The sequence below is a fragment of the Rattus rattus genome, chromosome 11 (genome assembly GCF_011064425.1).
Source record: "Rattus rattus isolate New Zealand chromosome 11, Rrattus_CSIRO_v1, whole genome shotgun sequence".
NCBI classification, from domain to species: domain Eukaryota; kingdom Metazoa; phylum Chordata; class Mammalia; order Rodentia; family Muridae; genus Rattus; species Rattus rattus.
In genome coordinates, this window is record NC_046164.1 from 72,812,372 (window position 1) to 72,884,460 (window position 72,089).

Sequence of the window (72,089 nt, forward strand, 5' to 3'; positions counted from 1 at the left end):
AGGCCTTTCCCGCTAGGAGCTCTCCAGAATTACATCTGCCCCCAGCCCACCCTGTGCTCGATTTAATTACAGCCCAGAAACCTTCAGTTCTCCAACTACAGCACCGTCCCTTTCCTGGCACACACGACTCCCAGTACTCAGGAAACTGAGTTAGGATTGCAAATCTGAAGCCAGCCTGAGTTATCGCACACGGCAAGCCCCAGGTCAGCTGCCCAGCTGCACGGCCTGTCCCTGTCTCAAAAGAAACCCAACGGGCTGGAGATGTATCAGTCAAAGGCACTGGCTGCTCCTCCATCAGACCCCAGGTCCCAGCCAGCACCCACAGGGCAGCTTATAGGCACCTATAACACTATCCTCAGAGGACCTGGTGCCCTCTTCTGGCCTCTGCAGGCACTGCAGGCACACGGTTCACAGACATACATGTCAAAACACCGCACATATCAAATAAGAATGGGAATAAAGGACGGAGGGAGATATAATATTTCAGAAAGACACTCCCTCATGTACCAAGGGAGACATGTGGCGTCTGCTAGCCACTTAGGACGCAGACAGGAAGTTCCAGAGTGGTGTTTACAAAGCCACGCCGACCCCACGCTCCCCACGGATTATTTCCACCTCGGCACCGACACCAGCAGGAAGAAAGTTCTCCGAGCCTTACCTTTTAGAGGATGTTCATCCTGGAGTAGAAGGAGGGTAGGCTGGCAGATGTTCTTTAAGGTAGGCCCCCAGGGCCACCAGCCACCCCTGCCCCAGCCCTGCCCTGCTGCCTGCTTGCTCTCTCTAAGGACAGAATCTAGGCTGGTGAGAAGATTCTGCCACTAGACTATGACATCAGAATAGGTCCGTGACCTCAAAGCGGTGGCAAGGATGCTAACAGACAAGAGAAAGGAAACCCTAGAGCTTGATTAGCGCCCTGGAAGTAAAGTCCCAGATAAAAAGGTGGCTGGCCCTGTGCTCAAGTCTTAGAGCTTTCCAGACACCCCCTCACCCTTCGGCAGATCCGAAGATAATCTAAAAAATGGTCTGAATGCACTGAGCACTATTGACATAGTTAATCGTGTTAGCTATCCATTTAGAAGGAAGGCAAGTGCAGGAACCATCCTCTAGTGCCCCCCTGTGTTAACTCAAGGGATAGTCTTGTTTGCTCACCAGGTGGTTTGCCTGCAGACCAGGAGGTCCAGAGCAGAGGCCCCAAGAAGACGGGGTATCACACCGCCCAGGACAAGATTGAGTGCAGGCCGATAAAAAGTGACAACTGTGCTAATACTGTGCATGCCAAAAATGACATGGCCCTATCAACTCATCCGACAGAATTCAATACCATGTCTGGTGAAGGCTCATGTTTGAATTCTACATACACAACACACAATAAATAAAAGTTGCTAAATGAGACAGTGTGAGTGACTTGTCAACCCAGCCATCCTACTCAGGGAAGCTTATTAAACCAGAGTTTGCTCTTGGTCCCATGCTGGTCTGTAACCAAGTCTCCAATTCTCTATCTTCCTGCCTCCAAGGGCTGGGATTATAAGTATGTGTCCCCATGACCAACTTAACAATTAAAAATCAAACGAGCAAGGAAACATCCCAGGATGACACGTTGCTAACATTTAAGGATTTTCCCCCCTACAGCTCTATTGTGTAATTTGCAAACAGGGAGGGTCTATTTTCCCATTTTGATCGGGGGCCTGGGGGCCTTTGCTGCCCTTCCCCACCCTCCCCTTGCTAACTTGCTGGCTAGGATTGTCAGTGAGAGGTGAGCATCTGGGCAAGAGTGGACAGCTTTCTGTTTCTCTGTTCATCTCCAAGAAGCACCCAGCACCCACAGCGTGAAGTTGGCTTTTTGAGGTCGGCCTTAATTCATCAGGGGTGATTCCTAGTTTACAGAGCTTTCCCCGGACGTGGAATTGGATTCTGTCGAATGAGTTGACAGGGTTGTGTCATTTTTGACGTGTAGAGTGTTACCACAGTGGTCACTTAGACTGACCTTCAAATGCTGGCATCATGTGGCACTCCTGGCAAGAGTCTGTCTTGATCATGGTGAACTGTCCTATTTACACTTTTCCAATTGCTAATATTTGATGATTATTTAAAATCCCCAATTGCTAATATTTGATGATTATTTAAAATCTGTGTTCGGGACAGACATTGAGCTGCAGCTCACCTGTGCCACTGTCTGGTTTGCATCAAGACAGCATCGTCTTTACACAATGGCCCAGAAATCTCTCCTTCCCCGCTTTCTAGAAGACAATGTGTGCAGGTGGCATTGTTTATTTTACAATAAACAACACTAGAGTTTACTAGTGAAGTCGCCGAGGCATGAGATGGCTGGACATGAGCCCAGGAGGTCATAAGCAATTTAATATTTTTCTGAGACAGATCTCACTGTGTAGTCCATGCTTGCCCTGGCCTTCCATCCTCCTGCCTCAGCCTCATGAAGACTGGGGTTATAGGCATGCACCACCATGCTTGGCTCCATAAAGGCTTTATGGCGTCATTTTACCGAACATGAATCTGTGTGGGCTCTTCCCCCAACCCCCATCCCCTGCTACTTCCCTCCCTCCCTCTCATCTGGTATTTTCTACTCCATAAAAAAAAAAATCCCTTTTCAGTCTTTTGGGCCAACTCCAGAACTTTATACACTGCATATCACTTTATTGCCAAACAGAGAAGGGGGAAGGGAAGGAGGGATAGAAGAAGGGAGAGAGGGAAGGATAGAGGGAAGAAGAGAAGGACAGATGGAGGGAGAGAAAGAGAGAGAGAGAGAGAGAGAGACAGAGAGAGAGAGACAGAGACAGAGACAGAGACAGAGACAGAGACAGAGACAGACAATGGAAGTTTGCTCACCTTTGAGGAGCACAGTGCGATTTCTGCAGGGTTGAGCCCTCTGCTGCCTACACGGTCACATCCTATACACTTCCTGCTCCCTGGGCCTGACCTGGATAGTCTCCGCTGCAGGAGACTGTCACTTCTCCACACAGTCCACAAGATTCTGAAGGGAAAAACTCCCCCAATTACCACCTGTCTGATGCTACCTCAGATTCCGGCCTTGTGGGGCTGTTTAATTTTCAAAGAAAGCACAGGGTCACGGGTGCTCCGTGTGACACGGCTTCACTTATTCTTTTAGACAACCCTCAGCTTTAAGGGTGAGGGAACACTGGAACAGTGACCCAGTGAATACAAGCCATAGTTGGGATGCGAGCCTGGGCCTATGCTTACCCAAAGGTGCCCATGATTAGGAGACAGCCAAGCAGGCATGAGGGATGTGAGTCAACTGGGCAAGCAAACAGGAGCTTCCCCCAAGCAGGAGCCCAGGGAGCAACCTCAGTCCAAGCAAGGAAAGGAGAGAAAGCTACTTCAAGGCCACCAGCATGTGACACACTGCTTTAATGTCAGCACTCAGGAGGCAGGTGGGTCTCTGCATTCAAGGCCAGCCTGGCCTATACAGTGGGTTCTAGGACAGCCAGGGCTACACACATGAATGAATAGCCTGTCTCAAAAACAAAGCAAAACAAAACAAAGAAAGGAGTCCAATAGCATGGAGGGGTACAAGAAGGTGACCACCACGGGCCATTGCTGATATTGAAGATCCTAAATTGGAGCCACGGAGCCCACAGGTGGGATCATGCCAAGTGGTTCAGGCTAGGGAATAGCTGACCATGTCAAGGTGTTGACAAAGGGTTTTAGGACAGTCTAGTGTCCAAGGATCCTGATGAAGACTGATAAGCGGGGAATAAACCCAGAAGAGGCACAGACAGGCTACAATACAGAAGGATGAACTGCAAGGGTGCAGGAAACACAGGCAGTGTGCATAGCTGACCATTCGCTGGCCTTGTTAGTCCTTCTCAAAGGGCAGGGGCTACCTACAGGGGTTCCTTATTTGCCTGGCCTCTTCTGCATCCTGGTGGCCCTACGTGACTGACCGTAAAAAAGGCAGGCGAGGGAGCATGGCTGTGTCAGGTCCAGCACGCTCTCCCAAAGTCCAGCCAGCCACCAGATGGCAGCTGTGAACATGAGATAAAACTTTCCACATCAGAGAATGCTACTTAGTGAGCAAGTCCTTGGGACCAGGAATTGCTTCACTGTTTGACAGATGCTCTTTTCAAGACAGGCGTAAGGAAGAGCTTGAAGATATGAAACTGGGCTGGAGAGATGGCTCAGTGGTTAAGAGCACTGACTGCTCTTCCAGAGGTCCTGAGTACAATTTCCAGCAACCACATGGTGGCTCACAACCATCTGTGATGGGATCCGATGCCCTCTTCTGGTGTGTCTGAAGACAGCTACAGTGTACTTATATATAATAAATAAATTTAAAAAAAAAAAGAAAATATGAAACTAGGAAAAGACCACCTTGCCAAGACCTAGATGAGCTCTGGTCCCTTGTGGCCTGTGGCCTTGTCCATCTCCAGCCAGAGGGGAGGTCCTCTGAGACACCATCTGAGGCCTCCTCCACCATCCGCTAGCTGCCCATAGCCCTGCATGCTCTCTGCTCCCTGACCCTGTGGGTCTGGCATTGCCAAGTGGGGTGGGAGGATGAAGTGGGAATGCTTAAGCCGGGCAGGTGCAACCTGTGGCCTGAGGACCACACACATCTCACAACAGCTGTGAATTCAGCCTGACGCAATTGTAGATGGCAACGTCATGTCCAGCGTCAGAAGGCTGGGCTCTCCAGGTTATACCTGTTCAGGTAGAGATGCTAATCCAGCAGCAGGATAAACCTCCATAGGTCGTAAGTAGGCTGACCCCAGGCTTGGGGAGTCTGGCAATTGAAGACGCTGAGGGATCAAGGGACTAAGAAATGTGTGGATCCTGGCTAGACAGCCATATGCCATGGGCGGAGGTGGCCAAGCAGCAGTCATCACCCAACAAAGAAGGCAAAACTGTGCTAAGTGCAAGCCAGGCATTGTGGCAAACATCTGTGATTCCAGTACCTGGGAAGAAGGTACAGGGAGGGGTCAAAGGACACAAATCCTCATGAATCTGAAGGCAGATGAAGGGAACAGGTGTGTCAATGCAGTTGGGAAGACATAGTCAGCAAATGGCTAAGTCTCAAAGGCAGGTTTCAGAGAAGGGCAGGTGCCACTCCAAGAAGAGACGCCATGAGTGGCAGCCAGGAGCTACCCCCTCAGCCTGAGCATGACAGTAGGTTACAGATGGGTCCGTAACCCCACAGGGAAATGACACAGGGCTCCCTATGGCAGAGGGTCCTTGAGGAAGGTAGGAAAAAATGGAGCTGTGGGATTTCCACAGAGCAGGGTGGTCAGGTAGCCTCAGACAGAGTAGCAGGACACAAGGAGGGCTTGCATCGTAAACAGTGTATGAGGATAACAGTTGGATGCCTTTCTTCCTCAGAGGCAGTATTTATCGTCTGATTTTTTTAACAAAGGCAAAGAGAACTCAATTTCAAACCAAACCAAACAAACAAAACAACAAACAAACCTACAAGCCTGGCAGGGGGGCAGACACCTGTAATCCTAGCACTTAAGAGGTGGGCGCAAGGGAATCATGAGTTCAAAGCTAGTCTGTGACATATAGAGTAGGTTTCAGGCCCGCCTGGACTAAACAGTGAAACCCCACCTAAAAAATAAAAAAGCAAGCAAGAGAGCAAGAGAGCAAGACAGACAGACAGACAGACAGACAGACAGACAGAAAGGAAGGAAGGAAGGAAGGAAGGAAGGAAGGAAGGAAGGAAGAAAGAAAGAAAGAAGGCACAGTATCCATGAACCCTTGAGGGGGGACAGAGGGAGAGAAGTATGGTCATTTGACCTGGGGTCGGTGAGAGGCAGAACAAAGAAAATGCCACCAGGTGGACCAAGCTCATGCCAGGAAGCAGGGCAGTGGCAGGACCTGGGTTTCCCCCGAGTGAGCAAGCCCAGCAGGCCTCACCAGGAAGGTAGGCTGGCTTATTGAGGGTTATTAGATTGTATGTGCTCAGATACAGTATACCATGACCTCCAAATCTCTCAGGGACACTTGGGAGAGGACAAGAGCTTTGCAGAAGACACTGAGAGAAGAGACATTTGCCTTCTTTACCCTTGGTTGAAGAAGAATGAACATAGTCTAAAGACTAGTGGTGCCTGTCTCCCCAAAGATAGCTGGAGGCAGAGCCAGAGAAGGCAGGGCCAGCTGTGTTCATCAGGTCAAGGGAAGAAGAGTCTGTGGCCCAGTTCTCTGGGTCCCTTCTCCTAAAACCCAGAACTGAGGGGAAGGAGAAGGTTGCTCTCCGGGGAGGACTGGAACAAAGACAGGATGACTATTCCCTACGAGGTCCTGTGCCAGGTCTGTCATTGTTCCTGTTTGAACTGAAATGTTCCCCAGAGACCCATGTTTTGAATGCTCTGGTGTGGAGCTTTTAGGAGGCAGGGCCGGGCTAGCAGAAGCAGGTCACCAGGGAAGAGCCTTGGAAGGTTTCACCCTAGCTCTGTTTCCTGGATAAACACAAGTGAAGATCTGCTGCCGTGTGCCGCGTCACTGGACACCTTTGCTGCCATGCTCAACGGCATGAAACCATGGGCCAGAATATGTCTCCTCCTTCGAGCCATTCTGTCAGGCAGCAAGCCATAAAGATAAGCAACGAGTTGTGTCAGCAGCAACAGCACGCTTGCAAGACTCCAGTCCCCAGAGTCAACACATTGGGTGCTTTGGTAAACATGGACCCCAACAGAATATCCAAACTCTTATTCCTCCACCCCTTACTGAGTGATCGTAGTGTGAAAGTGTTGGATGTTTGTCAAATCTTTTCCTTGCATTACTTGAGATGATTGTGTGCCGTCCTTCAATCAAACTGCTATATTACATTGATTGTTTTTTCTCATTTTGAACCTCCTTGGACTTGTGAAATATATCCTATTTGATCATGGAACATAACCCTTTAGCCTACATGTTAGATATTGTTTGCATCTGTGTTCATAATGGATGATGGGCCAAGTTTTCTTGTCATGTGTTCATTGGCTTTGGTATCATGGTTGGTATTCCTTCCTATTGAGTTTTTTTTTCCTTGATAGGATTGGTATACATTCTTCTTTAAGACCAGTGATGCCATTTACTGTAAAATCTGATTCCCATGCAACACTCTTCTATAAATGCTAAGATCTCTGAAGTTAGCCATGGTGACGCACGCACATTCAGACATCGTCCCATTTCCTCTCACCTAGGTCTTCCAACTGTGCATATTTCACTTTACTTCTGCAAGGGCAGTAGTAATGATTGTTAGAAACAAGGCAAGGGCAAAAGTTGGTTTGGAAAAGGTGCTGACACAAAATTAGTCTTCAGGAAACAGAGCGGCAGAAGGTTTGGCCTGATTTCTTCCTGTGATGGGGTCTGGCTGTTGTATGGGGCAGGCTACAAGCTAACACAGCTCCATTTTCCAGTCTGGCTTTAGCGATGGCAGTCTTCTCTTCCTGTTTGTTGAGTCTCCTGTTTCACTGCAGGTTTGTCAATATGTGTTTTTATAGCCATAAATGTCTGAGAGTTATTCTTGCTATACACCACATTTTGTTACCTATACCTATACCTATACCTATACCTATATCTATATTGTGTTCTCATTTCCATCCACCTCAAAGTACTTTCTAGTTTCCCCTTGTGGTGGTTTGAATGAGAATTGCCCCTATAGGTTCATATATTTAAGTGCTTGGTCCTTAGTTGGTAGAACTATTTGGGAAGGACTAAGCACTCTTAGTAGCCTTGTTGGAGGAGGTGTGTTACTGTAGGGTTGGTTTTGACATTTCAAAAACCCATGTCATTGAGGTCATTGAGTTCTCTCTCTCTCTCTCTCTCTCTCTCTCTCTCTCTCTCTCTCTCTCTCTCTCTGTCTTATGCCTGTGGATCAGATGTAAGCTTTCAGCTACTGCTTCAGTGCCATGCCTGCCTGCAAGGATGGTCATGGACTCTAAACCCCTGAAACCATAAGATCCTGGTAAACAGTTTCTTCTATAGGTGGCTTTGGTCATGGTGTCTTATCACAGTGATATACCAGTAACTAAGGCAAAAGTTGGTACAAGGAGTGGGGTATCACTATGACAGGCCTGGCCATGCTATTTTTGGAGGAATATGAAAGACCTTGGTACTGTGGAAAAGGAAAACAGTTAAATACTGTAAGAAAGGCACAAGGGCCATCCTAGTTGGGACTTGGAAGGCAGTAGTGCTAAGAGCTATGTGGACTATGGAGGCCCAGCTCGAGAGGTTTCAGGGGGAAATAGTATTAGCAACAGGGCTGAAGATCATTCTTGTGATATTTGGCAAAGAGATACTTTGCCTTGTCTTAAGAATCTTCCTGAGGCTAGGTTGGAGAATTTGGGACTAATAATGTTGACAGTGGAAATTTCAAGACAGCCTAATACTGATTCTGTTGCATGACTATTAGTGATAAATCTTAAGCAGATCTAAAACAAAAACAGGCAAGCAGGGCAAAAACAAATACAAAATGTACAGTTTGAGGAGAAAAGGAGAAGCAGGAAGCTTATGTTGGAGCCAAGGCTTGTGCTAAAAGAGGGAAGGAGATTAAGAAGAGGACTGATCTGAAAAGGAATCAAGGGAGGGGAGCCTTGGGGCAAGATTCTGCCAGCCAACCTTCCACTTGTAAAAAAGAAAAGGCCTCAGAAATTATCTGGTTCTTAAAAGACACCATGACCAAATCAACAACAAATAAAAACTTCTTCTAGTCTAACTCAAGGGGAGAGACAGGCTCCACCCCAAGCATGCAGAAATCTTTGTAGCATTGGCCATGTGATTTTTTGCTCTAGATTCTAGAGTCAGGAAGGATACAGGAGTAAGGGGGTTGTGGTTAAGGAAAGTCACTGAGTCCAGGGACTAAGCCACTACCTAAAGACTATACATGGACTGACCCTGGACTCTGACCTCATAGGTAGCAATGAATATCCTAGTAAGAGCACCAGTGGAAGGGGAAGCCCTGGGTCCTGCTAAGACTGAACCCCCAGTGAACTAGATTGTTGGGGGAGGGCGGCAATGGGGGAGGGTGGGGGGGAACAACCATAAGGAAGGGGAGGGGGGAAGGGGATGTTTGCCGGGAAACCGGGAAAGGGAATAACACTCGAAATGTATATATGAAATATTCAAGTTAATAAAAAAAAAAAAAAAAAAAGGAAAGTCACTGAGGAAAGCTGTGTGTCAGGAGGGACCCTGCATGAAAGCATGGAGGGGCCATTGCAGGAAGCTGTGGAAATGACGCCCAGGTTGTACTGGAGACATTTGACAGGGATGCGGGGTATTGGCCAAGGAGAGCTGCACAGAGGAAGTGGAACCAGCCTGAGAGAGAGAAATGTGTTGCAGACAGCAAAGCTGGAAGGGCAGAGACACCTAAGCCCCTGACATCAGACATGGATCTACAGGAGTTTGCCATGTTGGGTTTTAGTCCTGTTTTGGTTCAGTATTTCCTCACTATGTCCCCTATTGGGATAAGAATGTACACCCTGTGGCACTGTATGTTGGAAGTACGTAATTTGCTTTTTGCTTTTTTGTTTTTGTTTTTATTTTATTTTACAGGGTGTCTCCGAAGAGACTTTGGACTTTGGACTTTTAAACAGTGTAGAGACTGCGATAGACTACAGAGACTTCTGAAGTCAGAGTGAATGCCTTTTGCACTAAGATAAGGCTACAAGCCCATGGCGGGCAGGGGATGGAACAGGGTAGTTTGAATAAGAATGGCTTCACAGGCCCAGCAGGTGGTAGCACTTTAGCTGAGTTCCTCCCATCCTGGGAACCCACAAGGTGACTCTTCAAGGTGTCCTCTGAACTCCACATGCACACAGTGGCACTCATGCACCTATGCATAAACCATACGGACGGACGGACATACACTCACACGTAAATATTGCCAACAACGAAGCTCTTGGAGTCACTCGTTCACAGAGCTGTGAGCCTCAGGTTCCCTGGCTCTGAGGGCATGGCTGAGACCAAACCCATCTTTCACCACAGTTGCTTCCCACAGGGTCCTCAGGGTCCTCAGGGTCCTCAGGGCCTGCTACTTTCCTGTTAAAAGACTACACTTCCCAGATTCCCTTGCAGACTATGGAAGTCATTTCCACCCCTAGGAGGGACTGGTTCCCTTTTCTCCTGGAGACATTTTGGCCTTCTGCACACCTAGAAGGCGTAACAAACATGCCCCCTAGCAGTGAATAAACATTGTTCTGCCCAGGCTCAGGGAAGGCCTCTCTTTCGGTTGTCTCTCTACAGCGGCTTTGATAATCTAGTGTGGCTCATGAAGGAGCTGCCCTCAAGAGCCTCCGCCACTGCTGTGCTGGATTTGCACATATGCACCTGCAGGGGGCTCCCTAGACCACTGTGCGTCACAGAAAAATAGCAGGGAGGGCTCAGAAGTTAAGAGCACTTGCTGTTTTCAGAAGACCTGAGTTTGGTTCCCCTCACCTACATAAAGGCTTACAATTGTCCGTAGCTCCTGTCTCAGAGCATCTGGTACCTTCTTCTGGATGCTGACACACACACACACACACACACACACACACACACACACACACCACAATGCACAATGGTCTGTTCAAAATACTCACACCAATGAAATAAATAAATCTTAAGACAACAGCCTAATGGCCCATTCTCAGACAATAGGCTAAATGAACTATGGTACCTCCATACAATGAAAAACCATATTGTAAAGACAAAGGTATACTGGCTGGTTTTGTGCGTCAACTTGACACAAGCTGGAGTTATCACAGAGAAAGGAGCCTCCCTTGAGGAAATGTCTTCATGAGATCCAGCTATAAGACATTTTCTCAATTAGTGATCAAGGGTGGGAGGGCCTATTGTGGGTAGAAGAAAGCAGGCTGAGCAAGCCAGGGGAAGCAAGCCAGTAAGTAACACCCCTCTCCATGGCCTCTGCATCAGCCCCTGCTTCCTGACCTACTTGAGTTCCAGTCCTGACTTCCTTTGGTGATGAACAGCAATGTGGAAATGTAAGCTGAATAAACCCTTTCCTCCCCAACTTGCTTCTTGGCCGTGATGTTTTGTGCAGTAATAGAAACCCTGACTAAGACAAAAGGCAGTGTTTTTATGTACTAACAGGGGACACAGTTAGGATAAATAGGTAAACAGAAATGGGCAGTGGGGTGTTGCATTTTAAATAAGTGCCCACTAGGGCATAAAGATGATCATCTCCAGTACCTCTGGTGACCTCCAGTGAGAGACCAAGATAGGTAGCTAGGATCAGGAGTCAAACATGGGTTTTATCCACAGGCTTTTGAACTATTGGCTTATAGATCATATGAGGACTTTGCTGGGCCATCGGAATTGGTGTCCTACCTGGCCAGGGCAGCATCTCTGGGCAACTCTCCTCACTACCCACAGTTTGATCAGTCGGGGAAACAACCAGTCTGAGGCACAGTGCACCATTGTGGACCCCACCCTATAGCCCTGTTTCTGGGTTTGGATCACCCAATATTTGAAGCATCTACCGAAATCCTCATAACCACTCTGCTTTAAAAAGAAAAAAGAAAAAAGGCACACACAGCCCCTGGCACAGCAAACACTCCCATCCCCAGGACTGCCAGCTACCCACAAATACCTTGGCCAAATAGCTTCCTCACTGAAGACGGTGCGTCCAACCGAGTGGAAAGGGAACACACAGACGTTAGGCCTTCTGAATTGGACCACACTACCTTGGATTTCCTGGTCATGGCTGTTCCCAAATGTTTTTGATTCCTAGTTCCTCTAGACTACCATGACACCACACACACACACACACACACACACACACACACACACACACATACACACACCCTGTGCTGAACCATCACTACCTGACTGAGTGTTCATCACACGGATAGCCTTGGCCTTGGCCAACTCCAGAACGGTGATCCATTGCTGCCGGTCCACCTCTGAGCTGGCCTTGAGGTGGTAGGTCCTTGCCCCGTTGCATAGCAAGATTCCACAAGAGTCCTCTGTTTCGAAGTGCGCGGAGGCCAGGTTGATGGTTCCACGGCAGGTGTGGGCCATTTCACCCTGGTTTCTGTGGGGATCAAGAGACGGTATGAGGTCAGGCTCCTGAATACAATAGTTCCAGACTAAAGAAACTCTCGAGGTCAATCCTCAGCTCATTCCTGGAGAGCTGGGAGACACCCTGGGATCACCAGTGGGAGAGAACGCTGTACTGCCATGGGCCACATCTGCCCACCATGGGGAGGGGTAGGAGGCTATACTGTGCCATGCCTGCTAAGGTCTGAGCGCTTGAGGACATTAGGAAGTGGAGAAGAGCCAACAGTCAAAGGGGGTCTGCAGCTTCATGCCAGGCTCTCCCCTACTAAATCTTGGAAGCAAAGAGAAAGACGTTGCTACTAGCGAAGAGATTGGAGCCCCAGAGCTCAAAGGGAGGACCTTGGTACCTCCCACTTTGAGGTAACCTGGGAATGGTGTCGTCCTTGAGACTCCTTCTGTCCCACCAAGACAGCCAGAGAGCAAAGGCACACCTGTCATTGTCACTCAAGGCAATGGCAGGGCTGACATGATGCTACTTTATGTCACTGGTGACAAGATCATGGATCTAACAGTACCAGGATAACTGAAGGGGTATTATTTCTAACTGGACCCCGCATCTAACTGAGATATGACTATCATAAGTGGACTTACCTCACTCACTCCCTTAAACACTTGAAGGAAATCCAGAACCCCATATAAGAGCCCCGGATCTTTCCACAGAGGGCGTTGCAAAGGGGAAAACAGTTGGTGAGCACCTAATACTGCCATGGGGAGATGAGCTCACCTGGCAATTTCCTGCCACGGTGTTCGTTCTTGGTTGTGTGTCAACTTGACTATATCTGGAATTAACCAAACCCCAGCCTATGCCAGCGGTTTTCCTTGCCAGCTGTCCCATGATCCTCAGGGTCTTTTGGCATGGACACCAACCCTGCCACACAGGGCCTGGCCTCTGCTGCTCTCCACGACCTCCTATCCCCCAATCTTGCATCTCTCATGCCTTCATTACCAGCAATGCCATAGATGCTCCTGAAACGCTCTCCCACCAACTCCCTGGACACTCTCCCTGGACCACAGTTGTATTGGCTGATGCTGGGAAAACACTTTCTTAGGCAGTTGCTTCTGAGGAGCAGGGAACCCGGTCAGCTTAGGCTGTCTTTATTTAAATGAATTTAGATGCAAGAGATGGAGTTTTGCCCCTAAGACTCCTTCCCTATCGTCCCAGTACACCACTGGAGGATTCTCGAGACTCCGGTCTTTAACAGGCACCAGCACGAATGCTCTCCTGTCCTGAAATTTCTTCTGACAAACAAATTAGCCCATTTGAATTCCTCCACTCAGGTTCTTAAGACATGGACAGAGTAAAAAAACCAGATTCTTGGCAAAAATACATGTATGGCTCTTATCCCAATCCAGATAGAATCTTTGTTCTTTGAAAGCTCCATTTCTCTCTGTGCTCTTCTAAGCTCTACCAGAATTTCCCATCAGCCTCTGCTCTTCTAAGCTCTACCAGAATTTCCCATCAGCCTCTGCTTGTGGCACTTGGTGGCTTTTCTAGACCAAAGATCCAAGGGCTCCCACATTCCTCCTACAGAACCGTCTCCAAGGCCTGAAAGCCACATGGTCAGGTTCACCACAGCGACAGCCCCTCCTCCAGCACCAGCTTCCGTGTTAGCTTCTTCTGTGTGGCTGTGATAAAACAACCCATGAAGACACTTTAAGGCTTGCTTTGGCCCCAAGTTAAAGGTATAGTCCAGCTGATCAGGTATAGCAGCAGCTGATCATTGTGATAGGACAGCCAAGACGAGAGAAGGGCTAGCCAAACGGAAGAGAGAGGACAGTCAGGGCTGGTTTGAAGCTTGGTTTAACTCGTCCCCTTGGCTAACCATCCTCATTCACCTTGTTAAGATCCCTAAGTGTTCTGCTATTGTTGACCTTTAGACCCTGCATATTGAACAAGTTTATAGCCTTCATAAAAGAGGGAATAAGTGCAGTACAGCTGTTGGTCCTGTGCCAACAATATGAGACCCTGGGGACAGGACCTAAAACATGAGTCAGTCACCAGAGACCCCCAAGCGGCCATGACAGGGCAGAAAGCAATAAACAAGTGTGTGCACGCGACTTAAACAGTCAGGGGGGTTGGGGATTTAGCTCAGTGGTAGAGCGCTTGCCTAGCAAGCGCAAGGCCCTGGGTTCGGTCCCCAGCTCCGAAAAAAAGAAAAAAAAAAAAAAACAGTCAGGGTCTACGAGCCCTGATGATGATGCCCACTGTAATTACGATAATTATTTCCTACAGCAATGAACCTAATTCAGATAATATTTCACATAAGTTTCCAGAGCCCTTCTGCAAGTAATCCTAGATTCTGTCAAGTAGACAGCGGCCATCACCACATCCAACAAACAATCCTCTCTTATTTGAAGGATGCTTTCCCTTTCTAGATTCCGGTCTGCTCTGGACATGCCCCTTTCAGAAAATGACATGGAGCAGAAGCAAGGCCTGGCTCGAGGATGCCGACACCAGAGGAAAGGTGTTCCACTTACCGGTGTGGCAGAGCCGGGGGTGTCTGCCACAAGCCTGGAGTCTTAGATTTAATTTTAGGCTCGAGGCTATTCAGGTGTCTAACCACCAACAGCACTCCTGCTAGGCGAGAAAAGCAAAGGGACACAGACTATGCTCTAGGCACAAGAGAAGCTTGTAAAACCAGGAGAATTCACACGGCTTTCAGACAACTGGAAAAGTTCCAGGATCATGGTACCAGAGCGCTGGAGAGGCGGAGAAGCAGGAAAAGGCCAAACATAGAACTGGAGGGAACATTAGGGACTTATACTCTTATACCCAAAGCCAAAATGGCTCCTAGCCTTAATATTAGAAAAGATAGGAAAAATCAGCTTTGCTAGTTACCTAGCACGCAAATAAACTGATCCTTAGTCATAATGAATTGTTATCTTTTTATATCAAGGTCTTTGGTTTTTCAGTTTATTTCTTATTTTATTATTTGGAAGAACTGTGTAGCAGGCCATATAAATCTGGGGCCAACGGCCTCTCAGATTCCCACAGCTTGCTGAGACTCTGGCCTTGGGACTTAGCTCTCCTCCTCCATCTAGGTGTTCCGTGTTTAATCCACTCTGTGGCAGTAGTGGAGTTTATTTTTATCCTGTTTATTTCATTCCAGTGGCTTCGAATGCAGTCCTGAAGAGAACCTAAACTGTGAGAACAGACCCAGGTCTCAGGGGCTGTAGCAGCAGCAGTTCTGCCCGCGGGGCTTATAAATCGCTTTGTTTCTCTCTTTAAAAATCCTGGCTCAAGTGACGTCATTAGGATGTCTCGTTGATAAGGGCTTTGCTGCTAAGCCCGATGACCTGAGTTCCATCCTGGGACCTCTATGATGGGAGGAGAGAACTGACTCCTGAAAATTGTCCTCTGACCTCCACAAGGAGACACACACACACACACACACACACACACACACACACACACACACACACACGGGGGGGGGAGGAGAGTAAGTAAATGTAACTTTTACAAACCTATAGGATCAGAGTTGAAAGCTGGGTGTGTTGAAACAGAGCTTTGTAATTTTAGCATTTGGGAGACCAAGGTAGGAGGTTCAGCCATTCAAGGCACAGTCTAGGTTACATAGCAAGTTTGGACCATCCTGAACTACATGAGACCCTGTCTCTGACTGACATGCAAACCAACAATAAGTACATTTAAAAAAGAAAAAGAAAAAGAAAATCCTGGTTGAGATGTCAAGGAATGTTCCAGAGCTTCTCAAAAGCCTAGCTGGTGGGATAATGTTCAGCTCAGCCTGCTGGAGCCGGTAAGCCTCTTGGGAACTCCCTGCGCTCTCAGTGGGGCTTCATGTAAGTGTCAAACAGTCCAGGGTTGTCTTTCTTACCAGTCCTGGGCAGCTACCGTGGGCTGAGTCCCACAAGCAGGCCATGGCATAGGTGCCCGGTCACAGCAACCAACACTCACCAAAACAGAGCTTCGCACCTCTTGTAGGGAGCTTGGGTCGAGAATTTTGTTGACTATCTGATACATTCAGAGCAGACAGGGACAAGAACAGGTGACAGAGCTGCATGACAAGTTACAGCGGCCATCACCTACTAGGTGCCCTTGGCTGACTTGAGGCCATCACCTACTATGTGCCCTTTGTTGACCCTCAGTAGTGACTTTTGACAGGATAGCAGCTGTCAGAGCCTGTAACCACCAATGTGACATTTCTTATGCCACAAGCACCACCTAGTGTAAATGTTCTACTTACTCCTCTTGTAGTTTGACAGGATGGCCAAGATAGATGTGACAGAAGAAAAATTTAAGTCAGTCACTATTTTGTAACTGTCAGTCCATCATGGCAGAGAGGACATCAGAGAGTAGGGCATGGTGGCCATCGTCAGAGAAAGGACAGGGATCTAGGAACCTAGGGATCCTTTGGGGTGTGCCCCAATGATCTACTTCCTCCAGGTAAGCATGACCCCAGAATAGTACCACGGACTGAGGACCAAGCATTCAAATACGAGTATGAGGGACATTTTGTATTTAAACCATAATATTCCACCCCAGCTCCTAAGGGCTCACGATCATGTCACAATGCAAAATACATCCAATCCCTCTCCAACTGTCCTATAGTCTAAGTCAAAAGTCTAAGGTCAAATCTCTAAGCTGTGATGCTCTGCAAAATGAAAAGGAAAGTCACATATGCCCAAGATAACCGGTGCAGGGAAAGCATTACCATTCCAAAGGGAGAGATCAGGGAGTCCAAAACAGGACTGAGACCAACACAAGACCAAAACTCGGCAGGGCAAACTCTACACGTCATAAATCCACATCCAGTCTAGGGTATCTGGTGGCCTGGTATAAGCACCGGCAAGCTTGGGAGGCCCCGCCTACTCCTATTCACTGGCTGCAGCTTTCCTAAAGATCCATTTTTGGCAACTCCGTGTCTTGGATTCTCCACTGCAGTTCAGGGGTTCACAGCTTCATGAGCGTCATGCTTCACAGCAGTCTCAGGGATGCTTACCCAGAACGCGATCCTGCCTCGTTCTGACTAGCCTCCCGTGCCTCCCCTTGAAATTCTGGTGGGATCCATGACCTTGTAAATCTTGCATTCTATATGCCTACATAGCCAGGATGGATGATAGTGACTCGAGCAGGTCCCTGTGGACCACAGCAGCCCCCGGGTGCCTAGGTTTCATTAACATAGGAAAATACCTATGTGACTATGTACACTGTGGTCTGCATCTCTCAAAGCCAATGAGCTAGAACCTTGGTTCTCTTGATCCTGCCATAGGTTGGATCTAACCAACCATTGAGGTTCTCTGAAGGCATCTCTCTCATTGTTCCCGTGCAGAATACTTGGCTTCTTTTTCATGACATTGAACAAGCAAACCCTCCTTGTCTACAGCGTTGAATGTGCCCCTCTTCTGGAACGAACTGAACGGATTCCCAACCTTTCCACTCTGCTTTCCGATCCTGATTCTCACTGTAAGCTTGGCTAAAAGCAGCCGATGACGTCCATGCCATCACCTGAAAGCTACCCTGACTAGGCATTTTCCTCATCAAATTAACTAGCCCATTTAGCCTTACTCAATGTTTCAGGCAAGAATGAAACACGAATTGCCTCAGGCCCTATTTCCAGGAGAATTCTTGTTGTCATCTAAAAGTTTACTTGCTTGGGCCCACATATTTATGGATGCTTTGGCGTTCCAAGTTCCCATAGCTGCTTATTAAGCTCTGCTTACCAAATTCTCAGCTTCCTTTAGCTTCCCTAAACTTTTCCAAATTCCTCCTCCAAATTCCTCCTCCAAACCAGCGCCGTCGCCAAAGAACCACACACTCAGGTTAGTCAGGAGAGCCCCACCCCCACTTCTCTAACCCCAGTTTCTGCTTTAATCATTTCTACATTGCCGTAACCAAACTCCTGGCACAAAACCTTGAAGAGGAAGGATCTATTTCGGCTACAGTTTCAGGGATGTTGGTCTGCCTTGTGAGGAGAGTGTGACTGTGCATAATGGCTTACTTCATGGAAGCCAGGAAGCAGGGAAAGGGTCTAAGTTCCTCCTCCAGTGAGCTATTTCCTCAAGTTAGGTCCCACCTCCAAAATTTTCCCTGATTTCCCAAAACATGATTTCCTGGAGTCATCATGTTCATGTCCAAACATAGGTCTGTGTGTTTTTTCGTATTCAAAATGCAACACTAGTGATGGACCTATGTGTAGGGACACAGACCTTCTGGGTCACCTCAGAGAGCTTTTGCCAACCCTGCAGGTCCCTCCTAAGTATCCCATCTAGGCTGCCATTCCTCGAGCCACATAGACACCCCTTCAGGGTGTGATGGTGATAGTGATTTTAACCTTGAGGGTTATCATCGAGTCCGTGCGGAGGAGGGGCAATCTGGACTAAGTTAAAGAGGATGGTCCATCCTGAAAGTGGGCAGCAGCAGTCAGTGGGCTGGGGTCCTAGACTGGGTAAAAGGAAAAGGCTGGCTACACACCAGCTTTCATCTGCCTCTGCTTCCTGGCTACAGATGCCATGTGACCAGCCTTGCCCTTGTTGCCATGCCTTGCCTGTCGTGAATATTTCTCCTGGCTCCTGAGCCAAAAGAAACCCTTCCGGGCTGGAGAGATGGCTCAGCGGTTAAGAGCACTGACTGCTCTTCCAGAGGTCCTGAGTTCAAATCCCAGCAACCACATGGTGGCTCACAACCATCTGTAATGGGATCTGATGCCCTCTTCTGGTGTGTCTGAAGACAGCTACAGTGTACTCATATATAATAAATAAATCTTTAAAAAAAGAAAAAAGAAACCCTTTCTCCCTTCAGTTGCTCAAGTCAGGATATTTTATCACAGCAACGAAACACATCACTCAGACACAGGTTTATGTTTCACATCTCCTGATTCTTGCCCTCGAGGGGGTTAGAGGCTTAAATTCCAAAGTGAGACATCAGAGGACACAATCAAGCTGCTGGGTCCGAGGCTACCGTAACCTGAACATCTCCCACAGCTTTGTGCCAGTGTCCAGCACGAAAGCGACGATCCTGCCAGACAATTGATCCTAATTCTTGTGAGGAGTAAGGCTAGTGCCCAAGTGAGCATGGAAGAACAATGTCTCCACTAGAACCGGGAGGTCTCCCTGGGCTTCTCACTAGAACCGGGAGTGCTGAGAGAGAGTTCCAGAGTGGGCATAGAGGAAGCCCGAGAGGATGGATGAATGGCTACACCACTGTGGACATGCTTCTTTCTCAAACTTCTTCCTCTCTTCTTCCAGGTAACTGGCCACCAACGGGAGTGGCCTTTGTCACTGAATGAACTGTTGGCACGTCCTGCTTGAGGAAGAGATGACGGCCTTTAGTTTTCTTGGGGAAACAGAGGTCTCCATGGTATAATGGAGCTTAGTCTATGGGGAGGGTACGAGCAGGTCTGAGAAGCACAAGATGAGACTGTACTGGGCCAGCAATGGGCTCTGTTTCCTAACCTTTCTTCAGCCTCTGCCTTCCTGCCTCTTGTTGATGCCTTAACTCACACCAAGTTGTCCCTCATTTAAATGTCACAGTGGAGCAGGAGATAAAAGGGAACAGGACACAAAACTCTCCCTCTACAGACAGCTCAATAGTATGTTTTCTCATTGTGTGTTTTCTAGAAAAGTCCGTGTGGCAGGCAGACACATGTACTATAGTGTCTATAGCTGGCTGTGATGTGGCGCCCTCTTGCTTATGGCTCTGATACTGCAGCTACCAACAGTTAACTTCACAAGAGAAATGCAGGGTAAGAAAAAGGAGTTGGGGCTGGTAAGATGGCTCAGTGGTTAAGAGCACTGGCTGTTCTTCCAGAGGTCCTAAGTTCAATCCTCACCAACCGCATGTTGGCTCACAACTATCTATAAAGGGACCTGTTGCCTTCTTCCAGTCTGTAGGTTTACATGCAGACAGAGTTCTCATTTTAAAAACAAGTAAATAGGGGCTGGAGAGATGGCTCAATGGTTAAGGGCACTGACTGCTCTTCCAGAGGTCCTGAGTTCAAATTCCAGCAACCACATGGTGGCTCACAACCATCTGTAATGAGATCTGGTGCCCTCTCCTGGTCTGCAGGCATACATGCAGGCAGAGAGCTGTATGATGTATACATAATAAATAAATTAAAAAAAAAAAACAAGTAAATAATTTTTTTTAAAGGAAAAGAGAATGGAAAGGTAGCTTATTGAATCCAGACATCCTGACTTATGTTCTTCTCTCTAGGCCGGCTGTAACAGGCTGTGACTCACTTGTTCATTCCCACCCAACCTACCTGCCAAGTGGTGACTCAGTAATGCCATCCTGAATGCACCTATAAAAAGGAGATATGCGAGAAAACAGACTGGCCTCAAAGAACATCCTATCTGGTGAGGAGGTAGGCGTACAGATGGCATACCACCGAGGGCAAAGCGTGTGCGAAACCCTGGTTCGACTGCCGGTGCCCCAAAATAAGTACTAAAATACTACTCAAGTAATTAAGCATTATCTAAGAGCTGCAGGGATAGCTCAGTGGTTAAGAGCACTGGCTGGTCTGACAGAGAATGTTGATTATATATTATAACAATTCATTGTGTATAAAGTAAAGCCTTATACTTTGCCTATCTCATTGACTAAATGTTATGCTTTTTTTAAAAAAAGCGCTTTCAAAAACACTCAGATGCCCCCAGCAGTGGGCTGAGAGATGCCCTGTGGGTGGTGTTCTTATCTCAGTCAGGGGCAGAGAAGATGGCGGCCTTTGTTCATCCTAGCTCAGTGTCTGGCTTGGTGGCCAAAGCTGCCTTATGCCTAGGACTCATAAAAATCAAATCAAATCCAGGCAGGCAACTCGGGAGGAGGAAGACAGAGACCTGCTGGTTGCCATGCCACCCACAAACCTGCCCTCCAGCCCGCAGACACCCGCTTGCCACCACACTAGGCAGCACGGATGGAGGATGTCACCCAGGGGCCACGTGGCCAGCCTGCAGCAGGAGCCACCACTATGTGCGAGTATGTGCTGGACAGATGGACAAGAAAGGGAAGGGGAACAGCTTGAGCATTATGAAGAGAGATGGAACTGGAGACTCAGGGTGGACAGGAGGAGCCTGGTGTGGGTGTCCAGCCCTGCCACCTGGGGCCACGGTGGGGTCCCAGCCTGAGCTGCTGCTGAGGGCCCTGTCTAGGTCTGGGCTATGCAGCAGAATGGTCAGTGTCGATGTTCTTGCCTCATATGACCACTAGAGAACATTGGGATGTCCCTGGTTGGGATATCTGCTGGGGACCACATGGATGTCCAGCGGCTATGATAACTGACCCCACCTCTCACTGGATGTGGTGCTGTGGAGAGCTGGCCCTGGTGGCAAGAGCATGGGTGAACCGGCCCGAGGACGTGAGTATAGAAGAGCCAATACTGCCACTTGTATGCCATGTGGTGGTACAGGCACAGAGGTCCCCCCCCCAGCTGCCCCTTGCCACCTCCAGCAGTCAGAAGGCTGCTCAGAGGGTCATAAGCTTGGGAGAGCTAGACCTGCCCCTTGCCAGCTGGAATATTCAGAAGAGCAGGCCCTGCTGTCACCTGGATAGCACAGAGGAGCTGACCCTAGGGGTGGGGGTACAGGTGAGCCGGCTCTGAGGGTGAGAGCATGGGAGAGCTCACCCTGCTGCTGATAAGTCATGAGGTAGCCTGGGTTTAAGTGGATGCTCCTGCCAGCACTACCTCACTAACTATAAGCATTTGTACCAGCTGGCTCCAGCATCAAGAGATCGGGTGAACTGATCCTGCCCCTCACCAGCTGCAGCACTTGGGAGAGCAGGCTCTGCACCTCACCTGGGCACAGTAGGGCTGATCCTGGTTAAGCTGGCCTGCCACTTGTCTGGCATGGAGGTGCCATGGTTGCAAGGATGATGTCCTCCCCACCCTTCTCTTGCCACCTGCAGTAGCCAGGAGAGCTGGCCCAGGGGTCAGGACAGTGGGAGATCTAGCCCTGCCCCCTCAGTGACTGTAATACTCAGGAGAGGAGGCCCTGCACCTCGTCTGGGCAGCACAGGACAGCTGGCCCTGGTGGAGGGGATACAGGTAAGCCAGACCCGAGGTGTGAGAGCAGGAGAGCTGGCCCAGACCCTCACAGGCTACAGCACTTGGGAGAGCGGACTCCTGAACAGACCCTGCCTTCTGCCAGTGGTGGCATTGGATGGTGTCTTAGTAAGGGTTTCTGTTGCTGTGAAGAGACACCATGACCAAGACAACTCTTATAAAGGGCAACATTTAATTTGGGCTGGCTTACAGTTTCAGAGGTTCAGTCCATTACCATCACAGCAGGAAGCATGGCAGCACGCAGGCAGACACGGTGCTGGAGAAGGTTCCACCAGTTCTTTATCTTGATCCAAAGGCAGCCAGGAGGAGGATCTCAAAGCCCACCCCCACAGTGTTACACTTCCTCCAACAAGACCACACCTCCTCATAGTGTTACTCCTTGAGCCAAGCATATTCAAACCACCACAGCCGGCCTAGTCAGAGCAGTGCTGGAGAGCTCCCCCTGGTGGTGCGGATGCGGGAGAGCAGACAGGCCGATTAGATCAGCTACCACCCAGGCCCAGCTACAGGGCTGTTCTAAAGCTGCAGGATCTCCATGACACAGGGCAACAACAGGATAATGGGGAGGAGTCCTGATGAAGATCTGATATTGATGGTGTCACAGAGCCAGAGATCTAGAACCAGACCAGTGACTCACTGCAACGAACATTAGCAAGTGAAGATTGCGGACAGAGGGGTTTACTGTGGGACATTGTGACACACTACAGCTTCCACAGTGAGATGTTTTCTATGCTTGTTGTTGTTGTCATTGTGTGTGTGTGTGTGTGTGTGTGTGTGTGTGTGTGTTTCATTTGTAGGAGGAGGCTGCAGGGGCGTAGGGTGAATATGAGAGTTTGAGGAGATCAGCAGTACTGGGCTGTATGACATGAAACTCACAACAAATCAGTAAAAAGCTTTTTAAAAAATCCTCGGAAGTAAGGAGACCTCCGTGGGCAGTAGAAGGGAGCACAGCGCCTGTCTAGTTTCTCTTCTCGCTGCTGGGATAAAGTACTTGGCAAAAGTAACTGGAGGGGGAGGGGTTCCCTTGGCTCATAGTCTGAGGGTATCACGGCAGCAGGAGGCCGAGGCAGCTGGTCACAATGCGTCTGCAGTAGGAAGCACAAGCCCTACCTGCTTTTCTCCTTTTTCAGTCCTGGACCCCAGTCCACTGACCGGTGCTGCTCACCTCTAGGGTGAGTCTATCCTCCTCAATTAACCTAATCATGACAAGCTCTCCCAGGCACGCCCAGTGGACTTTCTCCTAGGTGATTCTCAATCGTGTCCAGGTGACAATATTAGCCATCACATCTCTAACCCTCGTGAACATGACAACCAGGCACATTGCTCTTAAGCCATAGCATTTTCCCCTTCCCCATAGGGCTCACTGTTGTCTCGTCATACAAAATGCATTCAGTCCGACTTCAAAAGTCCTCACAACCTAGCGATCCCAACGTTATTTAAAAGTCCAGGTCTCGTCTGAGAGTCAGAGCAAACTCTTCAGGTGTGGCACTTTGTACAGTCAAATGCAAGTCACACCCTGCAGTGTCTGATTACACGGGATAGACAGTCCCGTTCCAGGAGGGAAGAACCGGAAGACAGCAAGGGTGGTCAGATTAAAGCAGGACTGAAACCGGGCAGGGCAAACACAGCATTCTACAGCGTCTTGTCCGGCATCCTCAGCTCACGGCAGAATCCTCTGGGCTCCCAAAGTTTCGGGTAGCCCTTTCTTTCCTCTTCTGCTGCCTGCAGCACAGTAGTCTCACTCTTGGGTCAACTCAACTCCACGTCTGCAGCTCTCCCTGGTCGACACCCTCTGGGTCTATCATGCTGGGGTCTCCACTGCAATTTGTCCGTAGCTTTCCCCAGAGATTCAAACCCCAGTGCACACAACAGCTCTCTGGGAACATGGCACAATGGCACAATGCCCTGTGATACCCTCCATCTCGCATCTTTCATGCTCATGAAACCAGTGCCGTGCAGATGGTACTGCCAAGTTCTGCTGCTGGGCTGAAAGGCAACTGACAGCTCAGAGCCTCCAAAGGCCCCGTGCTGATCGTTCTGGATCCTGGACTCCTGGCGCGCACAGCCTAACATATCATAGAGGTGTCTTAATCTATAGTAGATACAGAAGCATGCCGGGGAAGCAGAGGCCACCAGCTGAGGGACAGAGTTATAATGAGTCTATACAATTTAAGAACTAGAGACAGACAGACAGACAGACAGACAGACACACACACACACACACACACACACACACACACACACACACACACACACACACAGAGTATGGTAGCACATGCCTTCAACCCAGCAGCCAGCAGGGGGAGTTGGTGCTCAAAGTCACAGGAGTTCCAGGCTAGCCTGGGCCACTTGAAGCCCTAGCTCAAAAAAACTCACAATAAGAAAATAAAAAAGGAACAGAGGGGTAACTAAAACCAGTATGAGATGGATCTCTCTAACTTCAAGGCTTTAAAGTTGATTTTAAGTGTGTGTGTGTGTGTGTGTGTGTGTGTGTGTGTGTGCTGTCTACAGATATGTCTATGTACCATGCACATGCCTGCCCTCTACAGTGGCCAGAAGAGGATGCTGGATCCTTTGGAACTGGAGTTATGAATGCCTGTGAGCCACCACGTGGATGCTAAGAAAGGAACCCAGGTCCTCTGGAAGAGCAGCCAGTGCTCTTAACCTCTGAGCCATCTCTCCAGCCAGCCTCTTCAAGGGTTTAACATGAGAACCTGACACGGAATCTATCCTCAATGCATATTTATGTGTGCAACCCAGCGTCATCACTGACAGGTAGGGCTGTGCAGCAGGGACCAGCACCCATTCTTCTTGTGCGCCTGAAATCTTAGACCTGTTGGCTAATGTCTGTCCCCAGCCCTTGCCAACCAGTTTTAATCTTTGCTCTGGTTGGCTCAACTAGTTAAGATATCTTTTGCAAGTGGAATCATGCAGTGTGTATCTTCCAGTGACTGGCTTATTTCACTCCAGGTTTATTATTTATGACTGGCACAGATGGTAGGAATCCCTTCCTTTGTAAGGCTGAACGACATTCCATTCTGTGTATATACATCCTCTTTTTAAGCCTTCATTTGCTGATGGATACAGGTTATTTCCTGGGTTTTGGCTGCTCTGAATAATACTGAACACAGGAGTGCTAACATTATTCTGAAGTTCTACCTCTAATTCTTTTGGATGAATACCCAAGATTGGGATCACTGGATCATATAGAGAGACATTTCACTTTTAATTTTTTGAGGAGCCTCCTTACTGGAAAGCAACCCAATTTAAAAGTGGAAAGATTTGAAAGCCAGAGCCAGTGAGGCAGCTCAGTGGGTAAAGGCGTTTATTTACCAAGCAAACCCAACAACTGGAATAGGGTCCCTGGATTTTACCATAGAAGGAGAAAACAGATTCCTGAGAAGTTTTCCTCTGACTTCTGCACACGTGCATACATGAATGCATGCATGTGCTCACACATGCACACACAAATGCACACACATGAACACACACGCACATCTACCAGGCAAAATACTTTTCTCTGTTCCATATATAGAGGCTGTATGTAGTAGACAGTAAAACACGGAGGCCCCACGGAACAGAGCTGCGAGTCCACCATCAGCTTTGACCACAGACGTCCACAGACTTGTCTCCCCATAGCCACCATTTATTCTCCAAATCCATCAGAGCTCCCTGGATGCAGCTGTCATTGCCACGTGGTGCAAGCAAACAGAAGCCGCCACTTAGATGAGACTTGACCTAGTTCATTTTGCCTGGCCTCATTTTTTTTGCCATTTAAAGTCTCCCTTGAGAAATGCTAAATGAGGGCCAAACTACAAGGACACTCCAAATATGTGCACGTTTTAATGAGGGTGTAACAGGGCGCCTGCGAGGCAGTCTCCGGTTCCGGAAGCTCACCGTGGGAAATTAGTTCCCGGGGCATGACAGACACCATGCATAGGGCACAGCATTTCATCAATGCATTTTACCTCCCCACAGCACCTCCACTCCAGGGGACTGCCAACACATCCTCACACTGCCCTCAGAGTGGGCGATGCAGACATTGTTTAGCACCATGCATTTATCACGTGTGCCCAAAGGGAAGGTACCTGTTAGAAACGACCCCACTTTACAGAAAAGGCAGAGTCCAGTGAAAAGATAAACCTACTTCTAGCCTGTACAACTGGTTGGCCTCAGAGCAGAGCTAGGATTGTAGTATGTGATAGCCCAACAAGCTTAATTTAGAGCCACCTGGTAGGCTGGCGAGACCCACCTCTGGTGTGACGCTGAGGGACACCCATCCTGAGTGTGGACAGGCTGGAGACCCAGATGGATCAAAGGAGGCAGGCAAAGAAGACCAGCCAAGTGCTGGCCTTCCCTCTCCCCCTTCTTCATGGTGAGCCGCTGTCTTCCACCACACTCACTGCTCTGATGTTCTGCCCAAGTAGACAGAACCAAACCCTCCAGAACCATGAGCCAAGATGAGAGCTGCGGCTGTCAGGCATTTCATTGCAGAAATGAGAAAACTGAATAACACATGTCTCTTGGTCACTGGATCAGGCATCTTTTGATGGAGAACACCAGAATAGGTATCCAGAAACAATATTTCATTTTATCTAGCGATAGACTGTATCTACTATTTGCAAGCTAAGCCCCAAGTTCCATGAGACACAGCCCTGTTCCTACTCGGCTCAGGGTGAGGGCTTCAAAATGATACAAGGGTGGGGTGAACCAATGCTTGGGGTATTACACAGTTGCAGGGGAACAGACCCAGGCACCTCAGTTCACTGCATCAGTACCACTCAGTGAGCATCCATCAGACCCACCTTTGTGGCTCCACTGAGGTACTAGAGGACCATTACGGCCTGGTGACAGTTCTGCACTGCTGGAGATCAGGTCAGAAGCCTGCCACAGACTAGCAGGCCGATGTTTCAGCTGCCTGATTCTCACGGAGATGTCTCACTAACTAGAATGTGAGTGAGCTGGATGTCTTCTGTTTGCCAATTAAAAAAAAGAACCCACAATGCCATTCCACATTATCATCATTATAAGCTGGGTTGAACCTCAGCCCTGAGCTTCCATAGGCTGAATCCAAGCCCTCCCCACATGCCCCTTGCGGTCTCAGATTCATTTATCCTGCCCCAGCTGCCCTGCCTGACCCTGCACCAGGCCATAGGAACCTCACCTAGAAGCACTCACAGTTTCCTCACTTCCCTGTGCACCCCATGGCCTGTCCTAGACAATTCTTTTCTGAACTGCATTTTCTTGTTCTTCCTTTTTTCTTTTTTTGAAAGGTTCTAAATTTTATTGCTGGAAAAACAACCTAATTTAGACGCCAGCAAGTCACCAGGTTAAAGACGTAGAACTCCATCCGGTAGGACTGATCGATGACCACAATTCAGTATAAACCCTCAGACTTGCCAGTGTGTGGATCCTCACGGACCCAGCTTGGTTCTCCTCCAGTGTCTCTCCTCTTAGAGTTGTACCTGATTTTGTTACCAGTTTTCATCCACATCCACTGAGGAATAGGACGATCTTGCTTTTGTTTCTTGGCCAGGAGTCGCTTGATTCTGAAAGTCTTGCGAGAAGACATGGCGAGAAGCCGAATCAGGCAGACTGCCTGGGCTACATTTTCTAAACATTCAAAACCTGGTGAGCATTCTGCAGCCGTGCTCCATCTGCGGCCCCATCCCCTGCCTACCTTTTCTCTTTCAATAGACCCTGCTCCAGGTGTTTTCAGTCCTCCGTGAGCTCACCCCCTACCCCCAGCTGCTTCTACCGCAGCCTGCCGGTTTCCTGGTCATGTGTGCACCCTGTGTGTGCCCCGTACACAGGCGCTTCCCTTTACCTATATGTTGTTCCCCCGCCTGTGCTCCCCTGCCCTGTGTTCCCCTGTCCTGTGTTCCCCCCGCCCTGTGTGCTAGCCTCTCTGCCAGCATAGAGTCCTTCTGTCTAGGCATTTCCCTCCCGCAGGCCCCATCCAGCAGACCAGTGGGACTATCTCGTTACCCAGGCAACTCCCTCACTCTGGGCTTCTCCCATCACTGCTAAACCTATATCAAATTCTAACTCCATGTATAGAGTTCTCTTGGAGATTCAACTCATGTATTTAATTAACAGTGAATAAACTATAGCATTAGGGAACCAAATGGCTGGAAAGGGGGATCTGGGTTTACACACTTATCTCCACTATTAACTGTGAAAACAGTGATTGGGTAGTAACCATTGTAGAAGCCGTAATAGAAATCGAGGAAATTACCAATATTTGTAACAAAAGGTTCCCTGATGGAGCTGGAGAGGTGGCTCAGCGATTAAGAGCACTGGCTGCTCTTCCAGAGGACCTGGGTTCCATTCCTAGCACCCATGGGGTAGCTCACAACCATCTGATGGCCTCTGCTGGTTTCCACAGGCACCAGGCGTATATGTGGGGCATAGGCATACATCCAGGCAAAAATATCCATACATAAAAAATAGTAATAATAACATTGCAAAAAATGTAAACATCCTTCAGGCAAGGCTGGGCATGTGCACATCAAAATACATAATAAACTTGAATCCACAGACTCGTGCTGACATATAAATTAATAGATAAATAAATGACTGTAGGACACAGGACAATGGCTGCTGAGACATGTGGATGGGGTGGTGCTAACTGGAAAAAGTCACACATCGGCAGTCATGAAAGCAATGGGTCCTAATACCTTTGATGAAAAGTTCGTCAAGGAATGGGAGTTCACACAGCCTCGATGTGTCTGCTTATGAAAATACCTACTGGGCTGAAGAGACAGCTCAGCAGTTGTGGGACAGTAAAACCACGAAGGGAAGCCTGGCGGGTAGAGCGGGTTGAGACCTGGAGACTCAGTGGGCACACACCTGAGACTTAGGTGACTCCCCTCTCCCTTTCAGATTCCTGTCCTGGAACACGTGCCACACGCCCACATAAGGAAATGTGACCTGTGGCCCAGAACACGATTCTCCATGCTAATGGGGTACCTAGAGGGCTTAGCCAATAAGCTTCCCTTCCCAGACATTCCTCCCTGCAAAAGGTAATTTCGGGTTCACCCTGAGAAGTCGGTTCGGTAAGGCACGCACCCATTTTCCACAATGAACAGTCAATAAGTGACATAGATAAACATGGACGGTCTCTTTCAACTGCCACCACCATGGGGAACATGGAAAAGGCCTTAGGCCACAGAGCCACAATCTCCCGTACAAGGCCTATCCGAGCTCCCAGACAACCGCTGCCAAGCTGAGGACGATCGCCACTGAGCTAAGCTCCCCCCTCCCAGGCCCCAGGCTCGACACTGTCCTCAGCCTGCAGGTCCCCTGACTCCGTTCTAGGATCTTCTGTGACTCTCAGCAGTGCCTGGATGTCCAAGGGTCAGAGAAGAGACTCTGGCCTCATTGCAGGCCCAGGGAACCCCAAGTTACACCTCCCAAGTGGCCAGGCCCTGAGTCCTGTGGGAAGCAGAACCAAAAGCAATTAAGAGTCCGTGCTGCTCTTCCGGAGGGTGCAAGTTTGGCTCCCAGCACCTACAGGGCTGGCAGCTGCCTGTGACTCCAACGGTAGGGCATCTGACACTTGCAGTACCCGTATATATGTAGCACACACTCACACGGACGCACAGCATATATTTGATTTTAAAAAAATCTAAACCTTTAAAAAAGAAACACTAATTACTTAGCAATTGAAAATCATAAAACTCATTAAGCCTGCAGCAGAGAAACCTGCCAAGCACCATCCTGGCCGAGTGATAAAGGTTGCCCGCTAATAATAGAACGGGAAGTCAGTGTCACGTGCCTCCAGACGGGGTGCACTGAGGAGGACACAGCACTGTGTTGTGTGGCCTTCCTGCCAAAACACGCAGGACCCAATCTAAACACATGGAGAAGGCAAGAGACCCCACAGCCCCAGAGCTCAAGGCAGGTAGAGAGAATGAACAGAACCCTAAAAGAGACCTTAACTAAATTGTCCTTGGAGACTGGCACTGACTGGGTGGTGCTCCTTCCCCTGGCCCTGTTCCAAGCCTGGAACACCCCCTACCATTTTAACCTGACCCCTTTTGAGATCCTGTTTGGTACCCCAACACCCTTGGTGTCCACTGGGCCCTCCCTGGAGGTATCCCAACTCACTGACAGGAACCTCCTCTTGAGGCTCCAAGCCCTTCAGCCAATACAACACGAGATTTGGACCAACTACATGCCTTATGCTCCAGGAATGACACAGACCCCTCACTGTTTCCAGCCTGGTGACTGGGTCTACATCAGGAGGAATCGGGCCCAGTTGCTGGAACTCTGGTGGAAGGGACCCTTCCTGGTGCTGTTAACCACGTCCTCAACATGGATGGTATTGCTGTACCCATGTGAAACCCACAGACACCCTGCTCCCCATGGACCCCCACTGGTTGGTACAGAAGCGGGACAATCCACTCAAATCCAAGATCCCTCGGCCCTGATCACGTCTGCTTGGTGGTGCCTCTGGATTTTGATTCCTTCCCCCATCCCAAGCAGCCCCCATGTGCCTGTCTGTCCAACCTGGGCTGTGGTTTCTGCTGGAACTGGAGATGAGGTCGCCTCCCTGATGCCCTCCAAACCCCTCAACACCTGGTAGCCCAACCTCACTTTCAACCTGTGCCAGCTGGCGGCAGGACTTGACTCGTGGGACATTGCCACCCATGAGGGAGAAAGAAGGCTCTGGGCTGGGCTGGGCTGGGGGCGGGGGTAGGGCAGTAGGATGTGCATTCCCTAAAGAGGCATCACCTGTGGGAGACCCCTATTTACCTTTGCCCTTTTGATGGCAGAAGCCTGGCAGAAGTTCACCAATGTGGGGGTCTAGACCAGTTTTATTTGCTGCCTGGGGATGCAAGACTACAGGAGACAGCTACTGGAACCCCTGTGGGACAGTGAAAGGCACCCTGGTTCCCAGTTGAGGAGGCTTGAAACCCAGAGACCCTGAAAGGGACGGTAGGCATTTTTCCTGTCTCCCAAGAAACCAGGCCCATCACAAGCCCGCAGCCCCCCATAGATTTGTGGCCATCAGTCACGTAAAGGGCAAGACCCCAAGCCTCTCCACAGGTAGAGGATGTGACCACAGATCATGTAGACTCAAGGCAGATCTCCATTGTAATGAGGTAGTTACCGCAGATGTCAAAATCGGGAAGGATAGAGAAACAGGAAAAAATGGATCTGCTTAAAATTAAAGCACACTGTAGGGTCATGCTCTGGATCCTGTGCCTCCTCAGGACCCTGGTGCAGGGCGGGGACGCAGTTGGCCTGTGGGGTAGTTGGAGCACTGTGTCTCACCTTGTGCTGTAGCTGAAGAGGATGACCCAGCTTCTAAAAATATACACAGAAAGAGTAAATAACAACAGGGCCCCACACAAGGATGCAGGCTGTGATCCCAGCCCTCAGGAAGCTGAGGAAGGAGGGTCAGAAATTCAGAGCCAGCACAGACTGCATAGTCAGAACTTGTCTTGGAAGGAAGGAGGGAGGGAGGGAAGGAGGGAGGGAGAATGAGCCCCACTGTGTCCTTACTCTTAAGTAGTAATACATGTAAAAACAACCCAGGCATAAGGCAAGCAGCATATTAGCCATTTGGGAACTGAAAGGCACGGGAGTGCTTCCCGTTATTTCTCTAACTTTCCTCCAAATCTAAAATTATATTAAATTGAAAGTACATCCCTTGGGGCTGGAGAGATGGCTCAGCGGATAAGAGCACTGGCTGCTCTTCCAGAGGACCTGGGTTCAATTCCCAGCAACCACATGGTGGCTCCCAACCATTTGTAATGGGATCCAATGCTCTCTTCTGGTGTGTCTGACGACAGCTACAGTGTACTCATATAAATAAAAATAAATTTTTTAAAGTCTATTTTCAATTTTAAAGGGTATCGAGTACAAATTTGAAGATAAGCAGTAATGAACTGCAAGTGTGTGGACCCTATTTAGGAATTGTAAAAATAAATAAAATTGGGGGCTGGGGAGATGGCCCAGCCACTAAACCACTTGCTACGAAAGACTGAGGACTGGAGTGCAGAGCCCCAGAATTCACATAATCCCAGCTTCATGGAGGCAGACAAGGGCATCCCCCAAGCACACTGGCCACCGAGGCTAGCTAGCTATGTCAACGTGAGCTCTGGGCTTAGCCCTGCTCAAGTAATGGTAGAAAGCCATTAAGGCTGGTTCCTGACATCAGCCGTCACATGCGTACGCGCGCGCACACACACACACACACACACACGCAAATGTGCATATACCCACAATGCACACCACACATGGGAAAATGGAAAAAATAAAAATGATAAAGCGGTGATGAAATTTAATATTTACAGGATGTACAACAACTTTACAAGGCTACTGTTACCTTTTAGACATAAAACACACGGTGTACCATGCACACAGGGCTGGTGAGGGAGAATCACTCAAAATTAAACATGAAAAGACACATACGGAAGCATCTGTCAACAAGAGTTAACATGTCTGAGATTTGCTTCAAGTCACAGGAGGCACAGGAGGCACAGCTTGGGAGTACGGATGAGACCTCCGGGCAGGGGGGGATGGGAACAAGGAGTTCATTATATAATAGACCATCTTCGTGTTTTTAAAAAGTCTCCCTGATTAAAAATAAGTATAATATTTTAACTCTTCTTTGCTCGAGGAACGGCGGTGCCAAGTGACCCTGGTGACCAGGGGGCCCCCTGAGTCCCAGGCTCAGGAACCAGCCTGCTCACCAAGCATCTCGGGATGAGAAATAAGCTGACAGCAAGGTCCCCAGGGCACAGGGCTGGCTCTATTTCGAGTGCAGCCGTGGGCCTGTGACTCTGGCTTCTCCTACACGGAACATTTCAGGATAGTTGAACAGATTTTCTTTTTTTAAGTTATCACATAACCCTGGCGGCGGCTGTCACCACCTACAGGGGGCCCTGAAGCTCTTCTCTTCTTGTGTCCTTTCCTGTGAGACTCGAGCAGCATGAAAACAATCTAGAGAAGATACTATACCAAGCAAAGAAGATGGGGGCAGGGGAGGGGATCAGTTACCCAGCCGGAGGGTTAGAAACGCCACAACTCGGATCAATCAAAGAAATGGTTAATTCCAAATTTAACACATCAAGGACAATCATGTGTATAAGTTACACCATGAGCTTATGGATAACCTATTCAGGAATTTACATCCCCCTTACCCCCTCTCCCCATGGTAGCCTCTAGTGCCTCAGGTACTGACAATATTAGTTGAAATAATCTAATGTAAAGGTGACTCTGGTGAAGCTTTAATCAAAACACAAATGACAATTAAACTGTCAGAATACAGGAGCTGTGAAACCAAAGGCCCCACAAGGGCGGGCAGGCACAGTGTGCATTTGAGTCATCTGCTGCTCCGGGTCAGCATGGCATTTCCTGAGGACTGCTGAGGCCCAGGCTAAGCCCTGCATCTAGAGTAGGACCAAGTCTCTGGAGAGGTCACTGTCTTGGGTTCCCATGGCATTGCACATCTGTGAACCTCCACCTCCCTCTACCATATGGACTGAAGGAAGGAAAGATAGGGAAGTCTGACACAGCGCAAGGGTCTCCCTGTGACAAGAACTCTGAACTACAACAGGTCAGGGCACAGTGTGGCCACTTCCCAAAGAAGCCTCAAGTGTGCCTTCGCGTCCTTAACAACTCTGTTTTCCAGAGCTGTGGCAGCTAGGAGGGATGAGGGTGGCAGTCAGGCTCTCAAGAGCCAGATGCATTCATTCCTAGCAACACCCTTGGCTCTGTGAAACATCTTTTTCACTGGTAAAACGATTACCAAGTACTTTGCGTGGTGTGTGTGTGTGTGTGTGTGTGTCTGTGTGTCTGTGTGTGTGTTGTTTTTCCAATCTGTAATGCAGGGCTGTTCACCAGTTAGGAGAGAGAGGACTGTGGAGGCTTTCACAGTCTTCCTTTCTCTCTGAGCAAGACCTCCGTGTGTGATCACGGGATACTGCACACATTGGGTAGGCAGCTCATGGCTCCTGCCTTGCTCTCTCATGTATCGTTGCCCCTAGGAAAGCTGGCGGCCATGTTGAGGGACACTCAAGTAACCCTTGAGAGACCACAGGGAAAGAGCTAGAGGGCTCCTGCCAGCCACTCACACTCCTTGCCAGCCATGTGACTCACTGCCCTGAGAGCTGGGTCTCCAACCTCAGTCAACCTCATGACCCAGTCCAAGCCAGAAGCACCCCAACTGTTCGCCCGCTCGTGAATTTCTGACTCACAGAAACCAGCTTTTTGCCTTCAGCTGCTAGATTCTGAGGTGACTTGTCATGCGTTGATGGGGTAATCCACCGTGACACTGAAAGAACCTCTCTGAACAGGGGCAGCCCCGCCTTGTAATAGGACAGCAACATCCCGAGACAGGTCCCCAGCTCAGCTCAACACCCAGCCCTGTGGAGAGAACACAGACTTGTCCTGGAGAGTGGAGGCTTCTCTGTCACATGAGCCACTATGGTGCTCAGAGGCTGGTGTCAATGCAGATGAGCAAACGTATGGTTGGTTTGATCACTCTTCCAGACAGGAGCAGTAGCTTGGGGGTGCAGTACATGACTATCACACAGGAAGCTCAGGTTTGGTCCCAGCATGTGCACATGCGCTCGCCTCTCTCTTGGCTCTCTCTCTCTCTCTCTCTCTCTCTCTCTCTCTCTCTCTCTCTCTCTCTCTCACAAACACACACACACACACACACACACACACACACACACACACACACACACACACACACACTTCCCTACCAAGATATTCTTTTGCCCCATACCAAGGATCTGGACAATCTCAGCAGCTTCCCAGGTCTGATAACATCTCTGTGCAGGGTATGGCTGATGATGTGAGGTGGCTTGGAGCACATGTGGGAGCCTGGACGCTAGAAAACTGTCATGGGGGTCAACTGAGGGAGGGGGATGGTAGAGTACCGGTGAAACGAAAGTAGGGAATGAGAATCCCAGGGATAGAAAGATCTAAGCCAGGGGGGACAGGGAGGAATTGAGTGTGCTAACTAAAACGAAGGGTTCTGGAAAAGCCTCATAGAAACACAAAAATTTGCAGGCAAATTGAAAATATAACTTAAGACAGGAGTGGTAGTGCATGCCTTTGATCCTAGCATTTCTCATGGGAGGCAGCAGCAGGAAGCTCTGTGTAAGTTTGGGGCTAGCCTGGTCTAACAACGAAAGCTCCAGGCCTTTCTTCCCACCACCTCCCCATCTGACTCAGGAGTTTAAATAAAGATACCCTGCACAGGCGTGCAGGCTTCTCCCAGAAAACATGGGTTAATAAATGAAAACCTGGGGCTGGAGAGATGGCTCCCAGGTTAAGAACGCTTGCTCTTGCAGAGGACCCAGGTTCAAGTCCCAGCACCCACATGGTAGACCGCAATCATCCATAATACTAGCTCCAAGAGATCAGATCAGACACCCTCTTCTGGCCTCCATATGGTGCATATACATAAAGGCAGGAAAAAAAACTGATATACATAAAAAAAAAATAAATAAACCTTTACAAAAACTAAAGTGAAAGTCTCAGCGCGGGTGTGACGTAATTCCCCATGAGCTATATGTTAAGGAGACCTCCAAAATAGCACAGGCTACTGCCACCACGCTTGGTTTTTACCACTGCTAGACGGTAAGCCGCCATTGCTAAAGACACCACATACGCTGGTTGCCAGAATAGAGAAATCAAGCTGGAAGCTTCCCTCCTGTTTGTTGGCTAGCTTCCATGGTACTAAAAGGGCTGTCGTGGGACGTCATCTGTGGACATACTCAGCAGTGGGCCCTGCGCTTTACACTAGTGATCTGCTGCTAGGCAAGGTGTGGCCACAGGCACTAACAGGCATGACTATTGGAGGGGTAGCCTGTGGCTTTGTCATTGAATTTGAGGCACTCAAACCTGGGCAAAAGACCATGGCTGAGGAGGTCACAGGCCCAGAGGGCAAGCATGGCCACTGTTACACTACTTACATGTTACCAAACTGCCTTCTAATCACTTATGTTGATACTCGCAGATTAGTGTTGCTTTCACCCTTGAGCAGCAGCCAGTGCAGAGACTCGTAACTGGTCAGAGTACCAAGCCCAAGTGACCATTGAGTACTCATTCTAATGGGACACCTGCCCCACACTCACCCCAGGACTCAGAGAGCTGCACAGAAGAGGCGGTGGGAAGAAAGTTAAGAGGCAGAGGGTGGGGAGAGATGCGGTGAAACGCTGTCCTCTGGATATGACACGGCTGCAGTGTACATGAACGCACTGCAGCTGTGGTCTTCTACGCAAGATCCGCACAAGATCAAGCCAGTCAGTGAGTGACTCTGGCAGGAGTGCGGTTGGGGCCATGAGGCTCCACCCTGAACAGAGGAGCGTTGGGCTGCTGAGGGTGACTAATTCTTCCCATGGGTGTGGCTGCTGGTGGGTTTGCCAGCACTGACCTTCCTTGAGGAAGAATGGCACGTGAGGGAAAGGGGAAGATGTCAGGGTGCTCGAGCTTGTGGGAGCTGGGCTGGATATCATCAGGGCACATCTTGACAGTTGTATGAAACTGTCAAGGAATAAATCTGACTAAGAGACTGTGAAACATGTGGTCACTGGGAGAGAGAGCTGAACCTATGAGAGTTCTCTGCAGCTCCTGACACTATATGACGTGCAATCCACAGCTGCACGTTTTCCACTGACTGGGCTTTGCAGGATTGACCCCTAGAGCAGAGTAGATGCCTTCCCTCCCCACCCATCGGCAAACGATGGAGCTGTCCGCTGTGATTGGTCAGAGTGAAATGTGGACCAGAGTAGGCTGCATGCCTACTCTGGCCTCTATCTACCCTTCCTCCCATACTCTGTCATCATGGTGGAACGATCGCTAGCCCCCTCATTGCCTCAGCCACCTACAGGCACTCAAGACTAACCCGCTGCTGCTGTAAAGCTGAGTTTAAACCATCCCCGGTAGCCTGTGGGGATAAAGCTGACTGGTTTAGGAGCACAGCAAGCTGAGGATTCGGTTCTATCTTTTGTCAGGGGGAGTGTGGTGGTGGAGGAAGAGACCCACAGGGCATGATGCTGGACAGAAAGACAAGAGGCTTATGGTGAGCTATGGTTACATAAACACGGATGGACAGGAGAAGAAACATGAAGTGCACATCTCTGTCAGCAATGTTCCAAGGGCTTGGGAATCTGCCACTGATGCCACCCGCCTTCTCACAGGCTGCCACCTGCATGCTCACTCACACAGGGGGAGCAATGATGTGGCTGAGTGGAGAGAATTTGCCCATCAAACGCACAGCCCTGGATTTGGTCTCCAGCACTTCAAAAAATGGGGATAAATCTCACGAAGAGAGATTTACAGGAGGTCAAGTTCCTGCTGCCTGGCATTTGGACCGCAGTTTGGATCTCTCTAGCACCCACTTACGTGCAGGGTAGGCGTGGTGGCACAGGGTGGACACTGGGACTCCCCAGGGCAGGCTGACTTGCTAGATTGAGTAGGTGACTTTCTGGTTCAGTGAGAGACCCAGCCTTATTATAGAGCATGACCAAGGAAGAAGACACTTGAGGGCAACCCCAGGCCTCCACATGCACAAGTACACACCCCACACATACAAACACATGGGAGAGATAAGAGGGGCGGCTGGAGAGGGGGAGGGGGGGGGGAAGGGAGGAGAGGGAGGGGGGGGAGGAGGGGAGGGAGGGAGGGAGGGGGAAGGGGAGGGGAGAAGAAGGAGTGAGAGAGAAAGATTCAGAAAGGACTTTAGAGATCTGTCTCCTTGGATTTATGCCCCACCCCCAACCCACTGTCCCAGAGGACGAGAGAGCAGCTGAGCCCTGAGAGCAGCAGTGTGTGGTTCTAACCAGCTAGGTGCTTTCCAGGAGGCTTTCGCCCCCAAGTATGTGCTCTAGAGACCGCTGATGTGCCAGTGCCAAAAAATATTAAGAACAGTCTCAGAAGACAGTGCGGGGACTCTTGGTATCCCCACGGTGGGTCTGGAGCCTTATCTGCTCCTCTGCAAAAACTAGCTCAGAAGCCGGGTGTGGCTCAGGGGGAGAACAAATGCTTAAGGCCCTGTATCTAATTCTACGGCTTCCAAAGGGAGTAAAAACGTAAACTTAAGATCTAAGAACCATAAAATTCTTAGGAGAAAAGACCGGGGAAAGGGCTGGCTCGAGACTCGGCTTTTCCAGGGCGTACCACAGAAGCGACAGAAGGAAACAGAGAGATGAACCACGGCACACAAAAACTGTGCAAAGACCACCCGCAAAACGTAGAGAAACGTCTTCAAAACACACACCTGTGAGAGGCTGTGGTCCTACACACCGCCACCAACAAACAACTGATTTTAAAAACCAGGAAGTGATGGTGCAGACTTTCAATCCCAGCACTCGGGAGGCAAAGGGAGGAGGCAGATCTCTGAGTTCTCAGGAAAAACTCTGCCTCTGTCCCACACTAAGGTGAGTTCTGAGTAGGGACTGTGCACCCCACAGCCCCAAGGTCAGATCTCAGCTCAGACGCCCACTTACAGGGCTGCTGCTCTGGGGCTATGCTGGTCTTCCTCCTCCTCACTCATGACCATAGATTTCACCTTCCTCTCTGGACCGTCATCAAATAGGAGGGACACCACTAGGGAATGCTCAGATTTGGTTCTTATTAAATCTAATGGGCTACAAGGAGGGAGGTCCTGGGGGGACCTCTGTAATACGTTGAAGTTTTCTTCCAAAAGCCAAAGCCCTTAAATTCAGGTAGGATAGTATTTTGCCCCTAAAGACAGAAGGAAGATTTGGAACCGCTAGTCCTCTGCTTTTCAAAGGTTCTTGTAAGTCACGAAATACTACAAACACTCAAAACAGAATCCCACCTCCACGGGCTTCACCTTAACACAAGTCAACCCTGCAGCCTCACAGTGGAGACCAGAGATGCAGTCATGATGGCTTTACTGGAGTATGGGAGAAGGCGTGGAGGATGTAGGTCACTGGGGGAGACCCTTCATCTCTGCTTCCTGTCTACCATGATGTGAACCTCCTCCCCTCTTCCTCCCCTCCCTCCTCCTCCTCCTCCTCCTCCTCCCCCTCCCCCTCCCCCTCTCCCTCCTCCATGCCCTATGATTCACTGACAGCCCAGCCTTGACCAAAAGAACCTTCTTCCCTCCCTCTGTCAAGGGTTTGACATTGGGTCCGAGTGACATTCAGTACAACACACACATCCCGGACCCTTCTTCTCCATTCCTGCTGGCCCCATGCACACATACTCCAGGCAGGACCCTTCCCTTCACCTTGGGCTCCTCTCCTTCATCCTGGTACCCTCCCTGCGATTCTGCATTTCTCTTCTCTATTCTGGACCCCTCTCTTCCATCCTGGACCTCTCTTTTTCATCCTCATCCTGGACTTCTCCTCTCCCAGATGATGTATCTTATTCCTCCAGAAACCCTATGACTCCCCCTGGACTACCGAAATGGTCCCCCTGGGGCTACTGAAATTGTTCAGGCTGAATATTGAGTTTCCTTCTCCCCCTTCCCCCAACCTGTGTTAGTTTGGGTACACATATGTGCAGATGCATGGATGCGCACATGCACACAGAGGCAAGGGGTCAGGGGGTCAACCTTAGGTGCTGCCATCTACTTTTCAGGCAAAGGATCTCTCTCATTGGTTGACCCGGAGTTCACCAAGCAGGCAGTCTGGCTTGCAAGTCCTAAGGAACTACCCGTCTCTGCCCACCTAGTGCTGGGATTACAAACCTGTGTCACCATGCCCAGATATGTTTTTAAAATGGGAATTCTGGGGGATCAAAAAGCACTTTACTGACTGAGCACGTCCCTATCTCCTCGGCCTCCGAGTGTGGGGGTCTTTATAGCACAGAAGAGATGAGTATCACAAAGCACATTTTTCTTGCTTGATTTCTTTTATTTTAACTCAGGAGACGGAACCCAGGGCATCACACATGCTAAGCACACACACTATTGCTACGTTACACCGCTAGCCCATAAAATGTGTTCTCTATAAAAACACTTCTCTGACATTTGAGAGTCTACAGAGTTAGAGGCTCCCAGAGGGCCCTACATGGTAAAGCGGAGCCTCTGCTCTGGTGTGGGGGAGGAAGCCCACACCTCGCCAACAGTGTGCGTGGCCAAATGCCACTACACGGAATGGCAACCCGAACACGATTCCTCCAGATCTTTGCTAAGGAACCGGATGGATCCAACCCAGGAACCTCCAGACGACCTGGCTATTGTTGCCGGGCCAAGATTCTGTCATCAAGTGCTGAGCACCTCCATCCTAGACAATGGCTGGTGTGAAGTCCTAGGAGAATCATGAATCATGGCTGTAGAGGGGACATGAGGCAGGTCAGGCCCAGGAAGGGTTGGAGGGGGACCGCTGTGTGTGCCTGGTAAACTCAAGAAGGCCACAGCCCATATCAGAGCCCACAGCTTCATCAGAAGACAACACAGTATGGCAGGCAGTGTCCCCTGACAGCTCTGCAAGGCCATCTGCTCCTGTTTGGCTTCAGGCCAAGAATGCAGTCAAAAGGTAGGAGTCAAACCAATGTGAAGTATTCAGAGGTGTGGCCCAGGACGGTGATGGGGGGGGTAGGGGGGAGCTAAATTGCTAAATGATCAGAATTCACAGGGGAAAAAAAACAGTTTAATGGAGACGTGGGGAGGCTTCGCATATAAAAGAACCCAGTGTGTCGCCAGACTCCTAAAGCTGCATCTCTGTGGTGACACCTGGTCTGAGCTGCCTGTTTGGCTCAGGGCTGTCAGCTTCCAGCCCCGCCCATTTTCCCTGCTGTTTTCCACTTGGGATAAACAAGCTAGGCCTCTGGCACAGCCTCTTCCTCTTCCCCCCCTCTCCTCTGTCTCTCCTTCTCTCCTTCTCTCCTTCCTTGGTTTTTGTTGATGCTGTTTTGTTTTGTTTTTGTTTTGTTGCTGTAGGAGGGGTAGCAGACAGAGAGCTACAGACTAGATAGACTATGTGTGGACCCTACAAAGTTGGGATGGTGATGAGAAATGCACCCCCAGATGCTCATGTATTTGATCACTGAGCCTCCAGTTGGCCACGATGCTTGGGGAGGTTCTGGCAATTTCAGGACGAGGAGGCACGTCACTTGGGAGGTTATAGCCACGCCCCTCTTCCAGTTTGCTCTCTCCATTTCCTGTGTGTAGATAAAGATGTAATGAGCTAGCTTCCCACTCCTGCTACCATGCTGTCCCTGTATACACACAGTCTGGACCCTCCCTCTGGAACTACAAACCAAAATAAAGACTTTTTTTCTAAAAGTTGCTTTCGGTTGTAGCAACATGAGAGTCACTAATACAGTTTGGCATATGCCTGGATCTGGTCAGAAGCAAGGGGACATCCCAGCACTCAAAGCCACTGTCCTTGAAGCAGAGTGAGGGTTAGTCCTCACTGTTGGTGTCGGAAACTGCTTTGCCTCCAGTAGTAATGTGACCCGATGATAACAGGGACCTGCACATCTGTTGCCATGGCAACGACCATATATTCCCCCCCCCGCATACATTTGGTTCAGCTCCCACCTTCACCTGGGAGCAGTGACGTCACTCTAAATAATAGGCAGGCCCTTTCTGCCCCCCCCCCACTCTCTCTTCCTCCCCTCTTGTCACCGTTGTTCTCAATAAACTTCGAATTGACCTGCTGTGGTCTGTCCGGATGTGAGCCTCGAATTCTTTCACAACACTCACCCTGCCTGGCATCACTGAGGTTTGTAAGGAGAACTTGCACACCTGAGCTGACAAGGATTCACACACAGGCTCGAGGCCGCTCACTCTTCCAAGGGCCTGCTTCTACAACCAGCCCTGGATTGGAGCCTTGGATTTGGTGGCGGGGTGAGGTGGCAACTTAAGGGTTCTTTGGAAAGCAAACACGTGAAGGAGTGTTTTCCTGAAGCAGACGCAGGTGAAAGGATGTTTTGCTAAAGCAAGCATGTGAAAGGACTCGTGATGAAGGACTCTTTGCCAGTGACACGCATGGATTGATCTGCCTCACATTTTGTAGTTGAGCTCCATTTGTCAGGACCCTCCATAGAGGGTGAAACTCACCCTCTGGTGGTATACCGGCAGCTTCTTGCTGCTTCTGTGGACTCAGGGTGATTGGCAGTGATGTCAGCTGATACAGACTCACGCTGAGGCAAGACCTGTGGAGGACACGTGATGTTTGGAGGGCGTATGTCAATGGACAGTGAGAAGGGCTTGTAGAGCTAGCCGTGCAATGCTTCATGGTCTCGATGAGAGAGGCACGTCAAAGAACATGTGGTGTCCCCGGTGGTCCTGGTCCCTCCTGCTGACTCATGCCGATTAGGCTGAGGCCTGGCTGTCTCTGCTAGGTCGTGCCACTGCTGCTGATTCACATTTGCTACCCTGACTGGACTGGGTAACTGGACTGGACTAAACTGGACTGCTGGTGCATCCATGAAGTGTTTGCGAGTGGATCAAGCTGCCACTGCTGACCTGTGAACTGAACTGCTGATTTCCTGACAACACAGATGGGATTCGCTCCAAAGAACCATTTCTAAACAGGTCCACTTCCCCCATATCCTTTCTTTTCCACCACCTCTGGTGGGTGGTGGGCTAGTAAGGTTAATGTATCTAAGAACCATTATTAAGTCAGCTTTGAACAATGAAAGCGACAGCAGGGGTGGGGTGGAGGGCTTCCTGCCATTACTTAGTTAACAATGATGCTCACGCTGCCGATACATCGGCTGGCTCCTCTATGGGAATCTGGAATTTAGGTGCACGCTAGACAGGGGTCTTGAATAAGAGCAGCCCATGGCTCAGACCTTGGGCTGAGGAAGGAGCCTCCTGTTGTAGCCGTATTCACACGTATTGTCAAGCATCATTGCTGTGTCTTGTGTGACTCCAAGGCATCTGCAGAAGCCTGAATCACAGCTGTGTCTTCCCTGGACTTCCCCCCAATCCTCCTTCCCTTTGTTTTGCTTGTCTTTCTGATTTGCATCCTCTCGGTGCATAGTTTATTGTGAGGCTTACAGCATGCTGGGTCTTACTAAGTGCTCACCATGATTCACCAAACCTAGGGCTAGACTTAGAGCCCAGTGAGGACGGGTGCAGGGGAGACACTGCACAGCTGAGTTTTGCTCCTGAGCCTGCACTTCCCACCGTGCTCAGGGAAGGCAAAGCCACGCACCTTTTCTGTAGAAGATCTCATGAAAGGAAGGCCCTGTTATCCAGGAGGAGTGGAGGGCAGAGGCCGCACCTCTGCCTGTGGTCTGCTTCCCACGGGGAGCCTCACATATGCAGCGTATGGAAAGCAAACAAGTCCAAAGCTAGTTTCAAGAGCTAAACGCTCGTGATAAACATCCTCTTACAAACTTTTATTTTGCATTTTATTCCTTTATTCGTGGACAACTTCCCAAGGTGACAAGTCACCCCTGTGCATACAGACTCCATACACATAAACACTCACAACTCTACAGAAATACCAATGGCCCAGGGACTGGAGAGAGGGCTTGGTGGTTAAGAGCACACGCTACTCTTGCAGAGGACCAGCGTTCCGTTCCCAGCACCCACATCCGGCTCACATTTGTCTGTAACTTTGGTTCCAGGAGAACTAACACCTCTTCTGGCCTCCATGGACACCTGTGCTTATACACACACACACACACACACACACACACACACACACACACACACACACACGCCCCTCATGTAGGAATAAAACCAGTAGCCCACAAAAACAAGCTACATTGTTCACCGAGTCATGGGGTCCACTTTCAAGCCTGCTGACACATTGTACCATGTTTCCTGTCATTTTTCCAGCACTCCTGGCTTAAGCCTGCATTCTCCACTGTATCTGCCCAATCTTACTTCAATAAACAAGTTTCTTACATAGGAAACAAGTTTTAAGAAATAACACTTGCCTCTTTAAAAACCCATCAATTCCCAGCCACTCATAGACTACCCAAGCTGTAGATACAATTACAGTGACAAGGTACAGGCTAGAAAGATGACAAGCTTGGTGTCCTTGTTGCAGACTTGTCTTGGACACACCCTGTAAGTTCTTAGAGGATGAAGGCTCATTCCTTGGTGTTATCAGAAGCCCTGGAAGGATGTGCTTCCTTACACAGCCCCAGGGCCACTGGGTCAGGGGAACTAGCAGGGAGGCACTGACCAGGACAGTGGCTGGAAGCCAGGGTGCTAGCTAAGCAGAAAGCAAACTAAAGCCAGGATGTGGCATCAGGGCGGAGACGGGGACTACAGGAGAGACACAGAGGCTTGAAAATTTATTCCATCTGGTATAGAGGGAGGAGGGAGGATAGAGGAGGGAGGAGGGGGGAGGCAACAACATGACTCAGGTTTTCAGCTATTCATGGAAAGAGGAAAGTTCAGAGGAGGTTTCATGGAGAAAATTACAGTTCCTGTCACCAGAACTTGTTCAAAATGCTGGCGTGCACAGCACACCTCCGAAACACGCCCTGTCCACTTTATCACTCTCTGTAGCAGCCGCACAAAACCACCTCAAACAAACATGCACACATGGTTAACAGTCACACACACACACACACACACACACACACACACACACACGTGTCTGCGTATTCCTTCTCAGCCTCTTAATGCAAGAAACACTGAGCATTTCAAACTGATTCCCGTCGAATCCAACATGATAGGCTACCTCCCGGAGGGGCCTGGATGCCTTAGCCCATAGACACGCCAGCTCCACAGCTCCAGACGTGCTTTGCCCTGGAGGTGCCTTTGGCTCTCCATCTTTCAGAGATCAAGTATTATCAAGAATGATACTCCTTTCTTGGGGCCCAACCTCCAAGGAGTTGGCTCTGGAAAACTGAGCTCACTGGAGAGATAAATGAACACGATTCATCCGGAGGCTACCATGCATACTGAGCCATTTTGTTATCTGACCCCACTCTGAAATGTGTCCGGCTCATCAGGTATGCAAAGGTCTTCAGTCAGAGAATTTAAATTGTATTCTCACTTGAACGCCACCTTTCTTTCTCCAAGACCTAGACCAGTGGTTCTCAACCTTCCTAACGCCAAGACCACTTAAAACAGTTCCACATGGTGTGGGGACCCCCTCAACCATAAAATTATTTGTTGCTACTTCACAAATGTAATTTTGCTTCTGTTATGAATCGCAATGTAAACATCTGGTAGGCAACCCCTGGGGTGTGTGTGTGTGTGTGTGTGTGTAAGCATGTGTGTGTATGTGTGAGCAAGCATGTGTGTTTGTATGTGTGTGCAAGCATTGTGTGCAAGCATGTGTGTGTAAGCATGTGTGTGTGTAAGCATGTGTGTGTGCAAGCATGTGTGTGTGTGTGTGTGTGTGTAATGTGTGTGTGTGCAAGCATGTGTGTGTGTGTGTGTGTGTAAAACTAGTCTAGACTAATGCTTTGAGGTCTTTCCTGTTACCTAGCTTAGCCACTTCTGAGGGCAGACCAGAATGGGCAATAAATACATTTTAAGATGTTTCTGTCTGAAATTGTCCCCTGAGAAACAAATGCCATTTATGGGGCCAAACAAACAACTGTCACACAACACAGGATTCTGCCTCGCTTCGTCAATGTTGTGAATATGAGAAAGGTCATGTTGGTAAATTTATTTCTCTATCTTGACTTGTTGGGGCAAATACCTTTGAAAATTTCTGTATCACCTATGAGTTCGCCCCTAATTTCATTTCATTAACTGTTCTCTGGGAGACAAGAAGTGGGAAGGAAATGCTTACAACGGGGCCTAACAGTGACAACAAGCTGGCATGTGAACCTGTATTCCTGGGCAGTCTCTGAACAGATGCATAATTAGGGGTGCTAGGCAATGGAGGCTTTCCCATCCTCCATCTTCTATCTTACCACACTGTTGGAAGAAGTAAAACTGTGCACGGTGACCTACACCTCCCGGAAACACCACTTATGAATGACAGTATTTACAGGCAGCATCCTTTGACTCCTGGTGACAGGGGTGTCACTGTGCCCATCTGTTGACCTTGACACTGTGAGGTAAAAAGCAGGCTGATGGAATGGCCAGGCTGCCTCAGAGGCCCATGGAAAAGCCATTGCTGTTGGAACCAATCCCTGGCATTAAAGCCAAGCCTGGTAAGAGCAGCACCCCTATTTTCATGTTGTCACTGCTGGTGCCCAAGATTCCCTCTTAGAGGCAGAGACTTTTGAAATTGAGCTCTTCCTTCCAGAATTCCTAATGGATGTGCCTGAAATATATTTTATGACCACATATTTGCAGGGGGCCAGCCCCAACCATGGCCAGGTTCCACAGAAGAGGCAAGAAGTCATGGAGGGAGGCATGAGTCAGGCATGGGAGTCAGGGGAATCTTGCAGCTTGACTGACTGCAGTCGGAGTGCTTCTTTATTTAAACAGAACTCAGTAGGCAGGGATAGACTCATGTTGTTCCAAAACATAGATCATATCGGTTTTATCCCTGGCCACATGTTTAATGTCCTCTTGGTCATATGTTTACTCACCCTTGGTAAAGAGTGACAGACCAGAGTTATCTTCTACAATCTCTTCCCCTCATCAACCCCATAGCCCAACTTTTCATACTCTAGTGGCACACTTTGCCAAAGCATGACAGCCCATTCTTGGGCTGGTAACTCTTTCGGTTTCAAGGGAACTAGACAGAAAGAAAACCTCCAAGCCAGCCTGGGCTGCCTGCCATGTCCCGAGCAATGTATCATCAACTTCTAACGGTCAGAATGCTAATTGTCATTCGGCCCAAGAAAAATCTCCAAGCCAAAGCTCCTGCAATTACTAGTCAGTTTTGGGCGTAATAAATGTTTATACCTCTGTAGAATTATTTATGTGCCTAATCATGGTATCTCTTTGTTCCTTAGTCATATGACACCACAGTGGCCCTGTACGAGCTAACTTTCCTAACTTTATTTTATTTTTCCATTTACCCACACCATTCTTTGTCCATCAGTATAAGCCCCTGTATAGGGCAGAGATAATTCCAGCCAATCTTGGTTGCTGTGTCTTTTCTTCAAGGGGTAAACCACATGCAGGACCCCGATCTTATGTGCTGCCAAACTGCCTGAGTGAGTAATAAGAAGAAGCTTTTAATCTGATCTGCTGCCAACTTCCGTAGCCCACCAAAGCTTGTTTATGTTTTAAAGTTTACCTTGTTCTGATTTTCTTGTTCCCGAGTAACTACAGAATCTTGGAGTCAGAGCCTTACAAGGAGACCTCTGGCATCTTTGAACTGCAACCTACAGGGTGTAAGGGAGACCTTCAAGTCGGGCTAGATAGTGTTACCTCCCTAAAAGCAGGAGCAGTGGTCTGCTCAGGACTTTCCCGAGGAAGCTTAGAAGCAGTGCTCCTGGGAGAGGGAATGAATAATCCACAAGAAATTTCCCATCAGGGCTGGAGAGATGGCTCAGTGGTTAAGAGCATTGACTGCTCTTCCAGAGGTCCTGAGTTCAAATCCCAGCAACCACATGGTGGTTCACAACCATCTATAATGGGATCTGATGCCCTCTTCTGGTGCATCTGAAGACAGCTACAGTGTACTTATATATAGTAAATAAATAAATCTTTAAAAAAAAAATTTCCCATCAATCCAATATCCTCAAGGTGTAAAAATGTTAAAAGCCCCCAAGCACTCAACACATGGACACGAAGACCAAAACTGAAGGACCGCCATGACCGTAATAGCATCCCGTGGCTCAGCTGGATCTTTGTCAAGCAGCTGTGCTGGCTTCATAACTTTAGCTGTAGATGTGGCTGTGCCACAGATTAGCAGCCTAATTTAGTTAAATTGAGAACACGTTTAGATGTTTTAGAAGATAAGTGATCCCTGACCCTGAAGCTCTACACAAATTCTGCTACGGATCCCTTTGTTCAGGGCTCTTAACCCAGATGACTGACTAGCAGATCTGTGGAAAACCAACACAGTAGAAGCAGGAGCAGGCTCCACACGGTGAGTCGCATGTAAGTCAGTGTGACCAAGTGTGTGCCACTTCTGTTCAGCCAAGACTGCCTTCTTTTTCGTTTGCACTTAGTAAATCCTGTCTTAGAAACATCAGAATAAAAGTCCTCTGGCGATGAACTGCACACGAGCAAATCTGTCCTGTTCTGAACCACGCTGTAAAGCGATGGCATGTACTTTTGCTTGTTTCTGCATCGTGACTTAGGTATAATGGACTAAGAATAAAGGTAGTTGTCAAGGCCAACTGAAGGAGTGTGGGTATTTTTATCTCACATTTTTAGGGAGAGATTGGTCTTGTTTTAAATTCACGGGATGTTTCCCCTTTCCCTTTATGTGAGGATCTCATGGCACTGTTAGGAACATGGCTGCACCTGACAACTCTTGCAGAGGGCCCCGGGTTCGAGTCCCAGTACCCTCATAGTGGTCCACAACCATCTGTAACTCCTGTTCTAGGAGATCCAACAGCCTCTTCTGACCTCAAGGGTACCAGGCAAGCATGCGGTGAATAGATGTATATACAGGTAAAACACTCACATAAAAATTAAGTTAATCTAAAAATAAGATTTTTTTTTAAGCAGCTAAACAGGGCCAGTGATATGGCTGAGGTGGTGAAGGTCACCACCACGCCTGGTGACCTGAGGTCAATCGGGAGAAACCACACAGTGGAAGAAGAGAACTGACTCCCGGCCTCCATGTGGGTGTCAGGCCTGACATACATCCCCTTGCCCAATAAATAAATAAACCACAGTTAATTAGTTCTTTAGAATACGTTCTTTAGCCAGGTCCATCTTTATTTAATGTATATATGAATAGGTTCAATTGTCCAAACCATAACAAGAATGCTAAAAAGCACAATCTCAAACCTAATTGGTTTGATGCCAAGGGTGCATTTCCTGAGACGTCAAACACTCCTTACAAACACTTTGTATAGCGTGTCTGAAAATACATTTCTACAAACCTCGTGCCTTAGTAAAATATTTCTGTTATTCAAAAGAAAGAAAAAGATGACCCCATATTTTCTCCTACCACTCAGCTTTACCTAGTTAAGAGTTTTCGATTTTTTTTTAATTTGGTTCTATTCTTCTGAGACACAGTCTATACTGGCTGGTTTTGTGTGTCAACTTGACACAAGCTGGAGTTATCACAGAGAAAGAAGCCTCCCTTGAGAAAATGCCTCTATGAGATCCATCTGTAAGGCATTTTCTCAATTAGTGATCAAGGGAAGAGGGCCCTGGGCTGGTGGTCTTGGGTTCTTTAAGAGAGCAAGCTGAGCAAGCCAGGGGAAGAACACCAGTAAGTAACATGCCTCCATGGCCTCTGCATCAGCTCCTGCTTCCTGACCTGCCTGAGTTCCAGTCCTGACTTCCTTTGGTGATGAACAGCAACGTGGAAGTGTAAGCTGAATAAACCCTTTCCTCCCCTTTTCTTGGTCATGATGTTTGTGCAGGAATAGAAACCCTGACGAGGACACAATCTCTTTATGTAATCCTGGCTGGCCTAGAACTTGCTACATAGATCAGGCTGGCCTTGAACTCACAAAGATCTGCCTGCCGCTGTCTCCCAGATACTGGGAGTAAGGAATGGACTACCATACCCAAGGGAAGCTTGCAAGAGAAATGCTCTGTTTCTTTTTCAGCCACATCACCAGACAGGGAACCTTGCCCCTCACAGCCCTAAGGGAAAGGGATTGTCAGTAAGAGAAGAGCTTGTCTTTTCTTACTGAGTTGGTCCAGGCACTGTGATCTTGTCCTATGAAGAACTACTGAGACAGTGGCTGTTGAATACGAACTGGAACGCAGCATTGTGAAGGAGGCTAAGGACACACACACACACACACACACACACTGCCTACAGCAGAGCACTCAGGAAGGTGTCCTGCTACTGTAAGGATCACGATCCGCAGATGTGGAAGGGGCTCGGGCCTCGGGCCCAGTGGTGGGATGGTCGTGCTTGGAGTAGAAAATGGGATTCAGATCAGAAGTGGGGACAGGAAGCCAGGAATAGCGGCACAGACTTGTAATTCCAGCACTGGGGAGACTGAGGCACAAAGACCATGAGTTTAAAGGTCAGCCTGGAGAACACAGGGAGACTGTCTCAAAGACAACAACAGACCAGGAGGGACAGACAACAGACAGGAAGCTGGACAGCAGAGAAGCCACTGACCCAGCTCCTCCAAGGAACATTTGCCAAATCTGGACACGCACTGCCGAGCCGGGTGCCACTGGGGTAAGCTTCTACGGCTCATTCTTTCAGCCTCAGTTTCCCCTTCCCAGACTTTATATGAAACTGAGAACACAGGATGGGTAAATGTTAGGACCATTCATTCCACTAGCTGAGGCAAGTAACAACTGTGCCCGTGTGGACTCTAGAAACATCCCAACGAAACCACAGGAGTGACAGAAGGGTGCCTTACACACACACACACACACACACACACACACACACACACACACACACACACGCACATGCACAGAGAGAAACTTCCCTTCTTCCTCTTCCAAACCAGAGTTTCTCTCTACAACCTTGTCAGCAAGTGATAAGGACTTATTTCCTAGTGGCCCAGAGACTCTACATCCTTAGATTACCTTCAAAGGCCAACTCTCCAACAGTAATCAAAGCGAGAACACGGGAAACCTTTACTCTTCTAATGCAAACACAACAGTCCAGTGTGAGTCGAGGCCATACATCTTCCTTGACCTCCACCGTCTATAGGTCTCCCACTAAACACAGACAATACTGGAGGCCGCAATCCAGGATGTCAATGCACTGGCACAATCCTGGAATGGGCACTTCAGTCTCAGGTGTCCAACTTCAAGCTTCAGAACACTTTTTTTTTCCCCCAAGCTGGCGTTTCTTAGTACTCAGGCTTCCAGAAGAGGTGAGGTCACTGAAGAGCTGCAGGCCCCGAGCAAAAATCTCTGGGCAGGGGACCAGATGACAAAGCTTTCTCCTCTTGCCAAGCTTCAGAATACCCCCTCGTGAAATAAAATGACATTGGAACCTACCTCAATCATGGCCAGGGGGGTGGAGCGGATGAATGTGACACAAAACAAAGGATGCCACCACAGCTGACACTATGTCCCCATGCCTCCAAATGAAAAATAACTCAGCGATTCCCAAAAAGGTCCTTGTCGTTGCATAGCTGGAGTATATGTTCATATAGATTGAGACTGCCACCGGGAAAGACCCTCCTATTGCTTGCTTGGTATGTTAACTCTAAGGACAGTGTATTCTGGGTCACAGCCGAGTGACCAAGACACTACAAGAGCAGGGCAGACTCAGACTCAGTTTGGCTTCTCCTCCACCAGAAAGTAAACGCGGCCGGTGAACCTCAAGTTGGTGCAAGGGTCGCATCTAACGTTGGTAGAGCACAAAAATTCTCAACCATAGGATACTCAGCAAGCCTCTGAACCAGGCGCTCAAAGGGCTCAGCAGAACCTGAAGTATTGTTAGCAGAGGAAACTCAAGCTTTGGCAAACAGCATGGTGGGAAGTCTGTCTAACAAACAGTAAAGACCACCTTCTTGGTAACTGACCCTGGGCCAGTCTCACAGTCCTCACACGGAAACTTCTAGAAAAGCCATTCCTCAGGCCTGTCACAGGAGGGATTCAGTGGGGGCCTAGACATTGCAGCAACCCCACTGAGCTTGAGAGCCACTTCTCTACCGAGACCTGAGATCTCAAAGCTTAAACTCCCTGGAAACAGCTAGTGTGAAAGGGATGTTCCCGCTTCTAGCCAGCATTAATGGGAGGTGGTGTCTGAAACCCACGCTGCTTCTGGAATGACAAAGCTAACGGGGCAGCATTATCTGCTTTGCACAAAATGTCAACTAGGGGTCCCAAAGGGTACATACTTTGTCTGCTCTATCTGTGGGTCGGCTAGTCCCAGCCCAAGACCTGGCAACCAGCAGGTGTCAGCAAAGGTAGGAAACAAATGGAGGAACCACGTGAGGAGGGACCTGCAGCCCTTCTCCAGGGTGGAGTTCACTAGCTGCCTCCCTCCAGGGACACAATAAGCCAGACGCAGCAAGGACTCTGTAGGGATGCCTTTGACTGTCCTCCCAGACTCCACAACTACCAAAACAGGAGGGGAACTAAGGACCTACTCCACTCCATCTCCCTACTCATCCTTTTAAACTCAAGCTTGCCTGAGGCCATGCCTATAGGTCTCATCTTCCCTTGGCAGCTGCCAGTCATTACTTCTACAGAAGTTCATGCAAACATCTCAGAAGGGTTATGGTGACACCCCACAGTCGAGGCAAGCCATCACCACCCTCCAACCTCAGATGTCCCACCGCGGTACTTCCGTACCTGTAGTAGGATAGCAGGCCATTGCCGAGCACGAACCAGCGGCGCTGGTAGCCCTTCAGGTAGTTAGTCCACTTGAAGAGCCAGCCCTTGTAGCTGTCCAGAGGTGGTGAGACCATTGGGACACCAGTCCCTGACACTGGACTCCCGGCAGAAGTCTTTGACTGTCCTGGTCGCAGAACAGACTGGGTCTTCGGCCCCGCCTTAGACTCGGTTTTGGGCAAACTCTCTGCTGTTGATCGCGGCGGGGATGGCAGCTCTGGTGAAGCTTTGGTATTGGACCCAGACCCCGGCCACAATCCCAGTGATTCCGATTCCTGCCCAGCCCCTAAGGGCTGTGGCACAAACGTCGTCTGGGACCCAGGTTCGGATCTCGGCTCAGAAATTGGCTGACACACCTGTTCCGACAGCAACTCCCGCTCTGGTGCCTGTACAGGCTGGAATTGAGGCTTTGGCGCCGGCCCTGAGCCCAACGTGGACGAGTTCATGCCCGGCGCCGCCGTGTGGCAGGACAGACAGGGCACAACCGTGAACAGCGACGAGAGCCCGCGGGAGCGGCCAGCGCAGCCGCCGCCTCGGCTTAGAGCGGCCGCTTTCCCCATAGAGCTGTGGACCCGAGCGCGGCCGAGCGCCGAGTGGGGGCGGGGCGGGGCGGAGAGTGGGTGGGGCCTGTTCGGAGGGAGGGGAGGGGCGGGGCCGGGCGGGGTTGGTGGAGGAGTGGGCGGGAAGGGTGGGGCTCTCACGTGTGCCGCAGAGACCCGGGGCGTGCGTGGGTCCGCGTGGGTCCCTCCGCCTCTCTGACTCAGGTGGAACACCGTGGGCCAAGAGTTGGGCAGACGACGTGAAAGGCACCTCACGCTTCAAGCTGCTGCCCGTCCTGTGCCAGGCGCTGGGAGAACAACGGTGAATGAAGGCCATACGGTGTGCTCGCCACACAACTCTGGGCAGTGGGTGGGTCGTGGACAGGAAATCTCAAACTCTGGGAGTCCGATCTTCTGAAGAAATCCAGCCTAGGCCCGATTCCTAGTTGTGGAAACTGTAGCCACTCCGCAAGCTTCCTTTGGCTCATCTGTATAATAAAGATAATACCTCCTTCAAAAGCTATAATAAGATACGAGGCACATTTGGCACAGTAGATGCTCCGTGAGCATCACTGAGTTATTAACTAGAGAGCTCTGTGGTACATTTTGTCAGCGACCAGAGCAGGAGATGAGAGCAAGGTTGACAAGCTTGGGAAGCAGCCACAGTGCATGCCCGTATCAGATGTGCGTGCAGCCCTCGGGGAAGGAAGCTAGCTAATAAATTCTTAACGATATGTTTTGACGCCTGGAACAAATTGCCAAGCTTCCTAAGATGACGGGCCTGTCATTAGTTCTACCAAAGCTGGGCAAGAGTCACAGAAGAGACAAGGTCTGCAGAGTCAGAGAGACAAGAAAGACTGTCAAGGAGAAACCAGTGTGTACAAAGACCCAAGTCAGGGAGAACAGCTTATCTGGTACATGGCTAACAGCTCAGTGTTTAACAAGAGTAGAGCAGGACACAGAACAACTGTCCCACTACAAGGAATGCCCTTTATCCTAGAGAAACCAGGGCTTCTGGGAATAAGGGAGATTCCCCCCCACACACACACTTTTAAGTGTGTGTGAGTGTGTGTGTGTGTGAGTGTGTGTGTGTGTGTGGCCTGTGTGTGTGTGTTGAAATAGGGTCTTGATATGTAGTCCAGGTTGGTCTTGACTTCCAAATATTCATTTCTCGGCACAAGAGTTCTGGGATTACAGATGTGAGGCATCATACCTGGCCCAGAGCTTTCACTTTTAAAATTCTGAACCAAAAAAAATTAAAATAAAAACTTTAAAATGGCTGATCTTTCCCAAAGAAATGTCAACTCCATGTCTGGAGCAGGAAATGCACAAGAGAAACGGATCTGCCTGGAGAAGGAGCAATGGCCAGTCTTGCTAAGGACCTGGGATTCAGTTCCCAGAACTCACAAAGCAGCTCATACCATCTACAACTGCAGTCCCAGGGGAGCCAGCGTCCTTTTATGGCCTCTGCAGGTACACATGTGGTGTGTGGGTATATATGGGCAGGCAAAACAGCCATGTACATTTAAATAAATAAATAATAAATAAATAAATAAATAAATAAATAAATAAATAAATAAATAGATGAACTTACCTGGAAGTTCTGGTCATAGTCAGAAGCCAAGAGCCATTCAGGACATCTGTTTGATCCAAAGAACTCAGGAGCCAATTTAAACATGACCTTATAATCCAACAACTTGAGCATCAGTAAGAATCATCATGGTTGCCATGGGTTCTAAAGCCATACATTAAGCCCACAAGTCCCTAAAGTTATTTAAAAACAAACAAATACTTTATAGGTCACTTAAGAGTCACACTGCCAGTATTCTGAAAACTGATAAATTACCTCGGTTGTAAAACTAATCTCACACTAACCAAAGCTTTGCCCAACAACTATAAGGAGAGCGATGGAATTAGAACCAATCATCACCTTTGGGTGACGCCTGTGAGTAATGAATCAAGGCAAATAAATATGACCCACGCGCGGCTACTAAGTGACGTGGTCATGGAGAATGTCTTTAAGTATCCAGATGGCACGAACCGAATGTGCTCATTGTCATAACAACGGAGGAGAGTCACAGAACAGTACGTGTAGCCTGGTAAAAATCAGAGGGAAACAGCGCCATCCATGATTATTTTTCCTGAATTTTATGTGTGTATGTATGTGTATATGTGTGTATGTATGTATGTATGTATGTATGTATGCATGTGTGCATGTGTGTATCTATGTATGTATGATTTTATGTGTGTGTCTGTTTTAGCTGCATGTATGTATTGCACCACACATGTGCAGAGGCCAGAAGAGGGCATCAGACTCCTAGGACTGGAATTACAGATGGTTGTGAACAACAACATGAGTACTGGGACTAGAACCCGGGTCCTGTGGGTCCTCTTAGCAACTGAGCCTCATCTCTGATTGCTTCTATAACCTCCCTCCATACCTCCACACACTAAACTTGAATTTCATCAAGTATCTATGTGGCTCGGTATAGAAGAAATGCAGAGCCCAGCAAGATGGCTCGAGGGGTAAACGCACTTCCCACAAATCTGACAACCTGAGTGCAATCTAGTGTAAAGAGAGAACTGCTTCTGGAAAGTAGCCCTCTGACCTCCGGTTGCATGCTGTGGCACACATGAACACTCCACACATGTCCATATCTTCATACACACACACACACACACACACACTAATAACAATAAATAACTTAGTTTTAAATGTTTTAAGATAGAGAAACATTGTGCACACAGGCCAACAGATAAAGTGTAGGAACCACACTCTGAAGGCTTTCAAAGCAGTTCCTTCCTGGTTGCTGTATGCGGATGCAGAGCTGTTGTGACGTCTTTATTTGGAAATGTCACACTAAGACACCAGTGTCCTATCAGTGTAAGAGGTACATTGTAGAGCTGAACTTCTGAGTTACTGTGCAAGGTTTTTTTTCCATGCTGTCGTTTGTAATGTTTGTGAGAATCCTTGGGATTAAAGTTTTGGTCACAAATTGTTGTTTAACTTGAAAGCCTGTTTTTCCTTGCTCACTCAAATCTGTGAGCTTGGTTATCAAGTCCAGATACAACATTCCTATTGGAAGCCATACTTATATTTCCTTTAAAGTGCTTTTGAATTAATAAAGTGCTAGCATAATTGTGTAGCAGTCAGTTGAGCAAACCCCCGGTTGCCATTGTACGTATCCCCGGGAAAGCAGTTGGTTACCCCATTTGTTCTTTGTAAGAAACACAACTGAGAGGCACTGTATCAGCGAAGGAATTTTCCCCCCTTTGCTTGTCACCTAAGAGAGTTAGTCAGCCATTTTCTAGGCATTGAAGTCAGTTCAGGACCATGGCAGTTAATGACTAACATTTTAAAGTAAGCACCAGTGTGGTATACTGTAATTCTTTAAGTTGCCCATAAAAAGTGGCATTGAGCTTCAGCATGAAAACATTCACAAGTTTTAAAATTAATTTCATTTTATAACCTGAGGTGTTGCATGGGATTCCAGATTGATCCATCATGAGGTAAAATCCACACTATGGTTAATCGTAACAATGCACAGTTGAATATGGAGGCATACAAACCCTTCCTCTTAGAAATCTGAAGGAGTTGTGGTTTCGGGGATTTTTGTGTGTATGTGTGCAATTAGATTAAATCATAATGCAAACAAAGATAGAGAAACATGCTCACTATCCCAAAGGTCCTGGACAACTCTCCAGTCTCTGCCTTCCATTTTGGTTACAGACACATAGCACCACGCCTGGCCTTCTTGTGGGTTCTGGGGCTTGAACTCTGGTTGGCTATCAGGTATGCAATTTTGCTTCCTGAAGCATCTGTCCAGCCCAAAGTTGTCCGTTCGTCTGCTCCCTGGGTTCCTCTTTTCTGTTAGATGACTGGATGATGATTATTATTTAATTTGTGTGTATGCATGTGTGTACGATGTATGTATATGCAGCCACCCGTGTAAATGCAGTTACACACATGCCATGGCCAGGGGGCACTTGGGCCTTGAGCCTTGTTTGAGACTGGCTTTCTTTGTTGTTTTTCCATGGCATATGCTACACTTGCTGGCTGGCAAGCTTCTGGGGACTCTCCTGTGTCTGTCACATCTCTCCTGGGGATTCTCCTGTCCCTGTCACATCTCCTCTGCTCCCAGTGCTGATATTACAGACGTATACCAGCATGCATCCTTTTTCCTTCTGTGTGTGCATGTACATGTGTGCGAGTGCACATATGTACACCTGCATATAGGAGCCAAAGGACAGCCCTGGGTGTAACTCCAAACCTACCATTTTTTTTTGAGACAGAGCCTCTAAATGACCTGGAACTTGTCAAGTAGAACAGGCTGACTAGCCACAGGGGTCGGCCTGTGTCCACCTCCCAGGGGCTAGAATTGCAAGTGCAGGCCATCACATGTTCTCTTTACATGAGTTCTGGGAATTAAACTCAAATCTTTGTGTACTTTACCTACTGAACTATCTCAACCCACAATTCAATTTCTTTAGAAAAGTATTTTATGGGGCTGGAGAGATTGGCTCATTGGTTAAGAGTACAGGCTAAGCTTCAAAAGGACCCAGGTTTCCATTCCCAGCAGTCACACAGCAGCTCACGACCTTCTGTAACCCCAATTCAAAGGGATCTGATGCCTCATGTAGCCTCCACAGGCACCAGGCACTCATGAGCTGCACAGACATATGGGTAGGCAAGAAATCCACACATGCACATATACCACAAAAATAAATAAAGTTTAGAAATATTTTAAAAGAAAAGTATTTTAGTATTTTTGCCTGAGGAAAGAAATATCACCTGTATTTTACATGTTTGTGTAGAAAAAGGCAGACGACAGGCTGGAAGACATATTCCCAGTCTAGGTTGTGAGTCTGTGCTGATCGTATTCCCAGTAGGAAAAATATACATGTGTGTAGGCGTATGATTCTTACAGCCTACTTCAATAATGGTTCAACCTCCCCTCTAATCTACCACCCACCAGAGTAGTGGAAAAGAAAGGTTATTAGGATACGGAGGAGGTGGACCTGTTTAGAAATAGTTCTTTGGGGTAACTCCAATCTCTGGTGTTCTCAGTCCAGTCCAGTTGCAAACACCAAACACAAACCAGCAGCTGCATTCAGTCCACTCAGGAGACACCACACACGAATCGGCAAGGGCAGCTCAGTCCAGAGGAAATGGAGAGGTTCGCCAACCGGCCTGAGTCTGAGGAAGGGGAAGAAGCCGCAGGATGTTCTGTGGTGAGTTTCTCTCTAGGAAGTCAGAGCAATGCAATGCAAGGCGACCCAATCCATGCGTGTCCTCAGCTGCACGTCATCAGGGAAGAAGAGCGAGGTGGAGCAAAGAGAGCCAGTGTTCAAGCTCCCACTGTCTGTAGGTCATATGTATGTTCTTCCTAAACATCCTGAGTCCTTTCAAGTGTTTGCTATATATATAGCAAAATATCCTTTCACCCACGTGCCCCAACAAAACATCATTTGACATAACTGACTTCAAAGAAACCAGAAGTTCTCACTTCATATGTGTGGATGTGTATTATATATATACACACATATACATATATGAACTATATATGATGTGAGTGTAGGTGATAAACACATATATTTATAAGCATATATATGTATGTAAATACACGTATATGTGTATTGTTTATGTGTATATTTACACATATGTGACTATATGCATATACATATATGTACATGTATCTATACATATATCTATGACAAAAGAATAAGTCTATACCTTGTTTATGAAGCTACAGCAAGGGTCTGTATGATTTAGGCTGGTTCCTCAGTTTGGTGTTCTTAGGAGGCAGTGGAATCTCTAAGCCTAGTGGGAGGTTTGCGTTACTAGGGAAATTCCCTTGAACAGGCAATGAAAATCCACCCATTTAACTCTTCAACCACTATAAAGTTAGTGACTTTGCTCCACCAAGCCACTACCACTGTGAAATGCCGCCTTGACATGGGCCACCAGGCATGGATCTACCTGATGCTAGACCCAAAGGAAACGTCTCTCTCCATAAACAGAGTGAGTATCTCTGAAATTTTATTAAGTAATGGAACACCAGGAAGGAAGCATCACGCATATCAAATCACAGGCTAGTTCAAGTAATAAAGTCTGTCAGGTGCGGCGGCCTGTGCCTGTACTCCTAGCACTTTGGAGGCTGAGGCAGGAGGATTGTTGTAAGTTTTTGGCCAGCCTGGGCTAGCTATATAGTACCATGCCAACAAGAGCTACATAGCAAAATTCATCTCAACACATAAAAAAATGAGCCCCAACAAAACGGTCATGAAATCCCCCGTTAGCTTCCTGTCCAAACACGTAGCCTCATAGCCTACAGCCTTCAGTAGTTCTCCTTGCTACAGAGTGCTCAGGGCTTACATTTTTCTGTATTTTCATTTCAGTAGAGGGCGGGTCTCAAGGAAGATGGGAGACAAACATAGATACTTGTCAAATGCTTTTATTTCTACTTTGAAACTTGAAAATCTCAAAGTCACCGGCTTGAAATTCATGGGAAGATCATAGGCTCCCGAGAGTCTGTGATACTGCCTACATGATGTATCAAAAGGTGTGCGTAGTGACGCTTGCCACGCAACTTATCAAGACTTTGAATGCCTTAGGACTGACCTAGGAAGAGGCCTTGGGACAGGTGACACAGACGGTTCCTTGTGATACAGAATCCATACACTTCAACGTCTGTACGTAGTGCACACATTACAATGGAATGCTTAAACTAGTTGGTTAATGTACTGGTTGTGTTGTCACAGGAGAGCGCTCCGCAGGGACAGAGTAGGAGAGGAAAGGTTTATTCGGCTCAGTCCAACGTGGGAGGAAGCAGAGCAGAGCAGGGGTAGCAGGAGGGGTGGGAGCAGGGGCTGCTTACATGGTGGTAGACCAGAAAGCAGGGAGCATCCAGAGCCAGGGGCTAGCTAGTCTGTAACCCTCAAAGGACCATCTTCAAGGGAGCTACGGGAGCCCAGCTCTCCCTGGAACTAAAGAATATTTTAAAAAGATTCACTCCGTGTTAAGTTCCCTAAACTCATACTTGTAAGCGCTTCTAACATTCATTTTCTTGTGAATAAGCAAAGATGGCAGGTAATGCGTGTTAACATTCTGTCTAAGCTCCACCCCCACAGTTACCTGGCAACAGCCAGGTATGCCTGACACTATAAAAGGGGTTGCTCGCCCCCTCCTCACTCTCTTGCTCTTGTTCTCTCGCTCTTCCCCTCCCTCCCCCCCTTTTTTAAGACTTTATTACAGGTGGTTGTGAGCCACCATGTGGTTGCTGGGATTTGAACTCAGGACCTCTGGAAGAGCAGTCAGTGCTCTTAATCACTGAGCCATCTCTCCAGCCCCCCCCCCTCCCCTTTTTCCCTTCTCTCCCCTTTCCCTTCCCTCCTTCCCTGCAATTGCCCATGGTCAGCCTCTATTCCTCTCCTTCTCTAGTCTTCCACTACTCCTCCTCATCCTCATCCTCCTTCTTCTCTCTCTCACTCTCTCTCTGCCCTGCTACCCTCTTAACCCTCCTCCCCATGAATATCCTCTCTTTATCTTTTTACAAACATATCAGTGGGGAAATTTGACTTGCTAATTATCTGCTGTAGGACTCGGTCTTGCTATCTTGACTGCCTCTACTGAAAGGTCTGTCAAACAGGCAGCCAGCCTCGTCTTATGCCAACGCCAAGCATCTTGAAGACTCTACCAATGCCCATCCTAAAGGTACAGCCTTGTATGTATGTGTGCATGTGTGCATGTGTGTGTATGTGTGTGTGCATGTGGGTATGTGTGCATGTGTGTATATATATATATGTGTGTGTGTGTGTGTGTGTGCGCGCGTGTGGGTATGTGGGTATGTCTGTATGTGCGTATGTATATGTGCATGTGTATATGTGTGTATGTGCATGTGTGTATGTGTGCATGTGTGTATATATATATGTATGTGAGTGTGTGTGTGTGCGTGTGTGTGTGTGTGTGTGTGTGTGTGAACCCACACGTAGCAGCCTTTTGTTGTCACTAGACTCAATCAGTTCTAGACGACTCTGAAACTATTTCCACCTAGAGGAACAGAGTGTGGGGTGGCTTGGTGGCCCAGCAGACAAATAACTGAGACTGGTACTAACAGGCAAGCTGTGACTGGTCCCAACACCGACACTCACTCATTCAGTGAGTCAGCTGGAAGATGTCCCCTCTAATGCTGCACTGTTAGGGCCAATAAAGAGCTGCTCTCAGATGGTCTTTTCCTGCACACTTGCAGCCACAGAGAAAGCAGCAGCTGGCAACCGCAGAAGCGGCAAGGGCAGCTGAGCAGTTGGCAGCCGAGGGGCAAGGCGGCCACTTAGCTGTCTGGTGGCTGAAGACTAAGCAGTTGGACAGGAGGGACGTGGCAAAGGAAGGCATAGAGACAAAACTGAAGAGAGATTAAAGCTACGAGGAGCCCTGGTCACTGGCAGCGTTCCAGAGAGCGTTCAAGGCCAAGGGGCCCACACGCTAGGCAAAGAGCAGTTAACACTGACCAGTGCTGAAGGCCAATGAATCCTGACTTCGTAGGGCTGTCTCAGAGGTATATCGCTGGCTGTCATCAAGGTCTGAGGAATCCTGGTGCCCGAGAGTTGCTATAACTACCATGACTAGATCTGCGAAGTCCCAACTTCCCAGCTCTCCATAGAACTATAAAACTCATAGGGCGGGGTTGGGGATTTAGCTCAGCGGTAGAGCACTTGCCTAGCAAGCGCAAGGCCCTGGGTTCGGTTCCCAGCTCCGAAAAAAAGAAAAAAAAAAAAAACTCATAGGGCTAAGGGCCAATAGCAGAAGGATATGGACTGTAGGGCATCCCCTGCTCCCATCTGCCTGTCACTGCTGCTTGCTGCTGCTGCTGACCCCTAAGGAAAGGAAAGGCTACCACAGGCCAGCACTTGAAGAGCTTCCTCCCCCAGTCATAGTTTCTGAGCATCACAAAGGACGTCCAGGTAGCTGGTGACATCCCTAATGACTTACTGCCACACCAGCCCCACCTCCTACATGCTCCACAGCCTCTACGAGCGTCAGGAGGGGACCACAGTAACTCACTTCAGACTAAGGGGTATGGGGCATTTCTGATTCAGCTATAATAGTCCTCATTTGTATACTTAAGAGACAGGATTTCGGGATCGCCTCAGACACTTAAGCAACAATCCTGCTTCAGCCTGGTGAGTAGCTGGGACTATAGGCACATGCGCCTGTGCTAGGCTTTTAGGTATTTAAGGGAATTTTTGTCCCAACCCCCTGGGGTGATCACCTGTCCTTTGTTTTAACCATACCAGATGTAGGATTATGATAATGATGGTGGCTATGGTCAACTGGGATTACATCCTGTAAGTTTTTATATTCCATCAAAAGCGCTCGAATCCAACACCATGCTTTGATCAACTAAGTTTCCTGACTATAGGCTGCAAGACTGTAACAGCCTACGTGTACAGTGCTAGAAGCCATGGGTTGGTTTGCAAGGCTTCCTAGGGAGACAGTCCAGAGTGGAGCGTGGTCTCTGAAGTAACAGAGGAGGAAAAAAAAAAAAACAAAAAACCTTGGACGTGATCGTTGCGCCGGCTGCCAAGAACAACCAGCTTTACATGGTGGGTGCCATTTTCCCAAAGAAAGATCCCACCTTCCCTCTCCTGACACGTGAACAGCATGAGATCAACAGTTCTGAGAGGAAGTGGGGCAGAGGTGGCTCCGTGGTTAAGCTGCTCTCACAAAGGCCCATGCAGTTCAGTGGCACACAACTACCTGTTACTTCAGTTCCAGCAGATCTGAACCCTCTCCTGGCTTCCATGAGTAGCAGCAGGCACGCGCGTGGTACATGACGTTCATGCAGACAAAACATTAAACAAATAAATAATTTTTGGAATGTTTCAAGGTGGAAAATCAAGAAGCTCCTTGAGCCGAGGATTCTTAGGAGTTAACCTGTAGGGGGAGGGGCATGAGGACTGTGGTTCGCTCACTCTCCGCCAGATCTGCTTATTGCCCTTTGGTGGGGGCGGGGCGCATGATTCTTTCTTGTGGCTGTTGAGCTTTGTGGAATCTATGCCATCTGCTAGGAGAATGCCTTGAGAAAAGCTTAGCTTGAATTCCAGGAACCCGTGACTGCTTCCCAGGACATCCCTGACTTAGGGGAGCCCAAGACCTTAGGAAATAAGGATACATCTTGGTGTTCAGTGACTCCGAGGAATCGTCCGCGGATTCGACCAACTGCAGATTGAGAATGCTTTGGAAAACTTGCGCCGCTGGGGCCCGAGAGATGGCGCCACAGTTGGGAGCGCGCACTGTTCAACCATAGCAACCAGCAGGAGCTGGCTGTCTCTCAATCACCCGCAGCTCTAGCTTCTCTCGCAGCCTGGGCATCTGCGTAGGCTCACACAGGCTTGCACACGCAAAAGTAGATTAATTTAAAACAATGAAATAGGAGCTGGAGAGATACCTCAGTGGCTAAAAGTACTGGCTGCTCTTCTGGAGTTCCCAGGTTCGATTCTTAGCACCCATATTGCAGCTCGCAACTGGCTGTAACTTCAGGTCCAGGGGATCTGACATCCCTCACACAAAAACACATGCCGGAAAAACACCAATGCACAGAAAATAGAAATAGATCATTACATTTTTTTAAAAGAAAGAAAGAACTATTAAATAATATTTGGTTAAGCTCCAACACTGAAAAAAATCAGAACTTTTTTTTATATACACAATGCTTGTAGCAAGCGTTCACATGGCACTTACACTGCACTGAGTTTCATCGTCATCCAAAGAGGATTTAAAGCACACAGGAGGACTTGTGGGTAGAACTCAGAGGCAGAATCCTTGATGGTGCTTGAGCCCTGAGTTTGATTTCTCCAGAAATACACACGCAAGGACCTACGTAACTCATCTTCTCCGATGACATTTCTTTATTAGGGATTTGAGCGTCCGTGGACTTTTATGTCAAGGGAACCAAATGTTGTGGATGCTGACGGGTAATTACACTGTAATTATTCTCAACTTCCAGGGGAAGACGAAGCTCTGAGGGGTAAAAATTTCTCATACAAGTCAGAGCTGGGATTCCTACTCAGAATCTTCTACACAGATGGCTGCAGAGCCCACACACATCAGATACACCAAGTTCCCTAGCGCGTCAACAGGCAGCGAGTGCTCGCTGCAGCCAGTGGGTTGGCAGGAGCGGGAGCGAGTGGTGCGCAGGCGCTCTTTAGAGCACCCAGAGCCTTTGGCTGCAGGACTCTGGAAAACAGGCAAGGGTTTCACCTGATTCATTTCCCAGGTAGTGCCCAATAAACTCCACAGTAGCAAAGAGTTTGAGTCCCCTTTGTGCACTGATGACCTTCAATAGCTACATCAATATCTGATACATATTTTTAATTTGGTAATACTAAATTATTTGTTTGTGTGTGTGTGTGTGTGTGTGTGTGTGTGCGCGCGCGCGCGCGCGCGTACGTGCATGTGTGCATAAATGCAGTGTGCACGCAAATCAGAGGCATTGGGTCCCCTGGAGCTGGAATTGTATGTGGTTGTGACCCACCAGATAGACTTGGGTGCTGAGAACCAAACTCCAGGGCTCTGGAAGAGTAGCCCGGGCTGTTGACAACTGAACCGTCCCCTCCAGCCTCACTCGGTCATAGATGAGCATCAGGAAAACACTGCCTTAATGGAAATCTACTACCTACAAGTCAGGGGTATGGCTAAAGTCCATGGAGAATTGACCATAAGGCAGGCAGAATAGAACAGGCCCTTTGAGAAACGGCCCCAATAGGGCATGATATTTGATTGCAGGTTTTGATTTCTGGAAAACATTTCCTTTATTCCAGAGGCAATTGTGAGGGACCTTGTTGCCAGGGTAGGTCTCCGTTCCCATCTCCTGCCTCCACATCTCATAAAGGGCCAAGGAATGCCCAGAGCGGGGTCTCAAGGACCCATCAAACCCGTTGTGTTGTAAAAGATTGGCCCACAGATAGAGGTGTAGTTGGGAGGTGCTGAAATCTTTAAAGGGTTAGGAAGGCATTTGGGACACTGAAGGTATGCCCCTAAAGCAGCATGGTAACACCCTTTCCGTGTATCCTCCTCCGCCACCCCCGACGGTCTTACTCTGCTGTGCATGCCTGCCAAGATGTACAGTGACTTCTCTGGTTTCATCCTTCCCATCCTGGTGACCTGACCTAGTGCACTGTGGCAGCCCCTGGAAGAGACTGGGGCTTAGTGGCTGCAGTGTTTCTCTGTTGACACCAATGTTGTGACCCCAATGCCCCACCTGCACCCCGGGCTCTCTGTCTGTCTCTCCCCCTCCCCCCACTTTCTACTTAGCCTGAGCTAACCTAGAACTTGCTATATAGTCCACGCTGGCTTTACTTCCCTCCAGACTCAGCTTACTGAATGCTGGGATTAGAAGTGTCACCACCACACACCCCTGCTTACTTCATAATGAAGACCTTGGAAGTCAGTGGGTTGGCACTTTCCATGAATTTTGTTACTTTTCTTGGCTAGATTTCTTTTTTTTTTTTTTTTTTTTTTTTTTTTTTTTTTTTTCGGAGCTGGGGACCGAACCCAGGGCCTTGTGCTTCCTAGGCAAGCGCTCTACCACTGAGCTAAATCCCCAACCCCAGCTTATTGAGTATTTTAATGGACACGTAGAAGAGAAATCAAAGAGACTCCATACTTTAGGGTCAAACATATCTCTCTCTCTCTCTCTCTCTCTCTCTCTCTATGAGTCTCTCTCTCTCTCTCTCTTTCTCTCTCTCTCTCTCTCTCACACACACACACACACACACACACACACATACACACTCACACACAAACACATAGACACTCACACATAGACACACACTCACACACAGACACACATATACACACACACAGACACACATTCACACACATACACACACACATACATACACATGCACATATTGCACATACACACACGCAGCCTCTCATCACATCATCATTCTTAGCTCCTAGGTAGAAGAACTGAATGGAGTAAATGAAGATGTCTGAGGCGGCTACTCTGCCTTCCGCCAGAGTGAAGAACAGAGCTTAGATTTGTTGAGTAGTCTCTGACCCTCCTCATAATCTTCACTCATCCGATTTGAGCTAGCTGGCTTCATTAGGACCCGATTTTTATCCGTTTTTCCAGGAGGAATTTTCTGTGAAATTAAAAAAAGAAGACTGGGGCTGGAGAGGTAGCTCAGTGGTTAAGAACACTGACTGCTCTTCCAGAGGTCCTGAGTTTGACTCCCAGCAACCACGTGGTGGCTCACAACCATCCTTAATGGGATCTTCTGGTGTGTCAGAAGACAGCTACAGTGTACTCATATACATAAAATAAATCATTAAAAAAAAAAAAAAAAAAAAGACTGCTGCTAGGTTTCACTAGAGATCCAGGCCTGGTGGTGCACTTTTTAATCTCAGCAGTCAGCAGACAGAGGCCTGCCTGGTCTATATAAGGAGATCCAGGATGACCTATCTCAAACAGTAAAGATAAAAAGCGGGGAAGGGTGCCCTGAGTTGTCCCTGCCGTGCCAGGTATAGCTGCATCGGCAGAGAAGTGCAGAAGCGGTGCACGGACTGAGGCTATTAAAGGTAAAGTTTGCTGTGTGTGAAAGCCAGCAAGCTGCACACTTTCTTAGTGATCCAAGAAGGGACAGCAATCTCACAGCCTAGACGGCCATCCCCTCGGCAACGCTCTAGCTGTTATAGTCAGCCTCCATGATGGAAATGACCAGCAATGTTTCCTCTGCAGAGTGTCCCTTGAAAGCCACCACTGGGCTTCACAAGCACTGTCAGCACCTGGCCTCTTACCATCATGTGACTGACCTCACCGACATCCTCCTTGGCAGACAGAAGAAAACGCAGGAACGGTCAACACACCCATGCTAAGCATCCGTTTCCCCAGAGAGGGGCTGCTCCTCCGAGGGGACATAGATGGTCTGTGGCTGCCTGGAGCCTGAATTCTCTGCCCCCACAGTGAAGCACTTTGGATAACCACCCAAAATTTTATGAGCGTGGAATGCTCATTTGACTCACAGACTCTGTCATGGAACCTTTAGGAATGCTCTAGGTGGGCAGAGCAGCTCAAGAACTCCCACCCAAAATCACTCTGTGACGTTATAAAGTAAAACCCACGTGCTAGTGTAAGGTCCGGGCTTCTGCCTGCCTGGACGGTGTCTGCTGCCCCCGGCTTGGGCTGGGGGGAATAAAGGGAGCCAGGCCAGCCTCCCAGTCTCCAGGTTGCTTGTGGGAATGGCAAGGAGTGGAGCAGTTGCTCCAAGGGCAGCAGGTCCCCAAGCCACATTCTGCCCTGGCCGTGGGTCCTGGACCGATGACTTCCAAAGTCAACAGCTGGACCAGGCTGTGAACTGTAAGGCCGTGTAACACTGTCTCGTCAACTAAGTGCTGGCCAGGGGCTGGGCTGGAGTTCCATCAGAATGTTGAGTGCCTATCGTGCATGAAGCTTTAGGTTTGACTCTTAGCACCACATCAACTGGGTGTGGTGACACACACTTGTCATCCTGTCACTCCATAGGCGGAAGCAGGAGGAGCAAGCGTTCAAAAAGTTTCGCTACTTGAGGAAGCCCAGGCCATCCTGGGCCACATGAGGCCCTGTCTCAAAAGGAAGGAGAGGAGGGGCTGTGAGATGGCTCCCTCTGTAAAGAAGCTTGCTGGCAAGTCCGACAGGTGACCTGAATTTGATCCTCAAGACCCATGTGGTGGAAGGTGAGAACCAGCACCCACAACTTCCCCACTCCCCTGCACACCCACACCATTTCATACACACATTAAACTATAAAAATATAAAAAAAGGAGGGTTTGCCTAGGACATATCTGTCTCCTATTCCTACTTGAGGACCCAGGAAACTAAGTGATTTGGCCCCTACCACAAGTCCAGACCCCTGCACACAGCAGGAACGGTGCCTCCTGCAGAGCCTAGCTACCATAGAAAGAAGCATTTAGGGTGAGTGTGCTGCCCCCTGGTGGTCATTACAGGATCTGTCCTGAGCTAGAGCCTGGGCCCTTGGGTCTCAAGTATTCTAGCTTACGACCTCATTTCTCAAGACATTCTTCACCATCATTTACTGTCCTCCCTACAATTCTGAGGGACAAGGAGAGCCAGTGACCTTATTCCTACTTTACAAGTGAGTGGCAGCAGCAGGATGCATTCTCAAATCCACACCTTTTCTGAGCTTGGCAAGTCAACCCCCAACTCTCAGCCTGTCTTTAAACTCTTAACAGAAATTAAATAGGAATGCACAAGAGAGCAGAATGGCCTCCTCTGTGTCCCATTTTCTCAGTAGAGAGATCACTTTCCCAAGATCAGAACGTATTAGGATAGAGACACTCCCAAGCTGCAGGCCACCTCATTTACATACACAGATCAGAAAAAGTGTCACGGCAAACGTAAAATCAAATCCCTCTACTACCTCTGTCCTTTGTGTTGAAGGGTCACATATATGAGTGGATAGTTATATGGGTGGATGGATATATTGGAAGGTGAATGTGATGGTTTATATAAGCTCGGCCCAGGAAGTGGCACGATAAGAAGTTGTGGCCCTGTTGGAGTAGGTGTGTCAATGTGGGTGTGGGCTTTAAGACCCTCATCCTAGCTGCCTGGAAGTCAGTATACTGCTAGCAGCCTTCAGATGAAGATGTAGAATTCTCAGCTCCTCCTGGACCATGCCTGCCTGGATGCTGCCATGTTCCCACCTTGATGATAACAGACTGAACCTGTGAACCTGTGAGCCAACCCCAATTAAATGTTGTCCTTATAAGAGTTGCCTTGGTCATGGTGTCTGTTCACAGCAGTAAAACCCTAAGACAGAAGTTGGTACCAGGGACTGGAGTATTGCTGTGATAGGCCTGACCATGCTTTTGTTTGGAAGAACGTGGATTTTGGGACTTTGGATTTGGAAAGCAGTGGAATGCTTTAAATGGGGCTTAATGGGTCATACTAGTAGGAATATGGAAGACTTCGTTGCTTTGTTGTTGAACTGTGCTGACCTGGCCCAAGAGGTTTCAGAGGAGAATATCAGTATGGAGGACGCTTCAGGCACCATCAGAGAGAGTCGAGAGGCCCACCTTCAGAGTAGGGTGGCCACCTGTAGGGACCTTTGATTTGCAGGTGATCAAAGCTGTAAAGGAAAGTCTTTAGACCAGGATCTCCCGGGCACCCAGACCAAGTACCCTATATAGTTACCTGGAAGGCTCTAGTGGAGGGCCCCCGCCTCCCACCCCCGCTTTGGGTAAAAGCTTTTTTGTCTCCAAGACTCTCGAAGTTCCTGGCCATGAAGAAGAAGAACCCCGGAGAGACCAAAAGTCTGTAAAGAAGAACATCCTCCAGGACCCTTCCACAGTGGTTCTGCTGCTGCTGGATCCTCCACCCTCTTATCCCTTTACCATGGCCCCGGTTTCCACGGCCCAACCTCAAGGATCTCCCTTGAACCCTTGACCAGGGTCCCTTTACCCATCCTTCCTCCAGCAAGTGGGGAGGGTAGGGAGGGACCCATGGAACCAGGACCCGAAATGGGGACCAGGAGCAAAAAGGCCATTTCACCCAATACAACAGTGGCCCTCCCACTCCAAGCCTACAGGCCCGTAGATGAGGACAGCAATCAGGCCATGCCGTATTGGCCTTTCTCTTCGGCCACTTGTATAGATGGAAGGCCCAGTACCTCCCCTTTTCAGATAACCCCAAGGGGCTGGTTAATCTCTTTGAGACTGAGACTCCTCAGCCCAGCTGAGATGACATCCAACAACTCCTGAGAATGCTCTTCACGACTGAGGAGCTATGCCCTCACCAAAGCCTTGGAACTTGGGTACAGTAAGAAAATGAATATCTACACAGAAAGCAGGTATGCCTTTGCCACAGCCCACGTCCACGGGACTATATACCAAGAGAGGGGACTGCTCACATCCGAGGGAAAAGAATTAAAAAACAAGCAGGAAATCTTGGATCTCTTGGATGCCCCAATGAAGCCAGCAACGGTGAGTACTATTCATTGCCCTGGACATCAGAAGACACTCGGTGGCCCAGGACAACAACCAGGCAGATCAAGTGGCTCTAGAAGTGGCTAGGCAGGGTCTATCCTGGTTATGGGCCTGCAAGAAACAACCGCTGGGAACTGGGATTGGACTAAGGGATGGCCTCACTTAGAATATACAGCAGAAGAGAAGGCCAGGACAATGGCACACTCAAGAGGGGAAAACTATACTCCCCAGAGAACAAACAAAAGACTCACTTGGCCAAATGCACAAATGGACTCATTTAGGGGATAGGAAGCTCATCCAAGCAGTCAAGGTGTATGTAATGGACCTTAGGTTTTTAGCCAGAGAGACAGTAGAACAGTGTAAGGTATGTCAGCAAGTGAATGCTTATGCAGCCAAGAGCAAACAGAGCAAGAGACCTAGGGGAGAGCGGCCTGGGATTTATTGGGAAGTCGATTTTACAGAAGTTTAGTCAGGAAAATATGGTTACAAATACCTTCTAGTGTTATAGTTACTTTCTCAGAATGGGTTGAGGCAGGAAACAGCTACCGTGGTAGCCAAGAAGATATTAGAAGAAATTTTCCCAAGGTTCAGAGTGCCCAAGGTAATTGGATCGGACAACAACGGTCCCACTTTTGTTTCTAAGGTAAGTCAGGGATTGACAGAGATATTGGGGACTAATTGGAAGCTCCATTGTGTGTACTGTCCCCAGAGCTCAGGGCAGGTAGAGAGAATGAACAGAACCCTAAAAGAGACCTTAACTAAATTGTCCTTGGAGACTGGCACTGACTGGGTGATGCTCCTTCCCCTGGCCCTGTTCCAAGCCTGGAACACCCCCTACCATTTTAACCTGACCCCTTTTGAGATCCTGTTTGGTACGCCAACACCCTTGGTGTCCACTGGGCCCTCCCTGAGTATCCCAACTCACTGATAGGAACCTCCTCTTGAGGCTCCAAGCCCTTCAGTCAATACAACACGAGATTTGGACCAACTACATGCCTTATGCTCCAGGAATGACACAGACCCCTCACTGTTTCCAGCCTGGTGACTGGGTCTACATCAGGAGGCATTGGGCAGTCGCTGGAACCCTGGTGGAAGGGACCCTTCCTGGTGCTGTTAACCACTCCCACAGCCCTGAACGTGGATGGAATTCCGGCTTGGGTGCACTCGTTCTATGTGAAACCCACAGACACCCTGCTCCCCAGGGACCCCCGCTGGTTGGTACAGAAGCGGGACAATCCACTCAAGTTCAAGATCTCTCGGCCCTGATCATATCTGCCTGGTGGTGCCTCTGGATTTTGATTCCTTCCCCCATCCCAAGCAGCCCCCATGTGCCTGTCTGTCCAACCTGGGCTGTGGTTTCTGCTGGAACTGGAGATGAGGTCGCCTCCCTGATGCCCTCCAAACCCCTCAACACCTGGTAGCCCAACCTCACTTTCGACCTGTGCCAGCTGGCAGCAGGACTTGACTCGTGGGACATCGCCACCCATGAGGGAGAAAGAAGGCTCTGGACTGGTTGAGAGGATGTGCATTCCCTGAAGAGGCATCACCTGTGGGAGACCCCTATTTACCTTTGACCTCGAGATGGCAGAAGCCTGGCAGAAGTTCACCAATTCGGGGGTCCAGATCAGTTTTATTTGCTGCCTGGGATGCAAGACTACAGGAGACAACTACTGGAACCCCTGTGGGACAGTGAAAGGCACTCTGGTTCCCAGTTGAGGAGGCTTGAACCCCAGAGACCCTGAAAGGGATGGTAGGCATTTTGCCTGACTCCTAAGAAACCAGGCCCATCACAAGCCTGCAGCCCCCCATAGGTTTGTGGCCATCAGTCACATAAAGGGCAAGGCCCCAAGCCTCTCCACAGGTAGACGATGTGACCACAGATCATGTAGACTCAAGGTAGATCTCCATTATAATGAGGTACCTAAAGACCTGGATGCTTAGCCAATGAAACTTTCCTTCCCAGACATCCCTCCCTGAAAGGGTATTTAATCTCAGGCCCACACTAAGAAGTGGGAAACGGTTTTACTCATCCACTTTCCGCCATGACAATAAACCCTTAAAACCACAGACTGACTCTTTTCATTGGGATCTGCCATACGGAGCCACACAGAAGGCCTTCGCATACAGAGCCTCCATTTAATCCCCTGAAGACCACTTCCCTGTGCTTCCAGTGGTGACTGCCAACGTCCAGCCAAGGACTATCCCCTGGCGGGACCAGCTGGAGCCCCCTCTTTTCCCTTGGCCCCAGGCTAGGTCCAGCCCCGAGGGCCCCCACTCCATTCTCAGCTCTTCCTCAGCATCCCAGCAGCGGC

At 48.8% G+C, this 72,089-nt stretch overlaps 1 protein-coding gene and 1 non-coding gene across 2 annotated transcripts; one reads left to right on the plus strand and one right to left on the minus strand.

Annotated features, from left to right (window-relative positions):
• Window positions 1-11,187: 11,187 nt before the first annotated feature.
• Window positions 11,188-52,840, minus strand: LOC116912131 (oxysterol-binding protein 2-like). Its single transcript, XM_032916041.1, has 2 exons — window positions 52,213-52,840; window positions 11,188-11,980 (listed from the first exon to the last, which is right to left on the minus strand). Exons 1-2 carry the CDS (start codon window positions 52,809-52,811, stop codon window positions 11,683-11,685), a joined length of 897 nt encoding a protein of 298 aa, XP_032771932.1. The 5' UTR covers window positions 52,812-52,840; the 3' UTR covers window positions 11,188-11,682.
• LOC116912971 lies at window positions 20,614-20,753 on the plus strand. The gene has a single exon (XR_004389537.1). It is a non-coding gene; the product is annotated as a small nucleolar RNA SNORA48 (small nucleolar RNA).
• Window positions 52,841-72,089: the final 19,249 nt, after the last annotated feature.

What these genes read in the sequence shown, in the direction of transcription:
- LOC116912131 (XM_032916041.1), bottom strand. Translation starts at nt 52,811, where the DNA reads ATGGGGAAAGCGGCCGCTCTAAGCCGAGGCGGCGGCTGCGCTGGCCGC. An exon ending in GGCCTGCTATCCTACTACAG is followed by an intron (nt 11,981 to 52,212) that starts GTACGGAAGTAC and finishes TGATCCCCACAG; the next exon opens with AAACCAGGGTGAAATGGCCC.